The following is a 72089-nucleotide window of genomic DNA, read 5'->3' on the forward strand; positions in this document are numbered from 1 at the left end:
GGGGCCTCTTCTTTTTTTTCCCCTCTAGTGAAAACACAACCACATTTCTTGAAAAAGGAACCTTCTTCTATTTTATCCTTACTTCCCACTAACGCTTCAATCCATGGCAGTCTGGCCTCTTCCAACATAAGTCTACTCTTCTTTCTCCCTCTTTCCTCACTTTCTTTTTTTTAATATTTTATTTATTATTATATTAATTATTTTTTATTTTGGCAGGAGGGGGAGGTAATTAGGTTTATTTGTTTTCTGAGGAGGTACTGGGGATTGAACCCAGGACTTCGTGCATGCTAAGCATGCAGTCTACCACTTGAGCTATACCCTCCCCACTTCCCTCACTTTCAACAGGCAAACCTCAACATTTTATTTATATATATATAAATATATGTATATAAATTTAAATATAAATAAACTTGGTTATATCTCAATCCAGCTCAATGTTTAACAGTTCTTTGTCCAAATAACTTGACTTTAACAACTAAGAGTAACTTTTTTTTTTACCATGTAAGTCATCAAACAGCACATTAACACACTTAACATTAGTGTTTCTAATGACAAGATTACTACCTTTGAAATAAGCTGCCAACAAGGTACTTAGTAGTAACTGACCTTACTTCTCTGGAATTCTATTCATATGGGAATATTGCTTTAGTGAGATTTGGTTTAGATTTAGAATGTGCAGGTGAGCTGACAAGGCTTACTGACATGCCTCTAGACATATGGCTTCTTTAAATATATGTTAATGGATATATATATATATATGTTCCTTAATGGAACATGTTTACTCAAAGAAGGGATGAAACATAATCTTATACATAACTCTCAGAAAAGAAAATAATCCCTGGCCTGTTTTGTTGTTTTTTTTTCAGTAGTAAGAGAAGCCAGCGCCACCCCCACCTCCACTCCATCTCTATGCCTTAGCCTTTTTACACAATTGCACAAATACATCTTTCTTTAATGATTTGATATTCAGATATTAAATATAGCCTTTTTCTAGCCTTTGTAAAAACATACCAGAAAGCTGTACATTATATCCATTACACTTTTGTTGATTTTATTATAGATAGTCATAATCTAGTCATATTATCCCATTAACAAGCGCATATTTTGTTTCAAGCATGTTAATGGAGGATAATTTCTAGCAGCCTGGTCAATCTGTTAGAACTCTTCTTAAAGACCAAAGGACTTTCGAACTGGAAAATTTCATCATCAACCAGGTGGGCCTGGACCAATCAGAGGCAAATCAAACACTGAAGTAAGAAGATCAAGCAATCTGTACCAACTCAAAAGCACTAATTTAAAGCAGTGTAAGAAAGGATCAGAGCCTTTAACTCACTTGCAATACTACCTCCAGCTTGTTAGAGTCCTTCAAAGTCTTTAGTAAAATCAGTAACATCAGACATGGTCTATTTTTGTGGTTGCCAATCTTTTGAGGTGAGGTTACTTTATATTTCCTGGAATAGCTACCATTCCCTGAAGACCACCTTTACCAGGCCTTTTATATGTGTGCATTATCTCATATCCTTACAACATAAGATAGGCATTTTTTCTTAATCTACAATTTAAAGATGAGGATCCAGAGAGGTAAGACGTTACCCCAAGTCATAGAGCCAGTAAACAGTGGAGGTATGAATTTGAACTTAGAACTTATTGATTCTGGGGCCTGAGCATCTGGCTACTGCATTGTACTGAACCAGTGAGATTCCTGGGTTCCTCTGAAGCCTGGCCATGCACATACCAACCTAGGGGGGAAAAATCAATTGTCTGGAGAAGGAGAAAGGCATCTGAGGTTCCTTGAGTTCTGCTTCCTGTGAGCACTGTCAAAGAGGTAACAATCCTGGAGAGGAAATGACTGTGGGGTGTGTGAGACCCTCGGCACAGGAAGTCATGCCTCAGCAAAGATTCTTATGTCCAGGGTTGGCACTAAATCAGCTGTCTGCCTCCCTACATGACATCACTCAGGCTAGGATAATGGGCATCTCAGTGGTATCTGTATAGTCAGGTAACTGAAGACCAGAGTCTCTCACCTAAAATACTGGTACAGTTTAAGACTCTAAAAGTATGACATAAAATCTATAGAATAGAGAACCTTAAACAGAGAGTTTAAATTTCCACCATCCCCTGGAATTGAGACGAAAAAGCAGAGATTATGTTATTATAGAAAATGACGTGATATTTCTGGCACACTGAGTCCATCCATGCCTCCTCTACTTATTTCTACCTGTAGTGTCACCATATATTCCATTTAACTAACACAGCATGTGAGGTACTAAGTGCTGAAGTGCTTAGCACTGAGCACAGAACTTGACACAGAGGAAGTGCTCCATTAACATTAGATGAGCACATATCAGAGAAAAATAAACACCTTTTGAGTAGAGTTAAATGTATGGGTCATACTAGCTAATCATTATCTCTCTCATATAACTCAGTTATTTCAGCATAATATTAAAAATCCCACATACATTTTTAAAGACAAAGCTTTAAAGCAATGAACTTTTAAATCTGATTTCAAAATAGGGTTTTCTTTTCAAAATTCACAAGTTGATGTCATATCTACTCTGAATATATTACTGCCTATTATAAATAAGCTTATTAAGAACTTACTCTCTTAGTGGTATAATTTAGACATAAATATATATATAATTTAAACACGCTAAATTCAACTTGGTCAACCTACAACGCATATATAACTCAGGAAAATATAAAGAAATCGAACAGTTTAATGTCATATAGTATTCATTAGACTTGTATTCTAGCAGTATAAAAAGAATTATGGGCAACGATGTGTGTGTGCTGTTAAGCTGAGTCCGAATTATTTCAGCCCCATTCATGGTATTGAAGAAGTACTCCACAAATGTGCTCCATATAAATAATGAACTGAAGCTCACTCCTTCCTTGGAAATGCACTTTTACTCTGTGCTAAAAAATGGTATTTAACTATAAACTATACTTTACATGTCATATTTGAATACTGAATTTTATGATTTTTACACTAATTTCATTAAAATAAGAACAAACAGTCCCAGATCTGCACCTCTTGGGGAGTGATGGAAATGTTAGCTCTCTTGATTGTGGTGGTAGTTTCAGTGGTATATACATCTATCAAAATTCATCAAATTGTACATCTGACATGTGTGTAGTTTACTGTACCAGAATCATACCACAATGAAGGTGCTTTTTAAAAAAAACAACAAACAGTACAGAAACAGTAACAACAAGAATGTACAACAAAGTGTATCAACAAACAGCAAGCCCCTCTTTCCTCACTCAAGTAATTACTGCTAACAGTTTCTTGTGTATCCTTCTGACATTTCTGTATTGCTATTTAACTTTTCACACATACATAATTTGTTTCCTGCCTCCCTAATTAGATGCTGAGCTCATTAAGTACAGGGACTGCAGCATATACTTCTTCTATATTCCACATAATGTCTAACTCTGTGCTGGACACCTTGTAAGTATGCAATAAAAATAACTGCAGCTGTGATGGTTCTGTTGACTCCGTTAAAAAAGGAGAAAAAAAATTGCAAGCCACGCAGAATATTATACCAAATCAGTGCAACATGCAAGGCCAAGTAGTGAAAATCTTTGTTCAGTAATCTCAAGGTCACAGTACTACATTAAAATGATTCATTTTTAAAAATTTAGATAGAGAGGCACTCATTCATTCCTCAAATTTGTGCAGAGTAAACACCTGGTTGTATTCTGTGGGATACACAGAAGCACAACCACCTCATGAAGTAAGCATAATTATTATCTCCATTTTATAGATGAAGAAACTGAGATATAAAAAGGTTAAGTATTTGCCCAAGGTTATGCAATTAGTAGATGCCCAAGTTGGAATTCAAATTCAGGCAGTCAGCTTCTAAAGTCTACCTGCCCTGAAGGAAAGGAATAGACTTGAGAGTTGGTATAAAGGAAATACTAGAACATGTTTAGCAATTCATTCATTTGACAGGGGGCAGGATATGAAAGAGAAGAAGGCAAAATGATTGGGAGGCTTTTAGCCTAGATTTCTCAGGAAATAATTTGAGATAATTTCCAGATGAGTATTCAAAAACACACATCAATACTGAATGTCATCCCCATACAAATATGAAAAGAAGTGTTATTAGGGATGATTTAAAGTTATAAAACATAATACTCACTCACTAAATAATATTCCTTTATTTTTCCTGTATCATTCTACTACCCATACAATTATACTGGGATTTTTACATCAATAATAATAGATAACTAGGATATTCGTGGCTAAAGTTCATCTTGTTAACAGATTCACATGAAGCAGATTAATAAATGATGATTCCCTTTGCTCAGAGGTTAAAATCTTGCCAAGCTCACATAATCATGGTGGGATCAAGTGTCTGCCAGGCAAGTATTCTTTCCTGCAGATTCTAAGCATTCAATTCCACATTAACTGCTAGAGTAGATAAAAACAGCAGAAAACCCCAGCGGGAACATGGAGAACAATTTTCTTGTACCAGTATACTTTCTGGGTCAGAGTAAGTGTTATTTCTTCCTGATATTTAGGGAGCCTTTATCTTATTAAAGGTTATCCAGTAGTTCTTCAGAAATTGCATATGCACATCTGAGGGCCAACAAGATTGAAAGATATGTCACCACAGAGAAATTACAAGAATACTGTGACTTTCAGAGACATTGACAAATATGGAACACCATGCCAGAATGCCTGTGTATGTTCTCATAAATGTACTTGGTGGCCTCTGTCATGTGAAAGAAGCCAGAAGCATCTCGCTCAATTGGATAACAATTACTGCTTGGAACACCCTTCCTCTCCACACTAAGGTATCTCCATCAATGTTTCTCCCTAAGTATCAATGTTTTCCCTTTATGGAAAAGCCTATCACTTGCAGAGAGCTGGTGAAAGGCAGGGCGGGGGGGGGGGAGCCAAAGTGATATTTGATGGCACTTATTTCTTTGAAATGCTTCTGATCTGGAAAAATTCAACTTGAACACAAATCTCTATACAAATTTGTACTGTAGAGACTTTCAGAAAGATCCTGAGTCCCAGCTTCTAGGAATAGACTCACTTACTCCCAGTGTATTCCATACAAGGAAACGCTTCTGCGAAACAAAATATCCTCATCATGGACGTATTAGAGGATTTAGAGAAGATACGTTGTTGTTGTTGTTGTTAATATTATAAAGCTACATCTGCACAGTGACACACACTGGGTAACAGGATAGGACTAATATATTCAGCCATCTTGATTTGTCATGGTCCAGCCAAACACTGAGGATGGCAACAATCCATAGATAAAAACCGCAGTGCCGCCTACCCAACCCAGTCATCTTAGTGGGTCACAGAAAATAAGACCTGCTGGCCACATTCTTTAGGCAGAGTTGATAGTAGACAGCAGAAAATGTATTTTGACAGACACCGTATCTCTCATGAAATATTCATGAAAATGTTTTGCTCAACAGGCACATTACTTGCCTGGAGAAGATCTCCTATCACAACATTTTTGTATTTTCATGTAGGTGGCCAAAATCATGGTCTGGGGCTGTTATGATCAAACTGATTTTTTTTTTCAAATAATAATTGGAAATACATTCGAACCCAACACTCTAGAAATATTTGAGCTAGTAATTCCTAATTAATACTCTGGTCTTTTTGCTAAAAATGTAAATTCCCTGCCTTCTAACAAGTGCCCCACAATAGACTCAACATAATGATATGAATTCTTTTCCACTATGGATATATGCACAATTTAACTGCAAAGGTGAATAAATGGTATAAAGAATATGGCCACGGAGACATGATCCATAATTGTATATATTCCCTAGTTTTAAACGTGCTTCTCTTCTCTAAGATGACATAACTAATAACTGGAGAAGCAGTACGTATTTGGATCCCAAGTCTGGGTTACTCTTGAGTGAAGAATGTAAAATGGGTATGAATATGTTGCTAAGAATACTCTTCTGTGTATGCAAATAAAATGTTTTTAAGCTTATCCATGAATGAATTTTGACTTTTGTAAAAATACAAGCAGTGGTCTACTTGAGCAACTGGAATGCAACATCATTAAAAAGCTACTCTTTGCTTAGAAACTCCTCAAGGACAGGGGCTTCCAAGAATGAGTCTGGCCTTTACACTGTATATTGGAAAACTACTGTTCAACAAAATAGTGTATCTCCAATCTCTCTCTCCTTTAACCCAGAACTACACAAGCAACCAACAGGGAAAAAAATATCCTAACATATCAGAGAAGTCAGAAATTTCTGTGAGGGATGCAAAGGGAAGGCCTATATGAAAATGGGAACTCTCACTGAAAGAATTATTACCAAATACAGTGCAAATGCTTAGCCCAATTTCCTGCTCTCCAAGAGAAAGAAAGTGTGCAATTAATAACTTTTTTAGGAAGAAATACAGATCCTTACACAAGACTGATAAACTAAAGAAAGCCTACAGGATACTAGACAATAGGTAAAGAAACAAAAAATAAAGTAAGGGACCTATACAAAAAGGGAAAAAAATTCAAGATAAATGCAAAGTGTTGATAATATTATATTAGATACTTGAAATTTGCTAAGACACTAGAACCTAAATGTTCTCACCAATCAATCAATCAATATCTGAGGTAATGAATATGTAAATTAACTAGAAGGAGGGAACCCTTTCACAATGTATATGCATATCAAGTCACCACAATGTACACTTTAAATACCTTACAATTTTGTCAATTATAGCTCAATAAAACTAAAAAATAAAATTAAGAGTAGAAAAGGAAGGCTGAAGAGTTGCTGGCTTTGAAGATGAAGGAAGAGATTCATGAACCAAAGCATGTGAATGGCCTCTAGAAGCTAGGAACACTCTTCAGTTGACAGCCAGCAAGGAAATGGAGACATCAGTCCTACAACCACAAGGAACTGAATTCTGCTAGCAACCTAAATGAGCAAGGAAATGATTCTCCTCTAGAGCCTCCAGAAAGGAACCCAGAACTACTGACACCTTGATTTTAGCCTAATGCAACCCATACTGGACTTCTGACCTACAGACCTGTAAGATAACAATTCTGTATTACTTTAAGCTGCTAAATTTATAGCAAATTATATTATCACTAATAAAAAAGCTAATGCACACAACTCAGATGTGGAAAGTAGAGGAAGAAAGGAGGGACATGTCATTCAGCTCCCTTCTAAGGAGATTTCCAAGCAGCAAATCCTCAGCTTAAAGAAAAAATGCAAATGGTGTTCATGAAAAGAAAATGAATGTCATCTCATTGGTCCTGAGTGAAGACTCTCAGTTATCCCCAATATCTTTAAAAGGGGGGATATATACAAACCATCTGTATTTGGCTTTGGAAGTGATGTTTATTATTATTAAAAGGAAAGAGATATTCTACTCTTTCTTCCTCTTCACTCTGAAAAGCCAATAATCAACAATTAGACATCTTCTTTTAGATCTGGCTCAACATCATTAGCCCTCAAGGATATTCAAATCAAAACCATATTGAGAAACCACTTCATACCCTCTAGAATGTCTGGAAACAAGAAGAGAGATAATAACAAGTATTCGCAAAGATAAAGGAAAATGAATCTCTCAAATATTGCAGACAGGATTGCAAAATGGTACATCTACTTTGGAATATAAAATGGTGCATCTACTCTGGCACTTCCTCAAAGGTTAAATAGAGTTACCTACATGACCCAGTAGTTCCTCTCCCTAGGTACACACCCAAGAGAAATAAAAACACATGCCCACATATATGTTCATAATTGTATTATTCATAACAGCCAAAATGTGGAAATGACCTAAATAAATGTCATCATGTCCATATTATACAGCAAAATGTGATATATCTATACAAAAGGAATATTATTTGGCCATGAAAAGGAGTGAAGTATTGACACATGCTACAACATGGATGAACCTTGAAAACATGACGGCAAGTGAAAGAAGCCAGTCACAAAAGACCGCATTTCATATGATTTCATTTATATGAAATTTCCAGAGGAGGAAAATCTACAGAAACAGATAGTAGATTAGTGGCTGCCTAGGGCAGGAGGAAGGGAGAACTGGGAGAAATAAGGGGTGACTGATAATGGGTACAGGATTTCTTTATGTGGTGATGAACATGCAGATTATGGTGATGATTGCACAACTCTGTAAATATGCCAAAAGCCACTGAATTGCATACCTTAAAAGCAAATTGTAGTGTTTGTGAACTATCTCTCAATAAAGCCGTTATTTTCAAAAGAACAGAAGAGCAAAATAATAACTTTTAATGGTTGAAGGAAGGAGAGAAGTTCTTGATTTTTTCTCTGTGATCCTGTAAAGGGGAATGAGGGCGTGTGGAGAGGAAAAATGCTGGGTTCCTTTTACTTCAATATTATTTAAAACAGAAAGTCATAGACTTGTCTCAGGTATGTGGCAACTACAGAAAACACAGCTTATCAATTACTAACAAGAGATCCTGAAGTCTCAAAGTGAAGAATGTAAAAAAAAAAAAAGGTATGAACTATGTTCAATATCAAAATTCACTCAATTTTGATGGCTATATTGGGGATGTTTTAGTTTTTTTCAGGCATTTTCTACCACTGAGGGTACTGCTGTTGGTATATTTTGTATCCTTATGAAGACATTGATCTCTGTTGGCTAGTTATTTCCTTGCTGGGATTTTTTAGAAGCAGATTAATTGGTAAATTTATCTTACCCAATTTAGAAGTAAAAACAATCCCTCTGCCTGGGACTTCCACTTCATCTTTACAGATTATAGTACATCTAATGATCCCCAAAAATGGTACAGAAAGAGAAGCCAAGGCAAAATTATTGATTTAGTCATCTGTCTAGGAAGCCAAAAGCAAGAGAACATGTGAAAAGAGAAGAGAAGGAGGAGACAAGGTAGACAAAGCTAGAGAGAAAGTAGAACACCAGAAAAAGTGAGAGATGAGCTGAGATAAAGACACAAAGAGAAAGAGAAGCAGTTGAAAAAGTGGCTTAGGTCCTGTAATTCAAAATCCTTTTGTTGGTTCACGGAAGGCAATTCACATACTCCACATAGATAAAAATAATCCAGAATACTACTCAGCCATAAAAAAGAATGAAATAATGCCATTTGCAGCAACATGGATGGACCTAGAGATTATCATACTAAGTGAAGTCAGTCAGAGGAAGACAGGTATCACATGATATCACTTATATGTAGAATCTAAAAAAATGAGACAAATGAGCTTATTGACAAAACAGAAACAGACTCACAGACATAGAAAACAAACTTATGGCTACCAAAGGGGAAAGGGGGTGAGGGAGAAACTAGGAGTTTGGGAATAGCAGATACAAACTACTATATATAAAATAGATAAACCACATGGTCCTACTGTATAGTACAGGGAACTATATTCATACCTTGTAGTAACCTATAATGGTAAAGAATATGAAAAAGAACATATATACATAAATATATATATTTATACATATATATATATATCTGAATATATATATATATTTATACGTATATATATATCTGAATCAGTGCTGTACATCAGAAACTAACACATTGTAAATCAACTATATGCTTCAATAAAAAATTTTTTTTAAATCCAGACAGAGAAATATGCTATTATAATTGTTTTATCTGGAACATGGTGACTAGAACAGTTGTGGCAAGGATGGAGTTTCTGCTTAAGGAAATGAGTTTTTCTACTTTCCCATTAGGAAAACAACAGGCCTTTGACAGGGAAGGAGGAAGATACTCCTTTTTTCTCTAATCCCCAAGAACAATGGGAACCCTAGTCACCTGTAAAGAAGGAGGGGGTTAAAGGGTCCCAGTGTGGGAAATGATCTGGCACTTGCAACATGTGGTATCAGGGAGCACAGCCATTCAGGGACCTCTGAGCAAAGATGTCGACCATGGATCTCCGATGACTAGTTTTAAATTTTCCTTTTTCTGTCTGATCATTTTCTGCTGCTATTCCAAAAAAAAAAAAGCTTTGTTAAGCATGAGAGTCAGATATTAACTGTGTTTCAGGGATTTGCTTTGTGGTGTGATTGTGTTCATTCTTAGCATAACGTGGGTTGGGCTAAGAGGCAGCAGCATGGTCAAGCGGTTGTAAGATGGCACAATATGACTAGTGGAAAAGGCTGAAGCATTTGCTCTAAGAAAGAACTAAGTGACAAGCAGGCACACTTTTGGAACATACAACCAAGCATTGTCTAGTTTTTCTTGGAAGTACTTGGGAAAGGAAACTGGGTGGAGACTTGGTTACTTGGTTAAGTCAGTTAGGTTACATGAGGAAAGGAAGGCTGAGGCTGGTTTATTTGGGTATTTAAAGGGGAAAGTAGCCATTGGTGATCATACGAGGCTGGAAAAACTTGGTTTTATAGTAATAGTTAATTATCAAAAAAACAAAGGGAAAGCAGCATGGTTAGCTGTTGTGTGAACATGGATAGTATTTAGATGCAATGAGCCCAAGATTTCTCACCTATGAAATGAGGAAGCAGAGTATCTTAAACATTCTGTTAGTGTCAGCATGCCTGGAATAAGCGTTTTATCTTAAGGTGAAGGGAACAACACTTGTATGCATGCTTTTAGTACATTATTTTAAAAATTAGTCACCAATATTGCATAACTCAAATAAATGCCTATATACCACCTTCACAATTTCTTATTTGTTTTCTGATTGTACAGCTCCACATAACTGTCTATAATTCTAATATGTTCCTGTTTCTCCTGCTATATCTTATCTGATTACAACAGTAAGTTCTGATCATTAAATAAAATTTAGAATACCAAAAATCATGAATTAAATTACCTAAAACTCCATTACATATAGATATTCAGTATCAATATTTTTGTGTATGATATATAATTTACATGTATATGCATATATTTCCATATTTTAGAGACTTTTTTATTAAATAATTTATCTCGGTCACCTTTCAATGTCAGCACAGATCTACATTATTATTTTAAATGCCTTTGCATTATTCAACTGTATGAACATAAACAATAGCTTACAAATTGAATCCCTTCTTTTCGGACATTTAAATTGTTTCAGACACTTCAGTATTATAAGCAACACTGAAATGAACATTCTTTTTTTTTTTTTGCTTATTATTGTTTCCTTAAGATAAATTCTTTAAAGATTTTCTAGGTCAAAGAGTATGCACATTAGTAAGGTTTTTTTAATTAAGTATTGCCAAATAATCCTCCTGAAAATGTATACGATTAAACCTTGCCACTTGCAGCAAGTGATAGGGCATTTTCTTCACATTATAGAAAAATGATCAGGATTTTTTAATTTTAATTTTACCAACAAAACAGATAAATAGTAGTATCTCATTATTTTAATTTTCATCTTTTTATTAGTAGAGCAGGTGAGCATTTTTCATATTTATTATCCTAAAGACTAATATACACATAAAACTGTTTTTCTGAATTGCTTATTCATTTCCTTTAGAAGTGGTTTTTTCCTAAGTTTGTCATTCACCTTATATATTGCCTTATAAATGATGTTAGTATGGTTTTAAATTGAAAATATCAAGACATCCTAAAACTGGATGACAAATATCACCGATACTCTCTCTTCTACATTTCCTTAAGTACAAGTACCCTCAAAGAATTATCACAAAGCAAGCTGAAGACAGGCTAAGCGAAGGATCTTGAACATCAACAAATTCTGGCATTTAAAAAAAAATCACTCAACACATTTTTGGTGGATGAAAATTTGTTAATGTGCCCTGAGTAACAAAACTGACTCAACCACATTTTACTATACACAAATGCTTTTTGTTTAATAAAAAGATGATGACATTAGAATAATACAGAGATTTATGCCATTTTTAATATGAAGTAAGTGTTTCTGCATCAAATAAAACAACTAAATATTCTCTTTTCCCCTATAAATACTATGGTAATTGAGGTATGCCAATACCATTTGTGATCTCTTGCTTCCTCATGAAAGTGTCTTGAAATGAAAATCAAACTGCCAAGTTAATACTTCTCCAAACGTTTAGTTTAATACATAGCATTTGTTTTGTTGGGTCTTATAAAGTTTATTTTTATCACTAAGAATTATACTAGTGGGACTATTTAATAACACGAACTAACGAACCTAAACACAACATTTGAAAAGACCTAACTTATTTCCAAAACAGTTGTTCAGAAAATCAGCCAGGGATTTCTCTAAGCTAGAGAAGTTTTCTGATATTTTCCCATGAGCTGCTTAGAGATTGTTCATTTAGTATAGATTCAATTGCAAAGTCAGGATTCATTTTCATAAAGCCTCATCATCTATACAGGTTTTTTAAAACAACTGTTCTTTCTCTAGCCTTTTGGCATAATTAAATGCAACTGTAGTCTTCTCACAAAAGTTTCCAACAATTAATTGGCAACCTGCTGACACAGTAATCATGCTGTGAAAATCCAACTTTTCCAATATTTAAAAGTATATTACGCTTGTTGAAATGTTTTCCTAGCACACTGAACCTAGCCAAAAATAACAAAAAAAAAATTTAAGCTATATATTTGCTCCGGTGCATTTTTTTTTTACTTGTCTTTCAATCCAAAGACTGATGAACTCTATCAAAACCTGAATTACACTTAAATAATTATAAGTAATGCATCTTATTCCCATAATCCTTATATTTATTGTATTTAAAGGGACGTTTTCCCTTAAAGCAAGACAGGTTGGTATGAGTTAATACCAATTTCAGCAGACCTAACATTGTCATATTTTACCTGAAGCTGTAAATAGTGGTGACAGTTTTAGGAAAATATTACAAGAAAGATTTTTACTTTCCTCAAATTTCATTTCTTATGGGGTGCGGTGCAAATGTTTTAAGTAAGTGCCATCTGGTATGCCATTCATTGCTTTTTAACTCTTATGTTCTCTCTTAAACTTCTGCAAGCAATTCTTATAAAAAAACTTCCTGACCAAAGGAACATTTTCAGAAACCATGGCAAAAATCACTGATCTGTCTTCTAGTCCCCAGTTCATACCCAGGCCAAAACTAGAGGAGGTTGGGAGGAAAGTATGCCACACTGGAAATAGTTTATAAATCACTATCTTACATATAAATGCACATCTAGGGTCTGGAAATGGTCCGGTTGTATTCAACATTACTAAAGAAAAGAGTTTATGTAATAGACTTAGAGCTGGGCAACAAGCTGGGTAGAGTACTGACTCCTTCGAGGAATGGATAAAAACTCAAAAGGATTTCAAAGACTGAAAACATAGGGATGATGTAGGCAGGTAGGTGTTTACCAGGAATCAGTTCAGAGCTATTGATTTAGGAAAATCCAAGAAAGAACAGGAGCCGTTACATGAAATCCATGAAAGAGGATTTTCTTTCTTGAAGACAAACTTGGATGAGTTAATACCAATTGTAACATCTTTAATATCATGATACTTTACCTGGATTTACCAAGTAAAACTCAGTTATCCTAATTACACAATAATTATTATTTGAATGGTTACTGCAGGCCAAACACTCTGCTAAGTGCTTGATAAACAATATCTCATTTAAGCCTTACAATAATTCTCTGAAGTCGTCAGGAAACAGCCTCATTTTATAAATAGGAAAAACGAGGATTAGAGGGGTTAAGCAACTTGCATAAGGTCACACAGCCAAGAAGTGAGAAAGGTAGGAGTCAATACCAAGTCTGTTAGACTTCAAATCCGTGCTTTCATTCTGTATGATGTCCAATTCCTGTAAATGTCCCTTTGGGTTCTGCTCAAAGACGCTTAGGAATAAATTACTTTTTCAGCTTCATTTCCCTTCCTACACTTATTGATTTAAAGGCTCTTTATTGCTGCTAATTACAGGAAAACAGAAGGGAATAATAAAAATATAAGAAGTTGGATAGGTAAAAAATCTTTAATAGTAACGGATCACCCTACAATTCATTGAAATAGAAATTAACTAAGCTCATTCTCATCATACCCCTGAGTGTGATGGATATGACCTAGGGGCTAACCCCTACCCAGTGGTCTCACTAAGCTATAACCCTTGATAAGGTTTCTTAGAGATGAGCTACAAGTGGATTCAGGAGGCACTGCTGCTGGGTAAGATGGAATTCTTAGTTTTCCTCTATACATGAGCATCCCCTTTCCTTCTCTGCTGCTTCCCTTGGGCCCTATCTGGTCCCGAGTATGGACAAAGCAGGTGCTTCTCTAGTTGGTACAGCACGGTAGGGAGGTGGTGCAACAGAGCAGTTGATAACATGGACTAGAGCCAGATTGCCAACTTTAAAACCTGGCTTTGTCACTTACTGGTTGTGTGAGCTTGGACAAGTGACATAACCTCTCTGTACCTCAGTCTCTCCATTTGTTAGAGATAATACTTGTACCTAATTAATAAGACTAAGAATTATATGAATAACAATTTGCATATTTATGATACATAATAAGCATTGCATAAGCATTTTCTATTGATACTCTTAAAATTTCAAATTTTAGGAAGAAGGACTTTGTAATTTCTTCTTTCGTCCCTATGGGAGGTTCTGGCCACTGGCAGTCCTGTTTCCTTCCCACCAAATTTTATTCCCCTACAGAAGAGTCACAGATCAGTGATTAACACACTTGAATACTACTCAGCAATAAAAAGAACAACTTACTGATACAGGTACACCTTGGATGGATCGTATGGTTTTTTTGCTGAGAGAAAACAGGTCATTCTCAAAAGGTTACATACTATGTAAGTCCCTTTATATAACCATGTGTGTAATTTTTTTTCACTTCAAGACTGAGAACAAATTAATAGCTGCCAGAATTTAGAGACAGGAAGATTAGAATGAGGGAGTTTCCTTCTGGTAATGGAACAGTTTTGAATCTTGATTTTAGTGGTAGTTCCATGAATCTATACATGTGATAAAACTACACAGAACTACACACACACACACACAGGAATGAATGTAAAATCTAAATGAGGTCTGTAGATTGTACCAATGTCAATTTCCTGGTTTGCTACACTTTGGTCGTATAAGGTGTTACCATTAGGGGCAGCTGGGTGAAGGGTACACAGGACCTTTCTGTACTATTATTGCAACTTTCTGTGGGTCTTTAATTGTCTCAAAATAAAAACATTTTTAAATGTTGATTAAGAATGCTTTTGTCAATAGATAGGGCTGGGCTAATTTACGTATTTGGCCAAAGCCAAATACACCAAACTGATTTTTCAGGAACACTGTTAAGTTCTGAGAATTATTAACAGCTGTGCTGCAGAAAAGTTTTCTGAGGTCAATACATTTAGAGACCACTACATACTCCTTCCCTTCTTGGAGATTCCCTTCTACAGTGCTCTGTAGTTTTCAATCCTGCCTATGCAGAATCATCTGAATAAAAATTAAAGACAGAAATGATCTTCAAATCAAAGAAATGGCCACAAGTCCAAGCCACACATCGGAAAGAATATCTTCCATTTACAATGACATTTGAACCAAAAAAAAAAAAAAAAAAACCCCGCAAGCATCTGAGTTCATGCTTGCTTTTCCCGTAGGTGTTCAAGCCCTGAACATTTGATTTAGGCCTGTGGCAGACATCGAAAGCAGCAAGAAACGACCCCTAAGGGAAACAGCTCTGTAACACAGAATAAAAGGGAACTGATGTAAAGGAGAAATTACACTAGCACATCATTTTCATTTTCTGAGAGCCTCTAGAGACTGCTTCACTATGAGGAGACAGATGAGCAACAAGTAAGTCTCCAGATGCTGGCCAGTCCATTGAGCAGAAATTAACTACAAGATTGCCACAGAACACCCGTAACTCAAGGCATTTCACTGAGTCATGCTGACCTGTTCATTTCAAAGCTGGCACTGGTAAGGGCTAAGAAAGGAAAGAATACCAAAAACTGAAGAGAGAAATGGCTTCCGGCAGAAAATATAGCAATTTGGAAAGACAAGGATATGAGACAAACCTGAGATGAAGCTTTTGAGATGCTCAGGCTCATTTCCTCCCACCTCTTCACATATCACACTTCAGCCAACAGTTGCCTCTATTCAAAGCTGCAAAAAAAGAGGACAAAGCCTAAGCACAGATGATTTAAAAATAAGAAGCAAAACAGCATAAGCAAAAGGCAGACAAAGGAAGAAACTGAAGAACAGATTCTGAAAAATTTTTTTAAAGTCTGTTTTAACGGTTAAACTGTAAACTTCTACTGAAGGCTATAAAAATACTTGATTAAATAGAAAGACACAGCTTGTCCTTGGATAAGAAAAATGAACATGGTATTTCTGATTCTCTGTAAATGAATCTACAAATTCAAACAAACCTTAATCAAACTATGCATAGGCTTTAGGGAGGGAGCCTGAGAAAAAGTGACAATGCCGTTCACCTGGGAAAATGAATAGGTGAAAAATATCCCCCCAAAATCTTAAAAACAAGTTTTATCAGGAACTATCCTTACCAGATAATATAGTGCATATGAGAAATTTCTGTTTTACATGCACTGATATAGAAAAGGTTCCAAAATATATTAAATGAAAAGTGAAAGACATAGAACCATAGTTATGTTAAAGATATAGATATTTCCTTTTTGTAAAGTGTGGTTATCTTTGAAGGTAGAATTGTTTAAAATAATTTTTATACCTTTCAGTATATTTTCCAAATTTTCTATAATTAAATTTTATAATCAGAAGATGTAATAAAATTATAATAAAGTGATAACTTTCAGTGAAGCATACTGCAAAGAAAATATACTTAATCACCTTCGTTTACATAACTTATGAATAAAAGATGAGAAAACAACTTGCAAACACTAGCTTTTATTAGCAACACATTGGAAAGTAACAACTTCATTATGTTTATTTTTTTCTTTATAAATCCCTGAGTCAAGAAAAATTCAAAAACAAGCAATCTAGGAGACTTGATATTAACGTGTTATTTTTAAATTTTAATTGTATGCTACTTTATTCAAGTGATAAAAATCTGTAATGTACCAAAGCATGACAAATAAGTCACAATTTATAGCACGATAATGAAGACACACTTGGTCCAAAATGACTTAAACTCTTCCTACTTCTGAGGTGGAGGCAAAACACATACATGAATTGGCTCTTTAAAGTACTTTTTTTCCCCCAAGTAAATATTAGCTTCAGTGAAGAGTTCTGATAATTTCCCAGTTACTCTCTAAAAGCCATGTGACAAAAAGACATCAAAAAGACTAAACTACATAGATGCTTTAGAGAATTTGCTGTGTCCTGCATCTCTTGTAAAGAAGTGTACTTCTGGGGGTGGAGGGATAAATTAGGAATTCCGGCTTAGCAGATACAAACTACTATTTATAAAACAGATAAACAACAAGGTCCTACTGCATAGCACAGGGAACTATATACAATATCTTGTAATAGTCTATAACGAAAAAGAATATATATATAAATGAATCACTATGCTGTACACAGAAACCAACACAACATTGTAAATCAACTATTTCTCAATAAAAAGAAGTATACTTCTAAATGCTATGTGTTTAATAGTGAAATATTTCGTTTTTAACTTAAAAAATATACACCACAAAAAAAAACCCACAAAATATAAAATTTGAAGTAATACATAACCGTGCTTAAGTTACAGTGCAGGCTGTCCTAATACACGCGCTGGTGGGCACAAACACCTCATCAAGTGAAGGTTTCCCCTTTTTTCAAGAGCCTGCAATTCCTTTTCAAATTCGGCTTCTATCTTATCACTGGGCCGCTGAAGTTATTTGAGCGCAAGGACACCTGGACCGTGACACCCTGTCAGAATGGGAGCATTTGCATCATTTGACTATCCGTGTGGTCCTTTCCTTCACTTAGCTCTAGAAGTTTCTTCCATTACCTCTTCAGCAGCCCCTGCTGCTGCTTAGGAAAGCCTGTCCTTATCTGAGTCTGTCACGTAAACGGAAAAAGGCAAACTTTTAGAATGAGGACCCGGGACGCTCAGCGCCCGATTCGGGGTGGGAAAAACTCACAAAGGAGAAGGCGGGGACGATGGCAGCGGCGGAGGAGGTGCCGACCTCTTCGGTGGGGCTGGGGGCAGAGAAGGGAACGACTGGCCTCAGCCTTGAATCTCGGCAAAAGGAAACAGCACTCCCCACAAGAAAGCACGGAAGAAGACCTCGCACAACTCTTCTCACGCCCCTACCCACGGCCCGCGAGCTTCGCTCCCAGCCGGCTCTTCTTTCTGACATCGTTCATTGGCTGAGCGAGTATGATGGACAAATCTGCAGCCCAACGAACGTGCGAGCCCATCGGGTTTCCAGGCTCTGGTCACCTTTGACTTAGCCTAGGTGGTTGAAGCACCCACCGCCCACCGCAGGCATTTCCGGAATCCTAGCTTTACTGATGCAAAATCCTAGCTTTACTTGGCACCTGCCCGCTCCCCAGCCCCCAGACTTACGAAAAAGGTAAAAATGCCAATAAGCTGTCTTTCTAATTAGCTTTTTTACACCCATCCAACTTGATTTCAGCCAAGAACGTGTGTAAAAACCTAATCAATTGACGGACAGGGAAAAAAATACACCAATCTACCTGCAGGGCATACCCTTGTGTAGTGTGCTTCTGAATGATTGATATTATCTGCATTTCTCCTTCTGTTTTGCAAATATGCTACAATGACATGCTTTCCTTTAATACCAGAAAGTACAGAGCGGGAAGGGGCTAAATACTTGAGGAAGTGTTCTAAGACGCAATAAGGATGTTGCATTCCATGTAGAAGTTTTAAGGGCTCTATCTGTGATGTCTGACATACACAGTATATACCCGATTTGAGAACCTCTGCAGCAGTGAGCCAGGTACACACTATTTATCATAGTCTTCGTTTTGGCACTGGCGTATAAATAAATCTGCTGCCACATCTCCTTGATGTATGCAAAATCTAAGAACTATAAGGCATTCTCAGAATTGCAGTGCTATTGATAAAAGCAAGAATTTGCTTTCTGATTTTGTATAAATCATAACCTAAATATCCAAACATGAGTGATTGGTTAAATATATATTCCATGGATTAAAATATGTTTACGTTTATGGACAGGGGGATTATTGTTAAGCAAGGATAAATGTTGATACTAAACTATATATATGGTGGGATTTGGGAAGACTGTTACATAATTTTATGCCTAGAGACCCAGAGATTCCCAAATGCCATCCTCCTCCTGCCACACCTCTTTCCTGTAAGGTCTTGAAGGAAAATATATGCAAATGGGGAAAGGGCAGTTGTGAAATAAGGTATCATTTGTTGTGCTCATGACTTGGTGCCCAGTGTAAAACTCCCTGGTAAACTGAGTTTAAGAGGCCTCTTCCTCACCCGAAGTTCAAAGCAAAATCTCAGGATCAAATTACTCTGTAACCAGCTGCATGGAGCAGAAGTGGTGGAAGCATCATGTCACCTACAAGGAAAAATAAACCCACTTCGCAGTGAGACCTCCTCCCAAGTTACTGTAGAAGGTGGGCCTGGGTCATTTACCCAACCTACTCTTGGAGGTGAAAGCAATAGCTTATATAGATGTCTTTGGTGGGTGAGGGACTTCTGCCTACCTCCCTTCCCCAACCCCGATTCCCTCCCATCCTTTCTGCTCCCCACCCTCCTTCCTTTCCCCTTCTCCCTCCTCCCTTCCCACTCCCTCCTCCCTTCCCTCCCTCCCCTCCCACCTCTCCTTTCCCTTCCTTCTCCCTCCCACCCTCTTCCCCTCCCTCTCCCTTCTGCCTCCTCACTTTCTATTCATCTACCCTACTCCCCCTTCCCCCTTCCTCCCCCCTCCCCTTCTCTTCCTCCTCCCCAGTCCCAGTCACTTGAATGTATAGCCTCCAAAAAAGAGCTAAGATCTGGGAAATGCATGAGAATGTTAATTATAGTTATAATTTTTCAAATGTCCCTCTTCCTCCCGATTCTCTACTTTTTCTATAATAAGCACCCATTTTTTTGTAATGAGGAAAAAATGGTAGATTTTTATAACACGATACACTTTATTTGACATTTATTTATTTTAGGTTGCAAGAAGAACATGAAAAAAAAAAAAACCAAAGGATGTAAAGTGATCATTTCCAGTGAAAGGCAAAATAGAACATATTACAAAGAAAATGTGGTTAGTACCTTTAGTTTACAGTTACACAGTATAAGAGGAGCAAATTTCTTTAAATACTAGGTCATATTAACACCTCAGTGGTAAACAGTAACTTCGTTATGCTTAAATTTGTAAACCACTATGTCACATTAACAAGCTCACAGTCATATCATGTATGGTCTTGATGGACATTATCATTATTAATTGTATATTAATCTTTTTTCAAGCAGTCAAATTTCACAATGCACTGTTCTAGTTAGTATAATACTGTATTTCTATAGCAAAGTAATGAAGGCACAGCTAGTGCAAGCAGATTTAAACCCTTGGTCTTCTGGGCTGGAAAAAGAAAAAAAAAAGACACTTGCATTGATACTTTAGGAACTTTTTTTTTCAAGCAAATATTTGTCTCAGTTAACAATTCTGACAGTTTTCACAGCTGCATTCTAAGAGGAATATGACAAAAGGATTTCACAAAAATCAAAACTCTGTAGCACCAAACTCACATGCTTTAGATAACTGACAGCAGTTTACATATTTTGAAGAATATTACACTACAACAGGCTAGATAGAATAAACTGATACTTAGACACTTTAAGACAATATTTTAGGCTACCAAGAAAATATGAAAACACAAGACTGTGTGAAATACTAGTGTTAAGGTTATAGGGCAGGTTTTATTTTCCCCCCAAGGCTATATAAACCTGCTTCACTCATTTGAGATTCTTGCCAATTCTTTCAGGCAGCCTCTTTTTTATTTTCGATATTTTCTGTTTCCATAATCTTTACCAACATCATAGGTACCCTTGACTTCTCCTGTATAGTAATAGATTGATTTCAGGATGACGTTATCATGTAAAATCTGACCAATTTCAAAGTCCTCATCCAGGATAGCGTCTTCTCGTGGTTCAAGCTTTCCAATCGTAGGAATCTCAGGAGGGCTAAAGAAATTGAAGAATGATGCATTAGGAACCACTCTTGGCTGGATTTCAACTTCTCCAGTCGCAGTCATGCGACTCCGGGTGGTCGTCACTGTAACATCCTTTCCTCTTCTCCAATCTATTTTACAGCCTTTGCAATCTTGGATTTCCCATCCCCAAGAGAAGAAGGGATCGTTGTGATCTGGTTTTGACTTTATTATGTATGTCTTGGTCAGCACCTCATTTCTGAAGTATGGATTGGGTAGGAAGCAAAATTCAAATGTGTAACTTATGGGCCGGCCAGGTTTTGAGAACTTCAGGCTCACGTCCGACAGGAACTTCAGAATGGGCTCATCATACTTCTGAATCATGGGCCCCAGCTTGTCAACATTCTTTAACACAGTCAGCCAATAGTCGGGAATGCCTTTAGGATCCTCTCTTTTAGGCTTTCCCTTACGAGCTCTTTTAAGAGCTCTTTCTTTAGGCCTGACCTCAGGAACTCTTTTAGGAGCCTCTTTTCCCACAGCCCTTACCCTCACCTCTGCTGCTTTGGGCTGTTCTTTATCTTCTGCCTTTGCCTGGGGGGCTTCTTTAAGCTCTTCCTTCCCTTCAGGCTTGGCCTCCAGAACATCTTTGGACTCTGCTTTTTCTTCTGCTTTGGCCTCTGGATTTTCTTTAGGAGCTTCCTTCTCTTCAGCCTTGACCTCGGGGTTTGCTTTAGGGTCATCTTCTTCCTCACCCTCCAAGGCAGGCATTTCACTGGGACCTTCTTCCTGCACCTCCTCATCACTGCTGAACACCTCATCCTCTGAATTCCATTCATATTCTTCTTCCGTAGGCTCATATTCTGCATTGATGATCTGGAATCGCCGATCATATAGAGGCCTATTGAGTTCGGCATATTTTCTTTCAAGATCGTGAATTGCCTTTAAGAACAGGGCGTCTACCTTGTCACATTCATCTTGAATATTTCTGAGCGCCTGCACACGATTTCGAACTGCCCGAGGCAGCTGATCCACGAAACTTCTACCCGACGGAGCCCGCCGCGCCCTTCTGGAAGGCCCAGGTACCCTCTTCTTTCTATAGTAGCGGCTGCGGCTACTGCTGCTGCCACTGCTACTGCTGCTGCTGCTGCTGCTGCAACTAGTGCTGCTGCTAGAGCTGCTGCTGTCAGATTCTTCCCCAGAATCGCTAGAGGAGCTAGCCATCATCTCTTCATCAACCCCCTGGGCGGCAGGTTCCGAGACCCTGTTCGGATCCGCTTCTGCCATTTTTGCAAGCCTGCAAACCTCTGAGGGTGGTGACTACCGCCGAGACCGCGCGCCCAGAGATGGGCAGAAAATGACTCACGGATGCTTGGGTGGAAGCGGCGGAGGCCCGGGCTGCGGAGGCGGCAGCGGCGAAGGCAGCAGTAGCTCAGGGCGGGGCGGGGCTGGGCTGAGGCGATCGCAGCAGAGGTGGCACCGGCGGTGTTGGCCTGGGCGAAAGCGGAGGAGGCAAGGCCTCTCCTGGCTGCAGCTGCGGCAGACAGACGCGTGCCGCAGCCGAATGGCGCAGTGCGAGACCCCACGATCTCTTCACGGTTTGGATAGCGAGCCCCCTCCCCTCGTAGTCAGACCTCCCGTTAATTTAGTTCCCAGTGTGCCTTTAGCTCGCCCCTCATTTGCTGGCCAAGTTTGATTGATAGTCACTAAGCCCAATGAGTGACCAAACGCACCGCCCCCCTCGAGACTCCGCCCACCTTCCCAGGCGCTCCTTGGTAGCAGAGGCACACACCTCTGGAAGATGTTTTTTCCCCTCAAAACTCTGTCTTAGTTTTATAATTAAAAAAAAAAAAAAGCTTAGATATGAGGTAAAAATACCAGTCATGGTTCCTAACAAGGGAAGAGGACTATCCTTCTCGCATCCGCTCATCCTTAATTCCCGTTTGGTTTGTCAGGGGCCTCGTGACAAAAATCTGTTTTTAAAAAATTGGATGAAAATACTCCAAATGACATCATTGGGTAGTGTGATTATGGATGATTTTTAAAGTTCTCTTTATTTTATCTTAATATGCTATGAGCATGTGTTTTTACACCGGGGGGATAAAAGGGGAGTCGTTTATTGGCAAAGGGGGGAGGGGCTAGAAAGCAGGCATATTGCATTACACGTAGCAGTTTTAATAAGTGCTGTCTGTGATGTTTGGCAAGCCTGGTTTATATCCATCTACAAGGTTTGCGAACCCATGTTGCCGTGAGTCAGTTACACCATTTTTACTCTATTTCTCTTTTTCAGCTGGCATATACTAGACCCCAACCTTGCTGCTAATTTGCCACGTAGTCCTTCTCAATGCTTGTAACAACCTGGTAGATAAAATAAGAGGGTATTCAAATGTTAGGTAGTATGATTTAAAAGCAGACGGTTTGTTCTATACTTTGGTGCAGCAGTTTTCAGTTACACGAATAGCAGGATGGGAGGGGGAGTCTGTGCTGATGAAACTGCGTCCTCTTATCAGGGTGTACTTTACAGTGTCATCTGCCACCAGTTTCCTTCTAACATTGTAAAATTCTAGCCATACTGAAGTATGATCTACAGTCCAGTAATATGTGAATACACTTGCAAAATGAAGTTTAAAAAGAGGTATCTTGTTTTTTACAGGATTCTTTTCTGCTACAGAACAACTCCATTGGTCCAACCCAAAAGACAAGTGTTTACTTTTCATTAAAAGGTAAGGAACATATTTAGCCCATTTTTATGATTGACAAGCATTTCCTATCTGTATTTGAATAAAAATTCACAAGGTACACTCTTTTAAAGACTTAATTGGAAGCTATCTTAATAGTTCTATGGAAGCAGAAAACTCCAGAGGTGATTTGGAATACTACTGTAGAAAATAACCTAGTTAATCACATTCACTTTCTAAACCTGCTCATAGAAGACAAGTAGCAAATTAAAATATAAAATATGATCAATTATTCATTTCAAATGAGGAAAAATATTAAAGGTAGAGTAACCTTTCTGTTGTCTTTTTTGTTACAGGATTTATGCTGTGTCATTTAGCCCTTTTTTTAAAAGTTAGGAAACATTATTATTTTCTATTTTGTAAATGAATTTACTTTTATTGTTTATTCCTGATTGTCAAAGTATGTAAGCATTGTATGGAAAAATACAATATAGAAAATTCCAGTGATAATAAAAACATGCAGTCTTAATCAAATAACTGTTGTTAGCATTTTGATGCATTTCCTTCCAGAAATTTCTTTGTACATATACACACCTGTCTATTTATATACATTGTTTTATCTATGTGACAGTATGTTTTATAATGTCCTCATTTATCAATTAATTGTGGCCATACTTTCATAGTGAATGATCAACATCTTCTTTCAAAATAGATGCATATTCCATGGAAATATTTGCCTTAGTTTATTTAACCAGATTCCTATTGTAGGGCAGCTACTTCCACACCATGTCTCCACTAACATACCATATTTTTTTCCTGTTGTAAAAAAGTTACCCCTGGATACCTACTATATGCACTTGTAAAAATTAGTCATATGATGAATTCCTAGAAATGGGGATGCTGGAATAAATTGTATGCTCATGTTACTCTCTGATACATATTGCCAAACTTCTCTCCAGAAAAATTATCACAATTTACAGTCCCACCAACAATACATAAAGTTCATTTATTTAGTCATTCAGCTAATATATTTTTGTGCCTGCCATGTGCCTGGCCCAGGTGGTAGACGATAACGATATAATGGTGAATAAAACTTACTGGGTGCATATCCTTTCATTTTATAATTTTAGTTAAAACATGTACTAAACAATGGTTTAGTTCAATGATTTAATTCAATGAAGATATGCTGTAAATATTGTTCTACAAATTATTATTTTCCTTTAAAATGATGAACATGTTTTTTAATGAATACTCATATTTTTATAGTACTTTAATTGTTTCATACACATGTTATTTTTGTTTATTTGTTTTTGTTTGTTTGGAGGGGGGAGGTGATTAGGTTTATTTATTTATTTAATGGAAGTACTGGGGATTGAACCCAGGACATCATACATGCTAAGCACCTGCTCTACCACTGAGCTATACCCTCTCCCCCTTCATATACATGTTAAATTTTGTATGATCAGGAATTAGTACTCTGAAGTAAGTAATGAGTTAGGGATCCAGATTTTTTAGTGTATTTTTTTTAGCTAATAGTTATTTTTCTTAGTTCCATTTATTTGATCATCTTCCTGTCTTAACATTTATTTGAAATACCACCTTTACTGTATTAACTAAATTGCTTGGTTCTGTTTCTGAATTCTGTTTTTGGATCCATTGTCCGTAATTTTTCTGCAAATAACTAATGAGGCAGTTTTTTAATAACTTTAGAGTTTGTGAAAATCATGTAGATTGAAAAAAGTCAATACAATGAACTCCAAATAAGAAATTTAAAATAACTTAAAATATCCTGAGATGATCACTATTCACATTTTAGTGAACATTTCCAAATTAATTTCTTATTATTATGTATTTGTATTTCTTAGATTAGTGGTAAGATTGAATGTCTTTTCATCTGTTTATCGTCCATTTGGGAATTGCTTATTCATATCCCTTGCTTGTTTTTCTACTGAACTGAGAAAGAAATTAATCAGTGGTGAAATCCAAAGGGTAAAATAATTTTGGCCTTGATTTAAGACAACTGTGACTCCTATAGAAAATACCTCTCTTCTGATTTATGATATTGAACAAATGTGACTCAACCACAGCTTTCATTCTAAAATTACTTACTTAGAGGGTTGTTTAGATGCTTTTCAAGGATTAGTACTTAATCACTCACACTGACACAGAAAAGCTTGGAACAGAACAGGGAGAATAAAAAGAGGGGGGAAAAGCTTGTAAAAATCCTCATACAAAGATAATATATTCATGAGCTATTCTGACTTTTGATTTGGAAGTATTTTTCCCCAAGCCGTAGATTTTAGGTGACTTCTAAACCATCTACTTTTTATGTGTATGCACTACCTTGAGTATCTCATAACACACTTTTATTTTTGTAGCTTTTGTTGGTCTGTTACTTACTTTTATGATGGCAAGTCCCTAAAAGAAAATAAGTATTTTATTCATATAAGGAATTTAATTTATGTATAATACCTTATTTTTTCTATTTTTATAAGTATTAGAGCTAGCATGTAATATGCTATTTTTCTTCATAAGGCTAGCTATAATTTACTTGCATAGTAATCTGTTCTTTGTTTCATTATTTTATGATGTTCTTTTTGGGGGGTTAAATGTTCATAGTTCTATGTGAGATGATGCTTAACACAGAATCTATTGGTATATTTCAGGCGGAACATGGCTCTTGGACATCTGTTTACACCTTCCCTGTTATGAACATATATGCAATCTCACCCACACCCCTGCCATACAAACACACATACATAATACACAGTGATAACTGCTATAGCATTATCTTTTGTTGTAGATATTCAAGAAGCCAACCATTGCAAATTCATTTTATTTGGGGGCTTATTTTTTGTTCTTTATTTTGGGGAGTTCATCTAGACAGATTTTTATCTGAATAAACAAGTTAATTCTTTTTTTTATTGAAGTATAGTTGATTTACAATGTTGTGTTAGTAAAACAATTTTACTGAAGTACAGTTGACCCTTGAACAACAGAGGTTTGAGCTGCATGGACCCACTTATACATGAATTTTTTTCAATTTATCCCTGGATGCAAAACCATGGATACAGGGGGCCAACTATAAAGTTATACACAGATTTTCCACTGTGTTGAGGATCAGCGCCCCTAACTCCAGAGTTGTCCAAGGGTCAACTGTATAATAGATACAATTGTACATAAAGTATACAATATGATAAATTTTGGTACCTGTGATGCTACCACCACAGTCAAGATAATAAGTATATCCATCACCCCCAAAGTTTCATCATGCCCCTCCCATCCCTCGGTAACCACTGATCACCTCTCTGTTTCTATAGATTGGTTTGCATTTTCTAGAAACTTATATAATTGGAATCATACAATATATCCCTCTTTTTGCTTATCTTCTTTCACTTAACATAATTATTTTTAGATTTTTCCATATTGTTATGTGCGTAAGAATCATTTTCCTATTTTGTTACTGAGTAGTTTTCTGCTGCTTGGATATATCACAATTCATTGATGGGCATTTGTGTTTTGAGTTTTTGGCTGTTATGAATAAAGCTGCTATGTTCATTTGTGTGTAAGTCTTTGTATAGACATATAGTTTCATTTCCTTTAGAAAAATACCTAGGCATGGAATGACTGGACCATATGGTATGTGTATGTTTAACTTCTAAGAAATTAGCTATTTTTCAAAATAGTTGCACAATTTGCAACTTAGCCTTTCTAATAGGAATGCAAGAGTATTTCACTGTGTTTTTACTTTGCATTTCCCCAGTGACTGATAATGTTAAACATCATTTTGTGTACCGATTTACCATCTACTTATCTTCTTTGGTGAAGTATCTATTCATATTTTGGCCATTTTTCCATTAGATTGTTGCCTTACTATTGAGTTTTAAGAATTCTTTTTCTATTCTGGATACAAGTCCTTTATCATATATAAGCTCTTCAAATATTTTCTCCCAATCCATTAATTTTTTTCATCCTCTTAACAGTGCCTTTTACAGTTTTTCAAAGAGAAAAAGTTTGTAATTTTAATGAAGTCCAATTTATCATCTTTTTTTTTCCTTTTATGGGCCATGCTTTTGGTATCATCTCTAAGAAGTCTTTACCTAGCCTAAGGTCACAAGGATATTCTTCTATTTTTTTTAAAGTATTATACTTTTAGGTTTTACATTTCGATCTGATCTATTTTTGCATGCAGTACAAAATGTGAATTGAAATTCTTTTTTGCATATAGATATCCAATTGTTCCAGAATCATTTGTTGCAAAGACTCTCCTTTCTCTACTGAGTTACTTTTGTACCTTTGTCAAAAATTTGTTGTCCATATACATGTGGGTATATGTTGGACTCTCTATTCTGTTCCCTTGTGTACTGATTTTAATCACCTAATTTGAATGGAAAATAGAACCAAATTGTTGGATAACAGAATTTCATTGGAATGGAGAGTTACAGAAACTAAATCTTCATCCTTAGCCTTTCATTTCTGCTCTCAAATATCTGACAGAAAGGGCCAAGTAACAGAAGTAATAACCTAGAAAAACCAATCAAAACAAGAAACACAAATGCTCTTCTATTTTGCGGAGTTGCCAGTTGTGTGGCTGTCTATACAGCCCAGCCACAGGAATGGTAGCTAGCGTTATTCAGGAGCACAAATAATGCCTTTGTTAAGAGGGACCTGTTTGGTAAAATTAAATAGAAAGCATTTTCAAGCTGTTAATAATTGTGGTTTAAAAAGGAATAGTAATAAAATTGGTTATTATTTCACAGTCTGGTTTTTCAAAGCAAAATTATGTCATTCCATACTCATCCCTAAAATAAGAATACACACAAATGAATAGGCTATGGTATGTAGCTATAACATTTGATTTTTAAAAGGAAATACTTGTGAGTTACATTTCTGGCATTATAGCCTTAACTGCATAGAATCTAAAAGAACAGATACAAATAATGCAATGGCAGAGAAGGAGAATTAGTTACTAATTATTTACTCTGATGCTAGTTTTCAACTTAAAAATAGCATACACTGTTCAAAAATGTAAATCCACATCACGGAGGAACACTTTTACAAGGACACTCAAGAATCTTTTGCCCACAGTACTCATTTGAAGAATTCGCCCACTAAAATTCAAATAAAGTAAATCTTTTTAATTGCAAGTTTGGAAGCATTTTATTTCATTCTACTAGAAAAGAGAGGAAAAATTCAAAGGATTTGAATGGTGAGCGATGTCCATAAATGCATGTATGACTATAGTAACTATTTCTAAATTATGCATTATATTTGGGCAGTGTGTAGAGCAAGCCCAAATGGTATTTCCTGCCATTTTTCATCCAGAATACCCAAATATATTTAATTAATTTGGTTAAATGCATCCTCTGAGAAAAAAATAAGTCTTATGAATTGCAAATATTCCTGCTGGTGGGAACAAATACCTATTCCACAGCTCTTCAGAGGCGATGGTCATTTTTCAATCAGATAACATACACAAAATTTTAAAAACCCTTTCTCAGAATTTAAAAGAGTAGAATCCCAATAATAACCAAGTTTCAGCATTTGATTTCCTTGGTGAGACATTATGACCCAAGTGATTTAGTACAGATTCGGGAGTCAGAATTGCTGAGCCTGAGTTCTGGCTTTTCCTCTTACTAGCTGTATTAGATGGTGGGCAGACTACCTCACTTTTATTACTTCTATTCTCCCTCTCTAAAACAGGGCTAATAATGGCACAGAGATCTCAAATTCAATATTGTTTGCTATTTTTCATGGTATTATTACCGATCAAGGTTATGTGTAAAGAAACCTTTCTTATTATATCGTCTCAAGCCACTCATAGCATTTCTTTCTGACTATACTGTGACTTCTATTTTGGAAGCATCATAGGCCTCTACAAATAGAGATTTTCCAACTCTAACATGCATGAGGGTGGAAATTTCATGATATTGGCAACTCTGTGATATTAATAATAATAATAGGTCTTCATAGTTCTAAAGTCAGACAGCCATTCATCCGGCTTGACATTATCTACCTATAGAATGTCTCCTGTTGTTTCAAAGGGGAAAAAAATCAACACTGTTTTAAACAAAACTCCAAACCAAGTATTGTTTTAGTGTTTTACAGCACACACAGCCCCTTTTCTTTCTTGAGAGCTTCCAAACTTCCTAACAGTCCTAAATTATACATCTTCATTATCTAAACCTCAAACTCACATCTCATGTTTGTTTTTGATACCTTTTAATTTAACCATTATGAAGGTTAAGAGTATAAAATTTGCATACAGTTAATTACATGTATCTTAAAATATAAAAACTTCTAATGTTTTAAATAATGAATTCTGTTCTTGATATTAATAACCGTTTTTTCACTTTTTATCTGTTGGTTTATTTTAGAGTACTGTGCATGTGATCTAATTTTCAATACCCAGCCAATACCTTAGATTTTCCTGTCTCATTTCTATTGCTTAGAGTATTGGTGTCAAGCCTAACTCACTGGGTGAAAATATTGTCCTTGTTGGAGGTGGAAGGGATTTTAGAGATCATCTAGTCCAGTCCCCGTACACAGACTTGGACTTCCTGGACATTCTAGGACTTTCCATGCGTTTGTCACTACAAACAATTCTGCAGTTAACACACTTTTACATATATTGTTACATATTCGAAAGTCATTTTCACAAATGTTAATGATTTTGGTTTAGGGGCAGATTAAGGAGTAAATAGATTGTTTAGGTCTTCTAATAATGGATAATTACCCTAAGCATAAGCATCTTGTAATAAGTAGTAAGTGACATAGTTGTCACTGAATAATAATAACTATATTTATCACTTTCAATGTGTCAGACAATGGACCAAGTGCTTTACTTTTACTATTTAATTCTAATGACTCCCTTGAGGGGTTCATTATCATCCTCATACCATCATTATATGATATTATCCTCATATCATCCTTAGCACTGTATCCTCAATGAGGATACTAAGTGCATAACTTGTCCAAGTTCACATAGTTTATAATCAAAAGAGCCCAGATATGAAACCAGATGGTTTGATTCCAGAGGTTGAGTTCTTAACCACTCTACTATACATCTTTAATGAACAAAAGTGAATGAACTCCTGGACAGAGGTGCTGGAACTGGAGTTAAGTCACAACCCTGGCCACTCTTCCATTCCTCTGGTAATAGTTATGTTCTCGTGGTATTAGCATCCTTAGGGGCATCCAGACTCAAGTTCCTCTGACTTACACAAGAGTCTTAGCTTGAATTGACACGGTATATTAGAACAAGCTAATTTAATGAAAAAGATGGTTTTCATTAAATTTAACATGCCTAAGGACTTTATTTGGTGAACAGCCAAACACTGGGAGGTCAGAGCTTAAAGTAAATGCCAATGTATTCAATCCACAATTAAATGAAAAATATCCTAGGAATTTTTCCACTTAGTATCCCCAGCAGCAGAGGAACCTGTACTTTGAGGAGCCTGAAGATAGAACCTGAAGCTACCAATTAAGGCAGAAAACTCCCTTAAAAATCTATATATTTTACCTATACATTTCTTTCCAATATTTGACTTGTGTTCCATAATTTATTGACATAGTTTTTTTATATAAGATTCCCTGTCCCTGAGTAAAATTGACACGCAGGAAGATGCACTATGATAATCTGATGAGTTTCAGGCAACAGCACAGGCTCTGAGGTCAGACTGCCTGGATTTAAATCCTGCCCATTACTCTCTGTATGACCCCGGACAAGTCACACGTCTCCAACCCTCAGTTTTCTTTTTTATAAAAAGAGGCTGATGATAGGAACAGCCCTATGGGATTGTTATGTAACAGTTAAGGGACTGATCTGTGTAAATTATTTATCAGATGCATAAAGACCCGATAAGTATCTTTTTTTATTATACCATTCACAGGGCCACATAGGGACTCCTATTCCAGTTACATAAGTATGATCCAAGGCCAAGGCTAATGAGTTTAACCAGCTTGAACTGCTATTTTTTTATATGTGCACCATACCGTTCAACTTACAAAATAAATTGAATTTACCTGTGACCCAAAGTCACATTCTGTTGTTAAGGTGAGAACTAATATCCTTGGTTTAGTTATTCTCCACTATGGCAGGCTTTTCAGTTAAATTACATACTTAGCATGTAGTAAAGACTAATGCTTCAGTAAATCCAGTATTAATACTTCCAAAGTGAAGATAGCTAACAACTCACTCTTCTCTAACTCTTCCTTGAAAGAGAAGCAGCAAGGAAATTGCATCTTGACTGACTGCAAGTGAGTAAATGAACAGGATGGCTAATGAACTCATTGTTGTTTTAGTTATCAAAAAATCTACTTAATACAGAGAAAGAAACAAGAAATGGAGCCATAAACTCTCCAGATTCATTACTTTGTTTTACTGACTCTTTTAAAACAGATGTAACCAAAATTTCAAAACTGTGATATTGAGCAGCTTTGACTGTCTTGTTTTATAACCAGTGTTTTGTCTATCTAGAAGACCAAGTAAGCATTGTTTGTTTAGAGATAACCAAATGCTCTGATGAACACAATTTCATTATCTGGAGAATGCGCCTAGCCTTCTCCAGAAGAAAGGTTAAAAATGACCCAAAGAATTACAGAAATTATTAGACTAAAAGACCAATCTGCTTGCAGCACTCTCCATGCTGCTCCCTAGCTTCTAATATATGCTATAGATAGTTCTTTGAAAAATCTTCCTGAAAATACTTATCCTATCCCTGTTCTAATCCCAAAATTTTGATGATACTCAACTGTCTGGAATCAGATCTTGTGCATATAAGTATAAGCTGTGTCTTTACCCTCCGGTGACCTTGGACAAATTTTTCAAGTCCTTTTGCCCCAGTTTCCTCATCTGCAAAATGGGGATAATAATTGTACCTTCCTCATAGAACCATGGTAAACTTTGAATAGCATAATACATGTAAAATGCTTTGAATGTGGTGCATGCTCAGCCAGTGAATTCTAACTTCCTTACTTAACTTATCTTCTCCAGAAACGCTTACCCAGTGGAATGTAGTTCTTTTGACTCATTTTTTTCAGGGCTTATTTTACTAAAGCTACAATAAAGTTTTGTATACTTTTTGATAAACATAACAGAGCCATATAGTTCATTTCTTTGACAAAAACGAGTTATTTTCCCCAGTATATTTTAAATTTCCCTAGGACAGAGACTGAGATATTTTCTTGTATGTAACTTTCCATCCTCACAGAGGTCTAATAATAATGGGCCAAATTTACTGGTGCATAACTGCCATGCAGAAAATCACATTAGTACATTTTCAGAATTTAAAGAATTAGTGTTTTAGCAACCAACTTCTAAATAGGAGCACCTCACACAGTTTATTAATAGCTAGGAGGCTATGCAGTCTTTAGAAGAAAAATTCTGATTTAACAAGGATCTATATTTAATATTAAATTAAAATGTCTGTTTACTTAATCCTCTGTTTCATTAGTATTTTCCTTTGTAAGATGAGATTTCTAGAAAATAATTATCTGAAAACTGCCTTACAAATAATAGGCATTTAAAGGAAAAAATGTATCAAAATATCAAGGCATCTCCTTTCAATAAATTGTACTCTGGATATCATAAAAAAAAGCTACTCATAAAGTTTCAGTTAAGTAAGATGAATAAGCCCTAGAGATCTGTTGTACAACATTGTACATTTAGTCAACAATAATATATTGTACACTTAAAATTTAAGGGTTCTTAACCACAATAAAATAAAGTAGTTTTTTAAAAAAAGACTACTCTGAGAACCAGATTTTGTTTATTTGTTATCAGAGCTTTGCGATTTGAATTAAGCATCTACATGTCACATTGAATCTTCCTTTCTTGTAGGATATTAAAAAGAAAACAAATTCCCCAATTTCTTTATTATTTAAAAGATACTTTTCCTTGGGAAGTCAAGTTTTTTTAAACACACACACCAAAAAAAACAACAACAACAACAAAAAAAACCAGTTATTGAAGCATTTAAATGACTGGGAAAATGCCATGAACTAGGACTTGAGACCATACCTGCCTTGGTGACTGAGAACAAAAGAGCTGGTTCTCAGTATGTGCAAAAGATGCCCACAGTAAAGTGTCAAATAAAAAGACATGTTGCAAAACAATATCTGCAGTATGATCTCATCCATATAAAAGTACATATAAAAAGATGTATTTTGGGGGTGTGCATGTGTGTGTGTTTTCATGTTCATAGAAAAATGTCTGAAAAGATACACACCCAACTGATGTGATTAGATAGAAGGAAAAAGTTTAACTTTTTAATTTCTATTCTGAAGCATTTTTTGAATTTTTAAACAATGAGCAGGCATTATTTTTGTAACTCAAAAGGAAACAATTAAGGCAACAATGAGTAACATTGTTTGAACAAAATTGGTGTTGCTATTTAGTCAAGCAAGGTTTATATAGAGAGCTCGAGTGCTGTCCCAATTACTGCTTCTGCAAATGAGGAAATATCTTTTGCTTGAGCAGCACTCACATAGTCTGACCTGTACACAGTTCTTTCATTCAAATTGTTTCCTTTCCTCTTATTTCAAAACTCATATCATTTTTCCTATTGACTTGTGCAGCTATCTCTAATGGAGAAAATGACTCTTGCTTCTAGACACTTAGGTTGCCGGGAAAATGAAGATCACGAGTAGATCAACCGTTTTGTTGCAAAGTTTATTTTTAGTTTTGTGGAAAAACTTCAGCTAATTCTTACAAATAACTGTTTGGATTTTGTGATATCCTTTCTTTCCTGTGGTTCTGATGATTTGAAGAAATTGAAAGACCTAAAATATTGCTTGATCATAAAATCACAGGCAAATTGCATTTTTTTCTGTAAATGATGTAGATATAATTTAGCTGCTGATGATGTACATTTGCTTATAAGTTTATAATATGCTTACTAAGAGATTCTGTTTAATTCAGTAAAACACATATGCTTACTGGACTGAAATTTGAAATCACTGAACCGAAGTTATTATAAAATAGTAAAAATTAATGGGATGCACATTTCAGAGAGAGAGTTCTATGACAACTGATAAAGTACTCTAGTTACTGTTCCCTTCTATATTCTCCTGCATTCCAACCGTCATTTCACTATTTCAGACCACTGTCATTTTCCATCTGGATTATTTACCTCATCATTGTCATCTATCTGCCTACCTCAAGCTCTCTTGCTTCCCTTCCAGGCTATCCTCTGTTGTGAAATTAACCTTTCGAAAATGCCATTTTCATCATGCCATGCCCTTTTCGAAAATCTGCAGTGATTCCTCATTGAAAGGAAGAGTCGTGTAGGGAAATTAAAAAAACACGAGTTTTGAAGTCAGACAAACAAGAGTTTGAGTCTTGGTCATGCCATGTAGCCTCTGGTAAGTAATTTTATAGAAATTAGATTCCTGAGTCAAACGTTACCCACGTTTGCCTCTTGCTAGCTGTATGGCCTTGGGGAAGTTAACTTAATCACACTAACACACAGTCTCTTTGTCAGTGAAATGTGGAATAATATATAACTCCATCAATTAGGACATTTTAGTTGCAAGCAACATAAATCAACTCTGGCTATCTTAAAATTTAATTCATTGGAAAAATAACAAGATCTCACAGAATCTGTGGAAGGCTAGTGAGTCAGGGCTGGAAATAGGCAGGAATTGAAGTAGCTCTGGATACCAAGGAAGCAGAAAACACAAGGGCCTCATAACCAGAACAGTCTTATCATCATAACCAGAATAGGATGAAATAAACTGAAACTTCAGTCATTTTGCAATGTAATTGCTTGCCCCTTCACTACAATAGTGTGAGCCCTCTAGTTATGGTCCCACTGGACTCTTCTCGAAAGAAAATCTGAGGGCTATGAGACCGAGGAAATGGACATCCAGTATCCAACATACAACAATGCATGTAACCCACCAGTCACATAGTAGGTGCTCAGTGAATGGCTATTTTAGCAGAATAAAGTCTGGACAACTTAATCAGGCATTCATGGCCATTCACTTTCTGGCCTCAACCCAATTTTCAACCTTAATTTTCTCCCAAATTCTCTACGTAAACTTTGAATTCTCACCTCTGCCCTTCTCACTCAGTCCATCTTTCCTGCCTGAAATCTCAACCTCTCTCACATTTCAGTATCCAATTTATCTCTTCTAAGACTCATTTTAGCTCTTTTTCTGATCCATGACTCACTGATTTTGTTTCCTCATTTTCTCTTAATCATGGATTGCTTCTTGACATCTTTTTTGAATGATAGTCTTGTATTTTCTAACCCTTTACATGCCCAGCTTGTTTATAAATTCCTTCAGAAGAGAGAGCATGTATCATACATTTCTTCGGTTTCTTGATGGCACTTAACCCAGTGTTTTACATGTATTGGGTGCTCATAAACTTGTGATAAATGAATGCAAGAATGTGGGCTATTAATTTAAATCAACATTCATTTAATGACTATCTGCTTTGTTCTCAGCACTGTGCTGCCTGTTTTGAGAGTACAGAAAAAGTTAAACCTTGAAAGTTGCCTTTGATGTAGCTCACAGTCTAATTTAGGAGGCAAAAAATGAAAGCATGAAGCATCCCAGGAGCAGTTATGTTAATAAGTAAAAAAAATCATGTGAAAATGTCATATATTAGTACTAAGAGTGTGAGAAGATGTAAAAAGCAGGCATAACTAATAGCCTTGAGAAAATTGAGAAGGAAAACTTACTGAGATGGAGAAGAGTTAGTTATCAGGGAGTAGTCGGAAAGGTAACTGGATATGTAAGATTACAACTGGGAAAAGGCTTAGCAGTCAGGGCTTGTGATTCATTGTTGTGTAAGGAGTGTTATGTAAACGGAGAAATTATGAAAATTAGTACATACGGTAAGCCTAAAGAAAGCCATTGTAGGTGCCTTAAAGGAAGTCCATCAAATTCTTCCCTTTAAAATATCCCTGTGTTTTTTAAAACAGATATATTGAAATGTAATATACATACTATAAAATTCACTCTTATTAGTGTATAATTCAATGATTTTAGTAAATTAATTGAGTTGTGCAACCATCACCACAAATCAGTTTTAAAATTTTTCCGTCATCCCCAAAAGTTCTGTGGGACCCATTAGTGGTTAATTTCTTCTTCCATGCCTAGGCTTAAGCAACTACTCTTCTGTTTTCTTCCTCTGTAACTTTGCCTTTTCTGTATACTTCATATAAATGGAATCATATAATATGTGGTCCATTGCATCTATCTTCTGTCACTGAGCATAATGTTTTTAAGGTGCATCCATGTTGTAGCATGTATCAATAGCTTGTTTCTTTTAATTGATTAATAGTATTCCATTGTGTAAATATATCACATATTGTTCATCCATTTACTAGGCGATGGATGTTTGCATTTTTTCCAGCTTTTTTGCTATTACCGGTAATGCTACTATGAACAGTTATACACATGCCTCTGTATGGACATACATTTTTATTTCTTATGGTTAGATTCCTAGGAGTAAAACTGCTATTTATGGGAAATTTATATTTACTTTGTTAAGAAACTTCCAAAATAGTTTACAAAGTATCTGTACCATATTATATCCTCACCAACAATGCACAAGTGGTCTGTTTTCTCTGAATCCTCGACATTTGGTATCATTTGTCTTTTTTATTATAGCCATTCTAGTGGATATGTAGTAGTTTCTAATTGAGGTTCTGATTTACATTTCCCTAATGACTAATGACGCGTATCTTTTTATATCCTTTTAGCCACTCATATCTTCTTTGAGGAAATGTCTTTTCAAACTATTTGCCTATTTTTAATGGGGTTTTTTGCTTCCTAATAATTACTGAGTTGTAAGAGTTATTCAGATATTCTGTGTCTGAGCTTTTTGTTAGATCTATGATTTACAAATGCTTTCTTCTAGTCTGTGGCTTGCATTTATTGGTGACTTTTGAGGAGTCAAAGTTGATAAATTCAAATCAATCAATTTTTTCTTCTATGGATCATGGTTTCAATACTGTACCTAAGAACTCTCTGCCCTACTCAAGGTCATGAAATTTTATCCTATATTTTCTTCCAGAAATTATGTATTTTAGCTCTTAAATTTGGGTCTGTGATCCATCTTGAGTTAATTTTTTGTATATAGTATGAAGCAAGGGTCTAATTTCCTTCTTGTTTTAAAAAAAAAGTGTCCCAGCTCCTTTGTTGAAAAGACTAACCTCTCCCCTACTAAATTGTCTTCGTACCTTTGTGGGAAATCAATTGACCATAAATGTTAGACTTTATTTCTGAATTTTGAATTCTATTCTACTTATCTATATGCCTATCCTTGGGCCAATACCACACTGTCTGATTAATTGTGATTTTATCTTAAATTTTGAAATAGGAAAGTGTGAGTCCTCCCAATTTTGTTCCACATTTGCAAATTTGTTTTGACTATTCTGGTTCCTTGTATTTCCATATTAATTTTAAGATCAACTGGTCAATGTCAATTTCTGCAAAGAAGCCAGCTGGGATTTTAATAGGGGTTGCATTTAGTCTGTCCACCAATTTGGGGAGAATTACTATCTTGATAGTATTGAGTCTTCCAATCCAAGAGCATGAAATATCTGCCTAATTAGTTAGATGTTCTTTAATTTCTCTCAGCAGTGTTTTGTGGTTTTCAGTGTGTAAGTCCTCTGTACTGATTGAACTGGGGGGCTGGGGGGTATAGGAGCAGCTCTAGGTCCTAATGCCACCGATTCCTGCTCATTGTACCCCAAGGTCAGCGATGTTTCAAAAATAAACACTACTCAGATGGATTTATAGTTTTGTTCAATTTCCAAAGTGCTGAAATGGTTGCTTTTGTTAATTTTGTCCAGGCTTATAGTGCTTTTGGGAAAGATTTCCTGACCTCCTCACCTAGGCATAGGTGGAAGTTCTAGGCTATGAGAATTTGTGTTCCAAACACTTTTAACTTCAAAAGTCCAGTGACAGAATATCAATTGAGCTATGCCAATTCAGTCAAAACACATGTTAAACTATCACTTGTCTTGTAAAGACAAAACATATGGATTACTGAATAATTTTTTGTGTAGTATTGATTATGTGTTTAGAATTGTGATGAAACAGTGACTGAAATTGATTACATAATTTAATTCAAATAAACAGATATATTGAGTACTTCTTATGTGTTTGATACCACGGGAAATAATAGATGAATAAATCAGTACTGCTGCCCTAAAGAAATTCTCCATGTAATGTGAGAGTCCTCAAGTATATACTTCGAGTCTACAAGTATATTCTTCAAGTCTACAAGTCTTCAGAGTCTGAAGTGTAAGGTAGACAGCCAAACATGCATCCCTTTGGAGCCCCAGACTCATACAATCAGCTGCCTAGTCAGAATCTCTATTTGGGTGTCTAGCAGACATCTCTGAATTAACATGTACAAAAACAAATTTGCTCATCCACCCTTTACCACTTCTTTAATGATACAATAAATGGCACTTCTGGCTGCCGAGTTCCAGATAGTTATCTTTGATTTCTTTTTCTCCCTTACCCAGTCACCAAGTCCTCTTGGTTCTGCCTCCAAAATAGTATCTCATATCTGCCCATTTGTCTCCTACTTTAGTGCCAGCATCCTAATCCAGACTATCTCAGACCATCTTCATCTGCTGCCACTACCCAGTCCAAACTATCATACCTATACTACTGCCTAATTCATCACCCTGCATTCCTTTATAGACCACTAGTATCCTTTCTCCATATGTGGGGCAAAGTGACTTTTTAAAAGTGAAAATATGATCATGTCACTTCCCTGTTTAAAATGTTCAGTGATTCCACACCTGGTATACAGTATGGTACTCAGTTAAGGGTGTTATTCATGAGCCATGGCCTTCTAGCCCCATCCTAATCTGACTAACCATCATCTCTCATGTAGATTAACATTCCTTCTGTATCCAATCTTATCTCCTCTGTATTTTCCACATACTAGAGAGAATGATTTTTCTAAAATACAAATATGAGCATGTCTCTCTATTCAAAAATCTTCCCATAGTTTTTGGACAAAGTTCAAAATCTTTAATATTGCCTCTCAGGTCCTTCATGATCATGCTTCTGCCCATTTCTTCAGCATCATCCCACGCTGCCATCACCATTGATCGTTACCCTCCAGTCATGTTAGCCTATTGTTTCTTGAAGGAGCCAACATCATTCCTGTCTCAGTGCTTTCACATGTTTTTTTCTTCTGCTTTGAACTAGCCCTCATCCTGTTTATCTGGCTAGTGACTATTCATCTTTCAGGTCTTATTTTAAATCCTGCTTTCAAAGAGAGGTCTTCCTTGATCCCATTGACTAAGTACTAGATATGTGCTGTCATCAAACCCTATGCATTTTCTTTACAGCACTGTCACAGTTTTAATTATGTAGTTATTTTGTAGGTTTTTAAGAAACCTAGATGATTCTGATCTTGAGCGTTAGTGGTCTGTACCTTTAATAGCAGCGTTCTACAGAAAACTTTATATATTTAAATAAGCCTTTGGCTCTTAAAGTGATCGTTCACGGCTGGGCAAAATTTCACGGATTTCTGTCAGGTTTCTGTTAAATCAATGACATCATAACCAGTTTCAGACCTTTGATTGGTCAGAACTCTGTATGCAAATCACAGCCTGCACTGAGGAAGTGGGCGGCAACTTTGTAAGGATAACGGATTGGGGGCGGGGCTAAGGGAAGACAAAATGGCTGCCGGCTTCAACGGTGGCACGGTACTCTGAGGTGAAAAACAGAAAATAAACTCCTCTGAGGTCGTTCCCGTCCCGCAGGGGAAGGACATAGGTAAGGGGTGATGCCAAGGTGTAGCCTAGAATGTTTTACCCACCTCCGAAATCTTACTTTCTCCACACAGCTACCCCAAATGAAGCAGTCTGAGTGAAGCAGTCTGAGTAAAGCCGCGTACTTCCTACGGAAGTGCAACTTGAAGTCCCTAACTTTCTCTAACAACCAGATTGCTGCCCCTAAACTCCTCTTACATAGGAATTTTTGAGTTTCCTCTGGAAATAAGGAACTGTTTAACTGAGGATTTGCAGTTTGAAGAGGGTTCAGCGGATGGGGAAAATGAGAGCCGGAAATTGGTTGGTCGAAGGGTGGTATGGGCTATGGTTACAAACAGGAAGTGGCCGAGCTAGAGACTGACTATCAGACTCTGAAGTCTATATACCTCTTTGTTAGAGTTTTCTAACATTAGTGTGTGTAAGAGTCACTGAGGATCGGGTTTAAAATGTAAGTTCATGACCCCAGAAGTTACGATTTAGTAGGTCTTACGTGGAGTCCTGAAATCTGTATTTGTAACAAGTGTCCCATATAGCGCTGATGTAGATGGTCAGTGGACATACTTCGAGAAACATTTTCTCAGAGGAATAGTTCTCTAACCATTTGGTTTCAGGAATCCTTTAGACTATTAGAAATTACTGAGGACCCCAAAGAACATTTGTTTATGTGGTAAATAATATCTGGTAAATAACAGCTATTGATATTTATGGTATTAAAAACTAAAACTGAGAAAAATTTAAGCTATTGATTAATCCATTTGAACATACCAGTAATAAGACCATTAAATTTTAACTAGATAACGTTTTACAGAATGTAATTATATTTTCAAAATTAAAAATATTTAATGAACAGAGATGTATTATTTTACACTTTTAAATCTCTTTAGTGGCAACTTAATAACTCTCTTATCTGCTTCTACATTTAATCTGTTGTGATAGGTTGCTTTAGTTGAAGTATATTTAAAAAATCAGGCCTCACACAAATAAGATATCTGGAAAAAAGAGAACTTTGCAGACCTCCTGAAAGGATCTTGGAGAACCCCATAGGTCCTGGAACCACACTTTGAGTTACAGTCTTAGAGTAATATCTATTATTGCTGTCAGAAATGTTTATGTTGGTTAGTCTGCGTTGGTCATCAAAGTTTAGGGACACCAAGGAAGGTAGAAATTGTATTCCTTAGATTGTTTAGAGTTGTTAAATTATTTCATACAATTTACCCCAGTATTGCTCCTTTATTTATTAATTCACTTTGTAAATTTGAAAGCACTATAGAAATATAAAATAGGAGTCCAGATGTTGGGGCAGAATTTTGTTTAAAGAGGTTGGGTTTCAGACCAGATTCCTTTGAGGGTAGAGGAGTTTCAATAGGCAATGAGGAAGGAATACATTAGATGACCAATTATAGGTAGGAAAAGTATGAAAGCAGGGAATAATCTGTAGTTACTAAGATATTTACAATTGAATAAATAACTATAATGGCGAGAATGGGCTAATTATAACCTTTTAAAGAGGGTTATTACTTTGCCTGAATAAAAGAACCTTTTCTTCTGGTCAGTATACCTTTTCAAATTTGGTTACATTTTTGTTGTTGTTACTTAAAGTTTTAGTTCTTACTTACTAAGTTAAAACTTTAGTTAAAATTTACTGCCAACTTATGCAAAGGACTTTAACAAATATTATCTCATTTTTCATCTTTGGTCAAAGTGGAAGAACCTGAAAGGGAGACTGGAAAGCAGCAGCTGGGAAAGTGAGAGGAAAACTGAGCATTTGTAATCTTCGAAGCCATTTGAGGTAAGTGTTTCAAGGAGGAGGGAGTGATCCACTCTGTTAATTGATACCAAATGATTAAGTTAAGATAAAAATGAGAATTGATCATTAGATACAGTAACATGGAGGTCATTAGTGACCTGGGCAACAAAAGTTCCCATAGAGTGGTTGAAGTGAACACCCCATGGGTGTGGGTTCAAGAGAGAATGGGAGGAGAAGGGTTGAAAACTGTATAAATGTCACTTTCCAGGAGTTTTACTGAAAAAAAACAACAGAGAAATGGAGCGGTAGATAACAGGGGAAATGGGGTTAAGAAAGGTGGTTTTTATTGATTTTTAAATGAAATAACGTATTGGTATGCTAATGTTTTTGAGAGCTTTGGTGGTGACCACAGTACACATAGATCTTTTCCTTATAGAACCCATCATTTAGAGTGTGGAAATGGTATTAAACAAATGATTACACAAATAATTAGATCATTTTCATTGTGATGAATATTAAAAGAAAAAGCACAATATGAAAGTTACAGACCTCATGATGCTTCATTTGCAGTTTTTTCAGCTTGCATCTCCTAAAAATAAGGGCATTCTCTCCAATACTCTTAATATTGTAATATTTAAGTTATTTTTTTAAATTCCCTGATATCATCTACTACCTTCCAGTATGAGATATCCCTAAGTGTGCCCTCAGAATCATTTTAACAGCTTTATTGTAGTATAATTTTCACACTATGAAAGTTATTTAAGTGTAAGATTTAATGTTTTACTGCAAATTTATGAAAGTTGTGCACCCATCACCACAATGTAATTTTGGAACGTTTTTATCACTCCAGAAAGAAACCTCATATACCTTTTTTTTTTTTACTGAACTAGGATAAAACCAAAGTTCATGCATGGCGTTTAATCATGTCTCTTTAAATCTTCTTTTTTTCTAGAGCAGTCCTCATTGTTTTCCCATGTAATTTCTAGAAAAGGCCAGATATCTGTTTTATAGAATGTCCCACCTTCTGCAGTTAGCTGTGTTTCCTTATTACATCATTTAACTTGTTCCTCTATTTCCCCTACCCCCCAACCACCAGCCAGTATTTTCTTTTAAAGTCTTGATTAGATTCCTTCTGACATATTTGGAATAAAGCTCAAATTTGTTCATTATCTCCCTCCTTTTAACATGTAGACCACATGAATTCATGGACTTTATCTTCCTTGTTTAAATTAATACTTGCCTGGCTCATTGTAGGATCACAATAAACATTTGTTGAGTGCGTAAGTGAAATACATACATTGATATTATGTATTTTTGTCAAACATATTCAACCTTATTTTAAGATTATTTTTCCATTTTAAATTGTATGTTATGGCCAAAATAAAGTTATAGAACCATGATTTATTTTCTAAGCCAGTAATTCAGGCTGATAAAAACCAAGTTTTCTTCCATTTCAGCATGCTATAACATTTTAGATGTTTCTCTAAGTTTTAGGATATCAAATTTATTTTCAAGATGAGGAATTTCATCCTCAAACATTTTGGAATAGATAAGCCAAACAGATTACAAAGTTTTGCTAGAGCTGCTTATCAGAAGAGTTAAGGGATGGCACAAGTAATCTGTACACTCATATTCAGGGCCTGTGAGGGATTTAGGGTTAGAATTGACTTCTTCCATAGAGAAAAACAGTTATCTAGAGTTACTGAGTTTGAAGTAAATCAAGCAAATGTGCTGGAATCTTCAGGTTCCTGATTCAGGCAGTTATATAGGCCGATTATTTCAATGTCAGTCAAAAGGTGAAAAAGATTTAAGGGTATATAGGCCGATTATTTCAATGTCAGTCAAAAGGTGAAAAAGATTTAAGGGAGTCTGGGTAAAAACAACTGACTTCCTAGTGTGGAACTTTCCTGTATTCCTGAGTCTTGCATGACAACTGCTGCTGGCAATGATATAATAAATAGGTCAAAATAACTGATATGACATGTTGTTAAGTGTTAGGTTAGCAAATTCTGTGACTCAGAATATCTGCCATAGCAGTGGATAGAAAACATGGTAGTCTGAGCAACACTGAAGCCTTTACCCTTTAGGGATCTGCAATCCAGTGGGGGAAAAGGAAACTACAAGTGACACATTACACATCATATAAATAGCAGGAACATATACAGCCATGTGAAGGAACAGAGATAGGTAGTAAGTTATCTGGAGTATAAAAAGGAGAAACTCTTGATAGTTTATTGATTACCCAGGTTGATTTGGACAGTTTCCATTTGCTTTTTGCTGATTATGGTTAACACTTTTCCTTAAGCATCCCTGTACTTGCAGGTGTGAAGAGAGAAGGGAAAACTTAAATCAGGTAATCAGGTTGGGTAAGGAAAAAAGTTGAAAATAATAAGTTAAACGGTGTTTTTGAGTCTTCTGTACATTTCCATTTTCCCAGGTTCTCCTCATTATTGTAAACGTTAGTTATATCCAGCCACATAGTAATGCAGAAAAATACATTGACTGGTTTAAGCTAGACTCCCATCTCCTCTCCCACTCCAAGAGAGATTTATGCTTCATGTATCTGAAAATTTGAGATTGATCTGATAAATATGTAGAACACCTGCTTCAAGTAGTCCCAATTTATATAAACTGATAATATTAACCAATGTAAGTTATATTTTCTTTGAGCTTTTTTTTTTTTATAATTTTACATTTTTAGCAGGGGAGGTAATTAGGTTTGTTTATCTTTAATGGAGGCACTGGGGATTGAACCCAGGACCTTGTGCATGCTAGGCACACACTCTACCTCTGAGCTATACCCTCCCTCTTAAATTATATTAACATTAGACATTTTTCTACCCTTTCAGGAGAGCATTTGCCATGTGACCTTCTGAACTTAAGGGATAGGTGTACAGCTACAATAACCATCATATTTTCATTAGAGTCCTCAGCTAGAATTTGCAGCTACTTTTCATGCTACAATGGCATTCTTTAACAATGCTGGCTTTAAATCAGGCTGCTAGGGGTCCAATCTTGGCTCTACTACTGTGAGACCTTGGAAAAATTACTTAACCTTTCTGAGATTGAGTTTGCTCATCTGTCAAGTGGGGAAAATAATAGTACCTACTTCATGAAGTAGTGAGAATTAATTGAGATAATCAAGGTAAACCACTTGGAATAGTACCTATTTGTGGTGAATACTGAATAGTTGTAATCATTTTCACATGACTGATGGAATATCAAGTCTTTACATTTATATAGACTTTAACAATGTTCAAATTATGGCCAACGAATACATCAGACAAACCCAAAATGAAGAACATTCTAAAAAATCAATACTAAATCAGTATTCCTCAAAACCAAGGAAGTTCTAAGAAACTGCCACAGTCTAGAGGAGCCTGGGAGACATAATGACTAAATGTGATGTGGTGTCCTGGATGGAATCCTGGAACAGAAAAAGGACAGTAGGTTAAAAACTAAGGGAATTCAAATGAAGAATGGACTTTAGTTAATATGAATGTGTTAGTATTGGCTTATTAGTTGTGGCAAATGTACAAATGTACGTATTAATGTAAGATATTATCATTAAGAAAACTGGATATAAAAGATACTCTAGTATACTTGCAACTTTTCTATAAATCTAAAGATTTTAGAAAGTTTATATTTTTTTAATTTCGATTCAATTAAATGATAACAATGATTTGTTTTTCTGAGTATAAAATCCAAAATGTATTACTCTATTAAGATAAATAAGGGTGAAGCACTCATTTCTTTAGAATAAACACCTAGCTAAAATTCATACTTGGTGCTTCTACCCTCTCATAACCATTCTTTTTTATTTTATCTCTTACATCTGCAATATTTTGTTGCTGCTGTAAGCTTTCTGGTGTCATCCTTAAGATGGTAGAGACTGATCCCTTGTCATTTGACAATTCTGTAGACGGGAAAAGAGGAGGCAGTCTTTCAAATTCTACACCTTTTTCCTCAGATGAGAAATGCTCCATGACACAACTACGCTAGAGGGAATTCACCTGAGGTGAATGCTTTTAACACAGCACAGCTTTCTATCATCTTGATCCCAGTCAAAATAAGAGTGATAACTTCTCCTTCAAGACAGTCATGTTAACAACTGGAATAGAATGTGTAGTTGCTTGAGTTTAATTTAGAGAAAGGATATCATATTATGTACACTTGCAAAAGCTCGATATTTTCAGGAAATTGTCAAGTATAATTAAATGTCTCCAGAAACCGTCTTTGTCTCTTATTCAGCCTGTGAATTATATTATGCTGTGGCTTTTTTTCTATGTTATTATTCAATGTGAAATGGCAGAAACATAGTGTGATAATTAAAGGTATTGTTAGTATATATGTGCAGGTTATTATTATTATTATTTTATAAATTAGTAGATGCATTGCTGTCTTTAAGCCTTTAAGTAGCTTTATAAGAGTCATTTATTTCGGTATCGTGGTACTTAAACTTACATTAGCTAGTGGGAACAAAGAACATTGTTTTGTATAGGGGCCTCATCTGATTGTCCAGACCTTTTCAGAAGAGTTGGATGTTTCATATTAAGTCTCAGTGCAATTGCCAACTATTTTAAAGAGTTTTCCAGTGCATGTGTCTGTGAGACACAGTGTGATGCTTACAGCTAGACATAGCACTAAAAATTCAGTGAAATGATTTGTAAAATAGGGTATGTCTTCAAAGTAACTAGCCTTGGTAATAGTTACAATTGAAATTACACTGTGAAACATTAAAATATGCTTTTAATTAACTTAAATTCATATTGACTTTTACCTGAGCATATTCAATGAAAAAAATGGTATAGATACAATCACTTTCAAGAAGTTAATATTATGACTGGTCTACAACAGTGTAATAATGTGAATATTTGCATTGTATTTGGATTTTCCTTTTCACCTCAGGGCCTTAAGCATCTGGTATTCTTTTTTCTTGGAACATTCAATTGACTTTGGCTCTTTTATTACTCCTATACTGTTTAACCCTTTCATCTGGCTATCTCTGATTTATCCATCAGGTCTCAGATCACATGTTAGTTACATGTCAGTATCTCAGAGTTGACCTTCCATTCTAAATGAGGTCACTCATTATACTTTTCATAGCATCCTATAATTTTCCTTTATCATTCTAATCACAGTTGTAATTGTATACTCATTTGTTTGATATTTGTTTAATGACTAGACCTTTACTAGACCATAATCTCCATGGCATGTAACATAATGTCTGGTATAAGTAATCAAAAGGGAGTTGTAAGAATGAAAGAACAAATAACTGTTATAACACCCAGATTACCATAGGGCTGTTAGAGTCTGTATCTAATCTTTATACAAAATTAACATACTTCATACAAATAGAGATATAGAGAATCAAGTTTCTCTTCTAAAATAGAAACAGAAGTTAAACCATAATACTTTTTAAACAAAGAGCCTTGAGCAAGAAACCTTGTAGCGGTTACTTTTTCTTTTTTCTCAGTGTGCTTTATCTTCTGAGGACAGAGCACACAGATTCTGCAGTTCTGAGGGCCTCCCACAACTCTTGTCTGCTGTCAGCATTCTCCCCCATTCCCCTCTGCAGTTATTCCAAATTTTAATTATTGGTCTCAAAACTTCTATGCTACCTCAACCTGCCTTATTCTTAGCAGATGACCTTGGCACCTACCATTGAATGAAAATTCAGGCTATTATGTGAGAAACACTTCAACTTTCACCCTTTCATCTCCCTCCCATTAAAAGAAAAAAACAACCCTACACCCATATTCTTTCTTTATTCTTTGCCTCTGCTCTTTCAAGAAGAGGCATCTTCTAACTGTGACTTTGATTCCTGTTTCTTCTGTAGTTTGCCACAAAGAATTATTCCCTTTCTTTCCTATCTTCTTTAAACTCTTTCTATTTATACTTTGTCACCCTATAAACATGTTCAAGTTTCTTCTATGATAAAAACAAACAACACCAAAAAACAATTTTCCTTAATTTTTCATCCCTTATTTTAGTTACCTTCCTATCTCTTTACTTTCCTTATCAAATGAGTCTATGTACCTTATATCTCTAATTTCTCACCTCCCATTTGGTTTTTAATCCACTGTCATCTGGCTTCTACCCTCACTAATTAATTGAAATTGCGTTAGCAAAAGTAACTAATGATTTCTTCATAACCAAATATAATGGACATTTTCTGATTTTATCTTACTTGACTTATCTGCTGCATTTAATACTGTCCATGACATCTTTTTTCTGGATTTTTTTTAAAGGTAAAGATAATACCTGCTCATTGTAAAAAAAATGTGAATAGTATAGAAAAATCTACAAAAGGAAATAATGCCTCCCCACATGCAGTGATAACTTATGTTTACATCTGGCGAACTTTTCACTCAACAGTATGTTGTGGACATACTATCCCGTTGTATACATGTACTATAATTCATATAACCTGTTTATTATTGATGGACATTTAGGGTTTTTTTCCCCCAGATTTTAATGTTTAAATATTGCTCAAATGAAATTCATGAACATAGGCCTTTGGCAATTATTATCCTCACCTTGAAAGTTTATTCTCCCTGCTGTGTTTCTGTGACTCTTCCTTTTTTTTTTTTTTTTCTCCTGATGCTGGTCTAGCTCTTACCACTCTGGCTAATTTTCTGAAGTGTTCTTTGTAGGCTTTACTTTCTCTGCCAACCCCTGTGTGTTGTTATTAAATTGGATCCAGCGCTCAAATCTTTTTTCGTTTGAAATCCTCCCCAAGGTAATTTAATTTTCTCTCGTAGCCTTAGCCATCACTCAGCAACTGCCAATCCCATATCTCTAACTCAGGTTACATTCCAGAATGCTAACACCTATGCATCCAATTTCCTACATGTAGATTCATTCAGATGTTTCACAGGCACCTCAAACTTTATGAAACCAGCACTGAACCTAGACGTTTTCTCAAAGTCTATGCCATTTCCTATGTTACCCATTCATTGCCATCACCCTTTTATCTAGTCTCACAAGCCAGAACTTTGCCCTAGATTCCTTTCTCTTCCTCACCCTTTGTATCCAATTCATCATTAATTTCAGTAGACTCTCCTTAGCATGTCTCATATATTTCCCGCTCTTTTCATTCATAATGCCAGTGTTTTTAGTTGAGACTCTTTCATTTCTTGTCTGTGTGAATACTTAAATGAATCTCATTGTCCTCAGTCTTACCTGCCTCCAATTCATCTTTCATGCTGTAAGAAATTGTCTCTTAAACACTCAAATGTGACCATATCAATCTCCTGCTTAAAATAGTCAATATTTCCCCCATCAGCTTCATTCTAAGTCCCAGAGACTAAATTCCAACCTCAGCATCACATCCAAATCCTTTGTGAGCTGATCTTTACCTGTCTTTCCAGATGATGTCAGGACTAGGTCTCAAGGAACTGAAATTAGAATGGATTATGCTATTCTAAGTGTGTAGTGGCAGAAACAACCAGCCGGTTGAACATGAACTAAAATCCTTAAGGGCTTTTGATGGTCAAGTCTGGGAAACAATGATATTTGACAGCTCTTTGGAGTAGTGGTAAGAATGAAAATGACAGAAAGCCCTAAGAGGAGCTGGACAGAACTGAAGAGGAAGAGAATAAGGTAAAGAACACAGTAAATCAAATGCAGGAAACTATCACCAAGAATCTCTGTGAAGTCTGTGACATTGAGCTTTTGATGGGTAGGTATGTTAGGTTGACTTAAAGGGTCATAGTCAAGATGGAGATTAAGAGAAAAATCTGTGATATGTCTGATTATCTTTCTCTTCAGATTTTGTTAGATTCCTATCAACTATAGAACAGATTCCAAGATCTTAAAATGACCTAAGAGGGCCTCTGTGATCAGGCTGTTTATTCCTATGCAGCCTCCCTCCTGCCACTGCCCTCTCGCACTTTAGGCTCCATCAACACTATATACGTGGTGCTCTTTCAGATCTCTCTGTTTTTTCACATATTCTTTCCTCTGCCCAGAATGTCCTTCATTTCCTTGTTTCCTGAGAAAACTCCTCTTTATCCTTCAAAATCCTGTACAGACATCACCAACTCCAAGAGGCTTCTCTGAATTCCCCTCTCTCACAGAGTTACCCATCCATCAATCCATTCATTTGTTTGTTTATTATTGGGCAAATATTTATTGAGTTCTTAGTGTGGGCCAGATGCCATGTTGGATACTGGAATACCATGGTGATAAGACAGATCAAACATGGTCTTACTCTTCTTGGCCTTATATTTTTCCATGGGTATACACACACACACATACATACACACCCTCACACATGCACTCACACACACAAATACATTCAAATAATCAGACGAATAAGATAATCATCAATTTTCTAAGTGCCATGAATTAAAGAAGCAGGGAACTGTAATACAGAATAATGAGTATGAGGGATTGATACAGAGGCAACATAATTTAATATAAGGTTGAGCCATGTGAAATTGCTGGCATTTGACTATTTTTGTCCTGTATAATTAGTGATTTTATATAATTCAATCTAACAGTTGTCTTTCTGAGGAATTGACATTTAAATTGAGACCTGAAGATGAGGTGGAATGGCCATGGTGGCTAGGCTTGGAGCTTAGCATGTTCCAGAAACCAAGAGAAGATTGGAAAAGATAGACTTGAGAAAAGGATTGAGTAGCTCTATGTGAAAGTAAGAGAGATAACAGGACAGATCATATAAAACCTTTATAGGAGTCTGGATTTGATTCTCATTAAAATGTAAAACCACTAGGGTATTTTAAGATCCTTCCAATTGCAGCATGGAACTGGAATGGAAGAGAGTAAGGGTAAAAATAGGGCTATCAATTAAGAGGTTGCTGTAAGGAGGCAATATAGTGTTGTGTTAGGTGTGCAGGATTTGGCATCAGGGTGCTTCGATTTAAATCCAGGTTTTGCCATTTGCCATTTATTAGCTGTTACTCTGTGCAAGTTACTCAAATTGTCTAAGCCTCAGTTTCTTCAGCTGCGAAATGGGAATAACAATAGGATCAACCTTATAGGGCTATTCTAGAGACTGAGTGAGATAATCCATTGCACAACTAAGCAGTCCCTGGTGGGTAGTAAACACTTAATAGATACTAGATATAAGTAGTCTAAGCAAGAGATGATAGGACATGGACTGTGTTGACAATATATTTGGAGAGACATGAACAGACATGAGACCTACTGTGGGATTTTAACAGCAGGATTTAATAATAGAATGAATGTGAGAGTTGAGGGAGGAGGATTTTTCAGGGATGACTCTGGACTTTTGTCAGAGTGGAGGAGATTGGGTTGTACTTTCCTAAGATGGAGAAGGTCTGCCTGGTACAGAATTTAGCTATAGAAATTTCTCTCTCTCTCTTTATAACCTGTAAGGCAGAATGAAAGAAAGAAAAAAGGATAAGTATCATACAGTATAAAAGGAAATCGTTATTAAAACATTTAGATAACAGAACCTAACGTGAGGTATAAAAAGCACTGTATGTTCCATTTGTACCACAATATCTAAAATATGCAAAAATCTTAAGTGTGTATATTCTTTGTTCCCAAGGTCTGTGATTTTGGAAATCTTTCTGCTGTGTTATGTGATACCGAGCAGTGAAACTTAAACATGATTACTTTGTCTCTTATTAAAGGTGTTTTGTAATCATCCCATCTGCTTCTCTCACAGAGTCAAGCCCGCCTGGTATACCAGCAGATGAAGACTCTAAAAAGGGGGTCTATCCTTATTCTCTTTAGCAATTGAGAGTCTGCTCTGGGCGCCATCAGGCCTCATGGGGAAGCGGGATAACCGGGTGGCCTATATGAATCCTATAGCAATGGCCAGATGGAGGGGCCCATCGCAATCCTTAGGCCCAACAATACAAGATTATCTGAATCGACCAAGGCCCACCTGGGAAGAAGTGAAGAAACAATTAGAAAACAAAAAGAAAGGCTCCAAGGCACTAGCGGAATTCGAAGAAAAAATGACTGAGAATTGGAAGAAAGAATTAGAAAAAAGGAGAGAGAAGTTATTGAGTGAAAAGGAGGGCTCATCCAAAAAAAGAGAAAAGAAGAAAAAGAAGAAGAAGAAGAAGAAGAAATATTGTCAGTCTTCACCTTCTTCATCAAGCTCTGATTCTTCAAGCAGCTCTTCAGATTCTGAGGAGGAGGAAAAGAAACATGGAAAAAAAAGAAAGAAAAAGAAGAACCGTTCACACAAATCATCAGAAAGCTCTACCTGTGAATCTGAATCAGAGAGCAAGGTGTCTGTTAAAAAGAAGAAGAAGTCAAAGGATGACACAGAGAAAGAAAAGCATGTCAGAAGTCTCAGCAAAAAAAGGAAGAAGGCCTGTCCTGAGGAGAAACCTTCATCACCAGATTCCTCATCAGAATCAGATTACGAAGAGGAGGCTCAAGCAAAAAAGAAGAGAAGACGTGAAGAGCGAGAAAAAGCAATGGAGAAAGCAAAGAAGAAGAAGAAGAAACAGCACAAAAAACATAGTAAGAAGAAGAAAAAGAAGTCGAGTTCAAGTCACAAGGCAGCATAATAAGAAGGAAAAAGTCAAAATTGCCCTATTGAAAAAAGCAAGGTCTAGAAGAAGCTTCAACTGTGAATGTTAGGGCATATTTACCAAAATGCATGAGTTTCCCTGTGTTAGTAGAATTATTCCTGGACTTTTGAGTTGCCAGTCCAATGCCACTGTGCCGGAAAGGGCCTTAATTGTTGCCTGCGGCTTAAATATAGGATTTTGCTTGTTTGTCTCTTTTTCTTTCCACTGGTTAATTCCTCTGATAGTTAAAACCCTGTTGTCATACTAGTAGTTAAAACGTTTGGAATTAAAGTAAAATGTTTTAGATGATAAATAATTTTGACCACCAAAAAATGAATCTATAGTTTAAAGTATCTAAGTTGAATACATCTTTAAAATAGAACAGAAGTATCCAGATGACAATAGTTGACATTTTTGAAGCCTGAACTTAGCATTAGTATCTCCAAATGCTTACTTTTGAAAATTTAAAGTTTAGCTTATTATACTTTTCTCCTTAATAAACTTTTGTTTACATGGGGAAAGGGCTTGGGGGGGAAAAAGAGTTTGCTATCCCTTTGGCTAGCTGAATAGTGTGCCTTTGATCCTTACATCCTATTTTTGCCAGTGCAGCAGCCATTCTTTTCTTACTTAGTGACATTCTGGGATGTTGTTGTATGCTGCTTCAAGTGAACAAGACAGCAATTTACAGTATAAGCAAACCCCCAATTTTATGAAATTTACCTCTACTTTGACAGTACTGAAAAATATTTAGTGTTAGAGTGTTACATGATTTGAATTAACTTTGATACCCTTTAGATGGGAATCATTTTAAATAGACCCTGGTATTTTTTGATTAATATTCTGAAATATTTCGCATGTTTTATACTATTAAGTTTTGATTATCCAGGGATATTCTATATAACCAGTAATCCTTTTTTTATATGATTTATGCTTAGGATACAAGTTTCAAGTTTGTAATTTCCTAATCTTACTATATTAATTTCATTACTGTTTAATTGCATACTTGCCAAAATATTTAGCATGTAAAAAGAAGGTTTTTAAACAATACTGAATGCCTTCATATTGAAGCTGGTTTACTGTAAGCAAGTTGAGTGCCAGACCTCTAGTACGCTGTATGTCTTGTTACATAAAACTACTGCCAAAATCTTAGTAAGTATGCTGTTTTAAAAGTTGTTGTCTTAAACGTTAATACTGAATTAAAATAAGAATTAAATTTAGGAGATTATAATCTTTCTATTTCATATTTTACTAAGATTTGGTATTTATTGTCTCGTGTTTGTTGCTCATTCACGTTTACCGCTGAAATGAGTTGAAATTTATTTTTACTTTACATTTTTTATATCAGAATAGTATGAATTACAAATTGATGTCTAAGAAAACACCTGTTACAGAGGATGTGCTCATTGTAATGTCATATGTACAAAGTATTTTGGCATGGTGGGAGAATAAATAGCTATTTTTTTAAATAGCTGATTTCATGTCAGCTCCCTTGAATCACTAGTAAAATTATTATAAAGATAGAAAACATCTGGTAGATAAATAACATATTGGCTCCCCAAATGTTTGCAGTGCATATGCTAGAATCTCTCAGTAACATTCTTGCAACATTGTAATTATAATGCCATGTTAGATCAACTTGAAGCTTCATAACTTTAGCTGTTTCCTAAAATATATCTATATATGCTAATTTAAAACTGTTATATTTAAGGGATATTTTGTATCCACATAGAGTTTTTCAAATATTGTTTTTCATTAAAATATAAAAAAAAAGTTTATATTATTTGTAGACTGTGGCAAAGATGTTAACAGCTTATCAAATATCTGTGTGCTCCCATTCACTTCCCACCCCTTGTAGTTAAGCAATGCCATTTGACTACTTCTAGTAGAGGGATTGCAACGAGATTGTAAACAGAAGTGATGTGTCATTTCAATGCCGGAGCAGTAAAGTGTCCTGCACAACACTCCAGCTCTCTTTGCCTGCCACTGTCACCTGAAAGCAGCATGTTCCAAATAGTGTACTTACCTACAGGATGGATGCCACCTTGATCTCTAAGTCACTATTTGTAAGGGACCTGCCCTAGAGAGCTGATGGATTTGCAGTGAATATTTTGAAAGTGAGAAATAAACTGTTAAGTGTTGAGCCATTGAGATTTGGAGTCTTTTTTCCTTACCACAGCAATCACCTATCCTACTCTGAATCGTAACATAGAACTCTAGAGTGTTTACACAAATAATTATTTTCTGTCACATCTTCCTGTAGTCTGCACAGTGGTTCAGAGGTGATCATTTATGCCATAACAGAAGGAAATGTTATTTTATTTGCATTGGTTTTTGTGTAATGACTGAGGAAGAGGGTGGTCTAGCGTATTTCATGCTTATCAGCAATGCTGACTGTCTAGAAAGTAAAACTACTTCATTATTCCTCTGATTATGGCCAAAACAATCTTCCAGTAAAGGTTTTAGGAAGGAAATTTTAAAAGCACTCATGGAAACTCGATAAAGAACAGGAATGCTGTTTTTTAGATGTAAGTATAGACAACAGCAGAGAAAAGTAGTATGGAAATATGTAGAGGACAAGAGACTAAGTAGGTTTAGGTGAACATTTAATATGTAGCCTCTAGACTGAAAGCAAAACAACTTATCCCTTACGTGAAAAGCACTGAAGTTATTAGTGATGTGCTTTCTGTAATTCATAAGAGTAGCTTGAGCCAGAACATTCAGCTAACTTTGTGGGAAGGGAAGCAATGGGAAAGTCAATAAGAAAGGAGACAGGAGAGGGGGGAAATCAATACAGTCTAGATTAGGAATGTAATTGCAAACACAAAAAGAAGAATTTGAAAGATCTCAGGCTGCAGATAAGAGATTAGATTGGAGATAAGGAGAACGAATAAAAATGGTTCTGGCTTTATATCTTGTGATAGTTTCTTTGTTTATTATAAATTTATCTTGAGAAAGTTGTGCCTTTGACATGGCACATGTGACTTTGATCACTTTCTGCTTGACCATATTCATTTTGCAAAAAAAGGAAAAATTTCATCTGTGATGTAGGTTTGAAGATACTTCATGACTGATGAAAATTGTAGTCAAACATTCAAACATACCTATGTATTTTAGAGCTAAACTGACTTTCCTAGTCCTTTCTGAGCTGCAAACGAGATGTGTTCTTTCTTCAAATGACTCTATCACTTTTACTTGACTCTTTCATGGCACTTAACCTTAATCTGCCTTGTATTTTGTATTTTGTGTATCTATGGACTCAAGTTGTTAAGAGGGCTGGCTCTTGGCTGAGCACTAGGTTAAAATTCTCACTCTGCCATTTCTTGGTATGTGACCCTAAATAAGTTAGTTCACCTCTATGTGTCTGTTTCCTCAGATACAAAAATCAGAAAAATAACAGTATCTATCTGTAGGATTGCTCTGAGAATAACACAAAATAACATTGAAAGTACTTAACACAGTTCCTGGAACATAGCAAGAAATGCTCACTCTTTTTTACCCTCCTCCATCATCATCATCACCATTATTATATCAACATCCCCCCTACTGCACTGTAACCTCCTGAAAGGTAGAGGCTGTTCCATCTTTTGTCTCTTCCAATGACAGTACAGTGTTTTGCACATGATAGGTGCCTCGTGATTTTCATTAAATTGAATTAGTTGGTCAGACCCTGGGAGAAAGGAGAATATGAGTGAATGCAAAGAAACAATGCTATGTATAAGCTCCCTGCCTAACTTTTTAAACAGTTTATTGAGACATAATTCACATACCATACAATTCACATTCTAAAAATCAGTGTCATTCAGTGTTTTTTCAGTATACTCATGATATATGCAGGCATGACCACAATCAGTGTTAGGACGCTTTATCATCCCACAAAGAAACTCCGTATCGTAGCCTCTCTACCACCCCCAGCCTCCAAATACTTTGTCTCTATAGATTTCATATAAATAGAATTATACAATAGGTGGTCTTTTGTGGCTTATTTCCCTTAGTATAATACTTTCAAGGTTCATGTGTTTTGTAGCATGTATCAAGAATGTTTATACCAAGATAAAAATGAAAGAAACTCTAGTGTATCTTACCAAATTTCCGCTAGAACTAGGAGAAATGCCACTTTCCATACATAGATATGCTGGGCATCATTAATCTGACTTACACTTCTTTAAAAGTCCTGATTACACAGCAAGCTATTTGAGGAATTATATTTTCTGGATGTAAAAATGTTCAAATAGGTATTCATAAGAAGAAATTGGATCAATTTTTATGATGATAATATTAACACAATGCGAGTATAATTCTGTGCTCAGAAACTTGGCAAGAGCAGAACTGTTTTAAGGACAGCTTGGATATGCTAATATTCCCTCCAATAAGCAACTACTTTGAATGGTATAATCAAGAACTCTATATATGGTGTTTTCAGATGTCTTTTCTCAGAAGCTGTTTACAAAAATCAAATGATTATCATTAATAATGTTGCCATGATAAATCATCTTACTGCTAGTTATTTTTAGCATCTTGTTTCCCATGTAGGGAAAATGAACCTTTTATTTTTTCCTTGAATTTAAGCTGAAATGCAGTTTATAGAATTATTTTATATCCTGCAAAATGATCACCCATTTTGCCATCTTACTGAGAACTCAAAATGCTATAGCTCTGTGGAAACTTAAGAAATATAAATAGAAACCAATTTATGAATCATTAAAATAATCATTTGTATCCTTTAAATGGTTATATTAAGTCATCAAATATTTGTATGAACTTCATTTTTCAAAAAAAGCTTGATCAAATATTTTCAGTAATAATATTAAGAATAGCCAGTGAAACTATGATCTTGTAAAAGCCAGATTATTCTCCACACAAGAAGAAAAACCTGGGTGGTTTGAGAGTCTCTGCATTTGGTTTCTACATCCTACTCTGTGACAGGCCGGCCTGCTATGAGGTTAGTGTTCCCACCATTCAGACTATCCCCTAATAGTTTTAGACTTTGTGGAATTACATCAAAGAGCTTTAGATAATAATGCTGACAACTCGGGAAAGCATTCATTCATTCATTCATTCATTCACTGACTTATTAATTATTTTACTTAAGGAGTCTGACTATGTAGTACTTTCATGAAAAGCCTGCTTCACAGAAGTAATTCTAAAGGATATCTTTTAAAACTTTTAGTTTATACTAAAAATTAAAGGTTTTCAACTTGTTGCCCAATTCTTTTCCTTTGACAGAATTGTATCAAAGGAAATCCTCTTATAGGATTCAAAATTCAAATACACTGTATGACCAAAAGACACCCCCCCCCGCTTCTCTGAAGGAGTACTGTGGACAATTAAGTATCACATGAAAGGAACTGTATGATCTACTCCCCAGCTTTATGGCAAGATTGTTGTTGCATACATTTAAAATAAGCATTTATATACTTTGTTTCTGGACTTGAAAACCCCTCTTCATATGAGTATTTCTAAGTCTTTTCTATACATAGACAACTGCAGCTGTCCATTGATAGCCATGACCTGTCCATGGGATCCCATCCCAGTTCAGACCTAGGCAGACCTTAGCTGCCAATCTTTTTGCCTGAACACTGTTATTATGTAGTTGACATTAAATGCTATGGGACAGGGGCTTGGTGTAAGTTACTTGGTTTTGATTAGTCCACTTTGCAGCTTTTGCCATAAACTTAACTTGCAAACTTAGATATAAAAACTTAACACCAAATTTAGAGGCAGTACAGTGTGGAGAAGGAGTGTGCAGGCCTTGGAGACAGAGTGCCTTACAGCAACTCTACAATTAAATGAGTTAATCCATGGAACATATTTAGGTTTTAAAACTCTCCAGCTTTTAAAGCACTCCCATCTATTTCATCTCAAAAGCAACAGATATCCCTTGCATCCCATTATGGCACCCTACTGCCCCCAATTCTTACTACTTGCTTGCTTTGTATATGTGTGTATTCATCTATATCAATATGTCACCAAAGTGCAAATAGTAAAATTAATTCCCTGTGTTTTTTAAGATCTCATTTTCTCTTCTCTTCTTGATCCAGATTGTCTGTCTCCTTTTACAGAGGTAATTGTAATCCTCTTTTTGTCTTTAATACCCCAAAACAAAATATCTTAATTATTTTGTTATCAGTATATCTCATTTTCAACCCATCTACTCGACATTCTAATCTTTATTCAATTAGTTTTTCTTAAATTATTTTTAAGATATATCCTATTTATTCCCTACCTCAACCTTCACAGGATTACTTTATCTAGATCTTCTTCATATAATCTACAAGAACATGTTTTCCTTTACTATAGCCTCTTTACTCAGATAAAGATTTTACCAGTACAACAAACTTGATAGAAAGTGAAGAACCATATTAAAACCCCATTACATCTACCACAAATGAAGAGGAGGGAAACCAGTTAATAAAATCCGTGACCTAGTATAGCTCAAAACAATCTCAATAATATTTCAGTACATAAAAACAGGATAAAACAGAAAAATATCCACCCCTCAAATCTGAAACTTTAAAAAAGACATATTATTGGCATTAAATAGTCACTTAATGACTGCTCAAGCCCAATGGCCATATGTTTCTAGACCTAAGCAAGAATCCCATATGAACGATTTCTATAAGCCTAATAGCCCTTTGTAATACTCCACAAATCTTTAAAAATCAAATTCTAAAAAAAAATTGCAATTATGTAACAGGACAAACAATGATCACCTGCAATATATATCCACATATGCACATGAAAACTTTAGAAACTGCCTATAGATAATCTGACACATACCCATTCAGCTATAGATAGTAGGCTGTACCAAGAACACTGCCCAGGGGATTGTATCAATCAGAGATCTGATCACTTAACAGAATGCACACAAAAATTAGGATAATTTGAAAGGGCTTATTTATGAAAAGGTTATTTACAAAATTGTTGGCAGAATGTAGGAGAACCACATGCGATATAGTGCAGTGACCTGGGGCTAGTAATAATGGGCTGTTATGACTTCTAGGCCTGAAGAGGTAAGACTATTGTGTATAGAAGGCCGTCTTGAGCTGAGCATGGTCACAGTCAGCTTTAGCTGACATTTCAGAGAACAAATACCCTGATTTCACTTCCCTCTTTCTTTCTGATCTCCGGCCCTAGTTCCCCATTAGCTGAACCCAACTGGAAATCAGAAGTCATGGGATCTCATCAATAGAGTCCAACATAGGTCAGCCTCCTGGGGCACCAGGCCAGTTGAAAAAGAGTGGAGAATTGAGCTGCAGGGGCAAGTGAAAGAAAACCAGCACTGCACACCCCTTTTGTACCTGAGCATCCATTCTTGTCCTTCATCTGAGTGAAAATTTCATGTCTCCACCCAAAGGGCCTATGAAGTCACACAAGCTACATGTCATTGCAGGGTGGTGTCATTTGGATCATACTCCACCTAAAGTATTACCAGTACCGAAATTATTCATTAAAATAGTGGTGGAGTATAGGGGAGGAGATAAAAGGAACGTATAGAGCTATATTTTTCTCCTCTGTGACTATTCATGAGGCTATACTGGTAATCACAGCTGCCTTCCCTCTCCAATTCTGTGCTCCCCTTACCCTCTAAGGGAGGGTATGTCCTAAAGGATGCAGTGTATGCCTTAAACCAGTGGCCAATAAATGGTGCAATTTCTCCCATAGCCAGGAACTATGTGGATGGGTACTTGGTTGGATGTAACAAACCTTCATCCCTGAGGGATCTGAGTCCTGTGGTTCTACCTTTGTTGGGTTGTTGCAGTTTTCAGTTGATAAGGACAGTTGGGCAAGGGAGTAACAAGAGGTACAAGAGGGAGTGCCTCTTATTAATCTCTTGCCCAGCCATCAAGCCCCTGCTTTCCAAACATAATCCTTTTTGTCCCACTGTGTAACAACAACTCAATTTCCCCCTAAAATTATAATCAATTACCGAGTTCAATACAGTGACTCCCTTCTTTACGTATTGATTTACTGGTATGAATAGCTAAAAAATCTAGTCCCAGCTTCCCATCCATCAGACCCATGACCTTGTTTCCTGGAGGAAATATTCCTCCCTTGTATACTAGGATTTTCAAACCTGTCAAGCCCAAGGTTGTGGGAATGGAACCAAACATTCTTGAAGTATATTATGAGCTGTGAATGTAGAAAGAACCATACCCACCCACCACTTAGTTCCTGGCTATGGGAGAAATTGCACCATTTATTGACCACTGGTTTAAGGCATATACTGCATCCGTTAGGATAGCATCTTAAACTTGCATGTTGTTTTCTCTTATTTGACATAACAAATGAGTCTTCAGCAGATCACATAAGGCACATTAAAAAAAAAAACAACAGTGAATTCTGTGGGTGTGAGCCTGTTGCTATAAAATGTATCTCCTGGTTAAGAATAATATCATATAGGATACTATGGCAATTGATAAAAAGCATTCTATAAGTCCATGAACAGTGGTGCTGGCAAAATATTTCCAGGCAGAGAAGGGAAATTCATAACCAGAATATACGTCTATCCTATCAAGGACAAAGCGTTGCTTCCTCCATAAGAGAAGGTGTCCACTGTAATTGATCTAAGAGACACCAGATACTCCGCTGGTACACAGGAAATGGCACCATATTAGGAGCTCAATGTTGGCCTCTGCTGTAAGCAGGTTGGACGCTTAAAAGTGGTGGTAGCCAAGTCAGCTCTGGCAATGGAGAACATATTGTTGAACCCATGCATAGCTGCTATCCCTGCCACCATGTATACTTTATACATGGGCCAATTGAATAAACATCAGAGTGACTGGGGAAAGAGGTTGACTAACCAAAGAGCCAGTCATCTTGTCCAATCGATTATTGAGAGCTTCCTCTAATATTAAGGCTCTCTGGTCAGTATCTGCATATGTTACGAATATCTTCATGTTCTTAGCTCATTTGACGAGATCTATTCAAATACCTCCCCACCCCCTGTGACTTCCTTGTCACTGATTTCCCAATTCTGATCTTTCCAAATCCCTAACCAACCCATTAGCCTTTTCTCTTGAATTGATACAGATCCATATTTCAGATCATCTCTCTTCCCACTAATGTGCTAAGTCATATACTGCTAAATAGTCTGCCCAGTGGAAGGATTTCCCTTCACCAGTGACTTTCACAGCCATTCCTTCTAAGTGATATTAGCTCACCATGCAGTTCCATCTGTAAATCAGGCCCATACTTTTTCTTCCTCATTAACTATTCATAAGGAACTCCTCATAAAGGAATAGATGTGTTTGAGTGAGAGGTGGTAAACCAGTATAACCGAGGGTCATGAGAATCTGAGATATCTGCTCATAACTTTTAATAAACTTTATTTGCAGAGCAATTTTAGGTTCACAGCAAAATTAAGTAGAAAGAACAAAGAGTTCACATACACCCCCTTTCTCCACACACTCAGCCTCCCCACTATCAATGTCCTGCACCAGAGGGATACATTTGTTACAACTGATGAACCTACACTGGTACATTGTTATTACCCATGGTTTACAATAGAGTACACACTTGGTATTGTACAGTCTTTGGGTTTGGAAAAATGTATAATAACATATCCACCATTATAACATTATGCAGAATGGTTTCACTGCCTTAAAAATCCTCTGTGCTTTGCCTATTTATTCCTTCTCCCTGCCCCCGCCCCCCCTCAACCCCTGGCAACCACTGATCTTTTTACTGTCTCTATAGTTTTGCCTTTTCCAGAAAGCCATATAGTTGGAATCATCCAACATGTAGACTTTTCAGATCGGTTTCTCTCACTTAGTAATATGCACTGTAAGTTTCCTCCTTGTATTTTTGTGGTTTAGACAGCTCATTTCTTTTTATTGATGGGTACTTATGACTAAAACAGCTATAAATATCCATGTGCAAATTTTTGTGTGGACAAAAGTTTTCAATTCATTTGATTAAATACCAAGGAACACAATTACTGGATCATCTGCTCATTATTTTTCCATTTCCCTTCTGGATCTGTTTAGGCCAGGTATATGCCACTTCCATTTTATAATGTAATTCTCTTGTGCACGACCAAATTCATGGCTGTGTGGATCAGATAACATCACTTCATGATGAACAAGTCTCTTTTGGAGCCTATTCTTAAGCCAGAAACTGCTTTATTAATTGAAAATAGAGTAGGGTAAGACCTTTCTCCTAAACCAAAGGATTCAGTGTTATTATCTTGCCATTGGGGTTTGCCAGAAGTTCCATATAACACATCTATTTGCCACAGAAACTTCTCAAGTCTTTGGGACCTCTGGTTCATAAAGCCTTAGTCGTGAACTGTATTGCCCTGCAGCCTGGAACTGATGGATAGCCCATTCTTTTCCAGAACCCACTTAAAATTAGAAGATTTACAGACTACCAGTGGATCTGTCAGAGCAGCACAAATGTGTTTTATGTTGCTTCCCAAATCCAGAGAAGACCGCCAAAAATATGCCTATTTTTTTTGTGGCGAGTGTTAAAACGTTAGGCAATTTATCTCTCATTACGGAAGGAAATATCCCAATGTATGCAAGACCAGTGAACTCCTAGAAGCTTCACTAATATGATGGGTCTTGTGTTTTTTCATAGTTTATCTCCTACTCTCTGGCATTCATATGTCTTACTAAGGCATCTCTGGCAGTGCTACTGAAAGTATGTTCCATGGATTTGTGCCAGTTCCTAAACTGTTTGTCATTTGCAACAAGATAAATATAGAAATTGAGGAAAATGTCTTAAAATGCATATAGCAACTTGACAGAGTTGAAACATCCAATTGCATAAATATTTTTCTAGTAATTCACGTTTATTATATTTTGCAAAAGTGTCAGTCTTTGAGGAAATGAAAAAAATTAATTAATTAAAATTTTTTAAAAATGGACGTTAAAAAAGTAATGATCCTTCACCAGTGAAGTTTAATAAGAGCTGATCTACGGTGCTTGCTACTGCTTAGTCAGTAGGTCCAATTAACATAATATCATCAATCTAATAGGCCAAAGTGATATTCGGCAGGATGTCAAGATGATCAAAGTCCCTCTGGATTATATTATAATTGAGAGCAGGAGAGTTCACAGCCCTGATGCAACATAGTAAATAACATACCATTGTTCATGCCATGCAAATGTGAACTGTTTCTGATATTCCTTACTGATTAGAAGGTACAGGAAAGCATTTTACAGGTCAGTAGCCACATGCGAGATTCCAGGCTGTGCGGATTTGCTCCAGTAAATATACCACATTTGAAATCACAGCTGCAATTGGCATAACCTCCTTATTATTTGCAATAATCTACTGTCATTTTCCATGATCCATCTGGCTTTTTCACCAGCCAAACAAGTGTGATAAATGGGAGTGTTATAGGTATCATTTCCCCTGCATCTCTAAAGTCTTTGATGGTGGCACTAATCTCTGCAAATTCTCCAAGAGTTTTTGGTTTGTTATCTAGGAAGAGGCCCCCATCTCACTTTTTCTACTATAATAGCCCTCCATGAAGTTATTTTTCTACCATAATAGCCCTCCCACTTGACAAATCATCACTTAGATCAATTCTATAATGTATTTCAGTTTATCTCCATGAGGAAAGGAGATATTGTGAAATTCTGCCAGTTACTTACCGATTCCCATATATACTCTGCAACCAGAGAAATAACAGAAAAGCTTCACATTCCAAATGGATATATTGTGAAATGGATGTGGGGCAAGATTCCATCTCTCACCTAATTTCACTAAGTCTCTAGTTTGCCCAGTGGACTACGCTGGCATTTTTGTCTCTAGTACTCATCAGCCTGAATTCCAGGTAAGTACCTATTAATCCCCAGAAGGTCACGGTATTTTCCTTCCTCTAGTGCACAGTTACTTGGGTTAATAGCTGAAGGTCTCACTGGGGAAGAATTGAGGGAGGGCTCATAATGTAAGCCTGTGGCCACATTGCAAAGTCCCTCCTCAAAGGTTCACAATTTGCACCTCAGTTGAAGGGCTTTGACCCGATTAAATGTGAGGATTTTTGAGAAGAGGCCATGGATCCCAGGGTGGTGACTCAAGTTAGGTTTCTAACTTGATTTGGGATTTTTCAAGCCTTCATTATCAACTAGCAGCTTGGTAGGCTGCCAATCTATTTAATTCTAGGGACTCTGTGATGAATTGGGCATTGCCATGGTTTGCTTTAGGTCAAAATACTCTGATTATCATTACATTCCTTGGCTTTGGGAAAATTGCACATATCTCATCTCTGATAGTTAAATGTTGCTACTTAACCTCTACCACACCAGCATCCCATTGTTCCCACTGATGTCAGGGAACACAAATCCACCACAACACCCTCTATTGTTATCTCTGACTCCCAGAGTTCAGCTGTAACAGAGAAGAACAAACCTGACTCCATATTAGATCTATTCCTTTATCTGTAAGCTTTGTGCTCTGTTGCCTGTGCTTAGTTATGCTGGCTCTGCCCCTTTGTAAAGGAATATTGCCGGTAGCCTGAAATATACATAATTGCTTTCTCAAGGCTCTGCCTCCCAGGCTCGACTTTTAAAAGTATAACACTGTTCATTCATATAGAGATAAAAAGTTGTGAAACAGAGAATAACATTTGTCTCCTTGGAGGTTTACAGGAACAACATGACCAGACCTATGTGGACAACATTATCGCATCCCCCATCACATCCCTTTTAAAAGTATAACACTCCTCATTCAGATAGAGTTAAAAAGTTGCAGAACAGAGAATAACATTTGTCTCCTTGGATGTTTACAGGAACTTCATGACCAGACCTACGTGGACAAGATTATCACACTCCCTATCACATCCCCTGGAGGGTCTGGTCAGCACCAACAAGTTTGCAACAACCAGCCATACCCTCTCCCCTTTTAGTATAAATGAAGCTCAGATAAGATGGTTCTTTGGGACACTAGTGTACCATCTTCTCCCTCTGCTGGCTTTCTGAATAAAGTCTCTATTCCTTGCCTTGGGGGAATATTCCCCCAACATTTCATCTATTGATTTATTGGCCTATTGTGCAGTCAGCAGTATGAGCCTGGACTCAGTAACATAGCCATTACAGAGCTGAGAAGATTACATATAATGAGTCCATTCCAACACTTCCATTTCCCTGGGCCTTTGGCCTCTTTCCTCTAGTGCAGTGGTTCTCAAACATGAGTGGGCATCAAAATCACCTGGAGGGTTTGGTAAACCACACATTACTGGGTCCTATGCCAAGGATTTCTGATTAAGTAATTCTGGGGTGGTCCCCAAGAATTTGCAATAAAATAAGTTCCCAAGTTAGGCTTGAAGTGCTGGTCTAGGGATGACTTTTGAGAACCACTGCTCCAGTGTATGCAAAGAAAATACTAGCATTTCTACCTCATTAGCTGTAGGCCATAGTTGAGTCCAAAATTCAATTAGCTAATCTAGTAGACTGTTAATGCTATTCCCAGGTTCTTGAGCCAGTGTATTAAATGCTGAATCTTAAGTAAATATACCCATGTCAATGCATTCATTCTTTAGAGTCTTAAGTCTCATCCACCTTGTTTTAACATCCTTATATTCCACTCCCATAGTGCCCTCCACATCCTTGTGGTCCTGAAGACACTGATACATGGTGATTCACAAAGAAGAATAATTCCAATTGATAAGGCAACCATTCCTGGTGCTACAGCTGGAAGGGTTTTCTTCAGAGTTATTGCCTCTGCTGGCAAGAGACTAAGGGACAAAGGAGCCTGAGCTGACCTCACAGGGAGAGAGCCAGGGGCATAAACACTGACGACTCACTCAGCTCCCTCTCTGCTATCCCCTTCCAGGGCTCCCTTTAGGCCAAACCCAACTGTAAGTCAGAGAGCATGGAAGCTTATTGATGTAATCCATAATGATTAGACTCCCAGGACATAGAGATGGAGAAGGGTGGGAGTGGAGATGGTGGGGCAAATAGATATCGATCACAGGGATCCATCTGTTGATCAGTCTGCGCCTGTGGAAACTTGAGCCCTGACTGGACATGTCCCCATTCTGCTCTCAAATCTTGTCCATCGTGTTGCCTAGGTCCTGACTCCTACTTGACATATCATCATTTAACAACTTGATCAATTCTGTAAAGCAGTTCAACCTACCAGTTGCCTAATGGACTTTTCTTGGTGTGCTATTCATTAGCGCTATTCAACAAATATTTATGATTCTCCTCCAAAACACATGATAATACTTCACTTGTTAACCTCCTTGAATTGCAGAGTCACTTTGGCTACATACCAACACATGTTCCTTTATGCCAGGTGTATTTGAAAAGTTTCCACAAACAAAAGTTAAGGATAATCTCAACTTTTATGTACAGGAAAATCATTTGCATGTCTACTTTGAATACTCAATTGTCCAAGAGTCTTCATATAAATTAAGATTAGAAAGAACTAATAAAAAATTGATGGTGGCAATAGAGAATGGGAAGACTTTGAGGCTTTCAAGTTTGTCAAAAGGGAACTAGACAAATTAGGAGCATTAAAAAGACGTCGGAGCTGGGAGGTTGAAACTGGAGAACTTAAAACTCAAAGTTGAAATAAGAAGCTCTGCAATATTAACAGGAAAAAGGGAAAATAAATTTTAGTATAGGAATACAATGAAATAATATAAATAATTCCATGTTTTATTTATGGATAAATATGTTTCTGATAAAGGTAGGAAGCTATGCATGGGAATGATAACCACCAAATTAAGGATATTACCTTCTTCTGAGTGTGAGGAGGGAACGTTGATTGGACAGTAGTAACAGAGTATAACTGTATTTGTAATGGTGGTACAGGTGTATGTATGTATGTATATTATTCCTCTTACCTTTTTATTTATTTAACATATTACATAATAACAAAAGGGGACTGAAATCATGAAAAATTCTTTATTTTTTTAATCAAATGATTAGCTTTAAGAATTATTGAACAAAATATTTTGTATTTTGCTTATTAGCAAGGTAACTGTTTCTTCTATTGACACCTGGGTAAAGCTGTTGAAAAAAATCAAAATCCAGTCATGTTGGGCTTTTGTTATGAATTATGGCTACAACTATCTTTTCATCTTGTGTATAACACAGTGTACTATCAATCCTCCAACTCATATTTAGAGATTATTGGAAAACTAACCTTGACATGACTGGATGATGGTTCACTGTGACAAAATCTATGTCAGAAATGAAAAATGCTTAAACAATCATGCCAAATATGTCTTTCAGGACATTCTTTGTGTATCATTAACCTCACCTTATCACCAGCACTTCATTTAAGGAAATTTTTTTCAAAATGTGGTGCTCAGATTACATGTATCAGAATCAGATGGGGGTACTTGTTAGTCTTCTGAGCCCCATGCTAGACCGTCTAAATCAAACTTTCTAGGTGTAGACTTGAGACTCTCCATTTTTAGCAAAGTTCTAAGCCAAATCTTGAACATTAGCTTCTAACTGAGAAGTAGTTTATGAAATGAAAAGGAAATTAGAGGTCATATTTGCTATATATGAGGTTTTTACATGAGAGTTAGTGAAGTAAAACCTTAATAAAATTGAACTTGACTAAGTAGAATATTCATTCAATACATATTTAAAGAGTGCCTACTATGTGTCAGGCACTATTGGGAACTAGGGATAGAGTGTTTATTATGACATGGTCCTGGTGGAGGAGAAAGACATGCAAGTTATAATTATAATTATAATCATTATAATTAATTGTAATTGGTGAATTTATAGTGGAGACACAGAAGAGGGACCCCTAACCCAGACTAAGGAAGTCAACAGGGTCTCTTTGGAGGTGGTGACACCTGAGCTGAATCTTAAAGAGTAGGTAGAAGATGAGTCCGTGAAGGGAGAGATGTTTGAGGTGCATGCATGCCAAACCAAAGGGATGGATGGAACATATTGGGGGATATTTGACTTGTAGAAGAGTGAAGCTAAAAGTCTTATAAGATCTAGATAATTTTCCCACCACTTTTGCTCTCTAACATCTCCTTCTTTGAAGCTGCCACCTCTTGCCCATGCTTTTCTTAGACTCAATTTTTTTGAACAAATATCTTGGGCACTCCCCATCTCCAAGAAGGGATCTGATATTTCACTCACAGTTTCCCATTCATTTATTCTCTTGTCATCATGAATAAATTTGTTCTCAGCAAATTCAAAATCATGGTAATGACTCATTTAATAACCTAGCTTCACAATGCTAATATCTATCTTTTAGTCCATCAAAGAGTCTCACCAACATGCCTGTAATTCTCTCTCGTGGCCATGCCCTAGGACTTGTAAATATCTGGATTCTTGAATTCTGAAACTATTCTTTCTTACCACATCCTCATATCTTTCCGCTTCTTCCACTTTCTCATTTCCCATTCTTTAGTGTCCTATACGGGCCTGTGATACCTCCCAATTCTCCCAATCTGTCAGGCCCCTCTAGGTTTCACAACTGGCCCATTCTAGCCTAAATATCTTGTCAACTACACCTTTAGGCATACAGCTCTTCAATTTCCATTTTTATTCACCTTCAAACTTATCTACCTTCAAAGAATATTGATTTTGTCCCTTCTCATTCTTTGCTCTCTACCTGAGGAATCACATTTATGAATACGACACAGTCTCTGCCCTGAAGGAGCTCAGAGTCTATTTCAATAGAAGATATGTGAAGAGATTGATTTAACATAGCAAGGTAAATTGCCTCAGCTATTAACTGGAGCCTGATGTCCCCAGCTTTACAATTCCAGAACAATGCTGGATAACTTCACTTTCATATTCTCAGCCACTTCTAACTCAAGATACCCCAACTGAACTTGTCATATCCCTATACAATTTTTTGTAGGTCTCAACTTGATGAGTTTTATCTCCACAGTCAAGGACAGTTGCTTTATCTTCTCAATAAAAGGAACTGCTAAAGTTAGTTAACTTACTTTTGACTACTTCTTTGCCTGTATAATTCCCTTTTAACTGAGAATTGTTATAATAATAATCATACACACATATATCTCATAGAGTCATGGAGAGGAATAAAAAGATTACTATATACATAAAGAAAATGCCTTGTATATAGTAAGGACTGCATACATATTGTTGTTTTATAAATATTATATTAAGATAATTAGATATTTCTAATATAGTGTGTGACCAAATCATTATTTAGGAGTGCACCATTTTTGTTTCTAAGCTTTTGATCTTGTTCAATAGTACTAATTTTAAGTTTCGTTACCAAAGATAAGCCTGTGATATTTCTGCACAATTGACTTTGTTTGATATATTATGTTGTAAAATTTTGTGTAAAAAAAGAAACATTTTGAAAAAAGGTATGATCTTAATTAGTGAGTTACAGACTTTAAAGCAAGTTTGTTAATTCTGTCTTATTTATTTAATTTAATTTTCCTCTATGCTATATAGTTTTTCTTTTGTGTTATCTGTTGTGGATTGATGAGTTGAATATATCAGGCTACAATTTGGTTTCCCTCAATTTCTCTTCATTTCTAGTACTTTCTAACTAGTTTGGCTTCATATGTTTTAGCTTTTATCTTTTTGCTCAAAGCATGTCTCTTGTAAGCAACATATTATTGAATTTCATTTTTAACTCAGTCTGAGATGTTGTACAATTTAATGCATGAATCTAGGCCACTTATATTCCTTGTGATTATTATACTTTGCTGCCAGATTAAATCACAGTTTATTTGCTTATTTATGTATTTGCATATGGACACCCAATTGTTGTTGTAAGACTGAGGTCCTCATTTCCTTGCTGACTGACAGCTGAGGCAGGTCTTTGCTCCTAAAGGACACCTGTGTTACTTCTCATGCTTTCCATGTTTCCCTTTTGCAACAAGGAGTTGAGTCCCTCCCATGCTTTAAATCTTTCTGACATTCCCTTGTGCCCTATCTAATTTCAGATGAAAAAAAGAATTCTGTGCATTTCAGGGCTCATGTAATTACAGTGGGTCTACTTAGGTAATCAAGAATAATCTCTGTTATCTCAATGTTGGTGACATTAATTACATCTGCAAATTCCTCTCTGCCACATAATATTAACATATTAATAAATTCCTGGTGTTAGGGCTGTGGACAATTTTGGGGCTATTCTATTGACCAGAATACCTCTGACTCACTAAGATTCATATCCCTCCCAAATGAAACATATGTTCACTTCATCCAAAGGTCCTCAAAGTTCTCATACCATTATAGCATCAACTCCAAACCCAAAAAAACATCATATAAATCTCATCAGTTCAATAATCCCAAGTCTCATCATCTAAATCAGATGTGGATGAGGCTCTGGCTATAATCCATTAAGTTCAACTCTTAGGGCACAGTTTCTTTCCATCCATGGACCTGTGAAACTAAAGAAACAAGTTATCTGCTCCAAGCATGCACTTGTAGCACAGGCATATGATAGTAGATCAGAGATGTTTCATTTCCAAAAGCAGATATTGGATAGTAAAAAAAGAATCACCAGCCCAAAAGAGTTTGGAAATCCAGCCAGTCAAGCTCCCTTATCATTCAATACCTGGAAATAATTTTCTGTAGCTCTCAGCTTTGCCCTCTACGCTCTAAGCTCGTCTCTCTCAGCTCTTGGCTCTGCCCTCTGAGTCATTTTTCCTTTTTCATGATTGATAGCACATGTTTGCAGCTGAGTAGTTTTATCAGCCTGCTTACTGCCAGTAGCATTTTGGAAGTTCAGCAGCCTTCTTTCATTCTGTACTCTCTCTGTCCTTTTCAATCCAAGCTGGCAGTGTTTCTACTGGTATAAAATTTTAAGAACTTTGTGGATCTCCTGTGGATGTCACAAAGATTCAGCTCATTAGAAGTTAGGTCTACAAATCTTTCTGAGATAATCCCTTCTCTATTTTTGGCTTCTGCTGAGATGTCTAAGGGATAACACCCTTAAAATTCCTAGGAGTTCCCTGATTTTTTTGAGGGGATCTGAGTCATGCCATTAATCTCTTCAAAAAGCATTGTGTCTGACTGAATACTCTGACCTTTTAGCATCTGAATACACTAAATTTCCCAGATTATTAAGTCCCAATTCCTTGTTGTTTCACCATACATCCTTTAAACTAACTCTCTCTTCTTGCATTCTACTATAAACATTAAGAAAAAAAAAGGCTGTACTTTCAATACTTCGCTTGGAAATCTCATCTAAATGACCAGACTTTTATTTACAAATTCTGCTTTCCACAGAACTGTAGGACACAATTCCACTAAACTGTTGGTCAATGCATGACTAGGGTCCCTGTCCTACAGTTTTTAAAAATATGTTTCTCCCCTCACTTTTTTTTTGAGCCTTCACCAATAGTATCCTCCAAGTGTAGATTTTATATAGTGTAGGCTTTCTCTGAAGTGATTGCCGATTTCTTTTAAATTTCCTCTTCCAAGCCCTCACAGGCAGCATCTATTTTTCTGCTGACAGTGCATTAAGGCAACATAGGCTTTTTCTATCATGTTCTTCAAAATTCTTCCAACCAGCACTTACTACAGGGTTCCAAACCCACTTGCACATTTTTCGGTATTTGTTGTGTA

General features: G+C 36.3%; 2 protein-coding genes across 3 annotated transcripts; one reads left to right on the forward strand and one right to left on the reverse strand.

The window, feature by feature from the left end:
- Nucleotides 1-19885: 19885 nt before the first annotated feature.
- On the reverse strand, nt 19886-22554 carry NAP1L3 (nucleosome assembly protein 1 like 3). Its single transcript, XM_010951128.3, has one exon. The coding sequence runs from the start codon at nt 22185-22187 to the stop codon at nt 20751-20753; it is 1437 nt and encodes a 478-aa protein (XP_010949430.3). The 5' UTR covers nt 22188-22554; the 3' UTR covers nt 19886-20750.
- On the forward strand, nt 21867-53073 carry FAM133A (family with sequence similarity 133 member A). 2 transcript variants are annotated; one of them, XM_074359212.1, is made up of 4 exons: nt 21867-21982; nt 23554-23623; nt 42038-42124; nt 51744-53073. In XM_074359212.1, the coding sequence occupies exon 4, from the start codon at nt 51847-51849 to the stop codon at nt 52600-52602; it is 756 nt and encodes a 251-aa protein (XP_074215313.1). In that variant the 5' UTR covers nt 21867-21982; nt 23554-23623; nt 42038-42124; nt 51744-51846; the 3' UTR covers nt 52603-53073. The 2 variants fall into 2 exon arrangements, with proteins under 2 accessions (XP_074215313.1, XP_045369772.1); XM_045513816.2 differs by lacking the exons at nt 21867-21982; nt 23554-23623 and adding an exon at nt 40218-40339.
- The last annotated feature ends 19016 nt before the right edge of the window (nt 53074-72089 follow it).

This window comes from Camelus bactrianus, chromosome X (assembly GCF_048773025.1).
Source record: "Camelus bactrianus isolate YW-2024 breed Bactrian camel chromosome X, ASM4877302v1, whole genome shotgun sequence".
Taxonomy (NCBI): domain Eukaryota; kingdom Metazoa; phylum Chordata; class Mammalia; order Artiodactyla; family Camelidae; genus Camelus; species Camelus bactrianus.

Bases quoted from the DNA above. Each gene is read 5' to 3' on its own strand.
- NAP1L3 (XM_010951128.3), bottom strand. From the start codon at position 22,187: ATGGCAGAAGCGGATCCGAACAGGGTCTCGGAACCTGCCGCCCAGGGG.
- FAM133A (XM_074359212.1), top strand. From the start codon at position 51,847: ATGGGGAAGCGGGATAACCGGGTGGCCTATATGAATCCTATAGCAATG.